This window comes from Vicugna pacos, chromosome 9 (assembly GCF_048564905.1).
Source record: "Vicugna pacos chromosome 9, VicPac4, whole genome shotgun sequence".
NCBI lineage: Eukaryota > Metazoa > Chordata > Mammalia > Artiodactyla > Camelidae > Vicugna > Vicugna pacos.
The window spans coordinates 61,960,627-62,031,690 of record NC_132995.1 but is presented as its reverse complement, the minus strand read 5'-3'; the positions used below and the strand labels follow the sequence as shown (position 1 = coordinate 62,031,690).

Below are 71,064 nucleotides of genomic sequence, written 5' to 3'. Positions count from 1 at the left end.
GGAACGTAAGGTCATATATCTAAATGGTGGCAGCACCAGGATCTCTGCAGAGGAGGGGCTTCGAGATGGCTACGTGATCCGGAGGACAGTGGGTGTGGGATGATGGGGATTTATTTCAAAGCTGCTCTGAATACTCCCTTACCACTGAGAAAACATCAGCTGTCCATGGGAGGGAACGGCGGTAGCAAGCACTGCTGGAGTCTAGGGGGACTTAGTTCCCAAGGCCCGCTACTGCTGCCCCAGAGCTCAGCTCTTCCCACTATAAGGTAGACATGGCTTGGGGCACCTCTCTGGTTTTTTCCCTCTGGGTCAGTGTCCTTTGCTTCCTCTGGCTTTTGCATTCTTGAGGAGCAGAGGAGTGGAGTAATTAAGAGCCCACTGTGGAGTCAGAATGCCTGGGTTCACAGCCTGGCTTTGTCACTAACTTACTGGCTGTGTGACTTTGACCAACTTATTTACCTTCTCTGTGCCCCAGTTTTCTCTGTAAAAATGGGCTTAGTAAGAGTGCCTACTGCCAGAGATATGAGGGGCAAGTCAATACTTGCAAAGCATTCAGGTTAGTGTGTGACACATCAAAACCATTATTTGTGTTTGTTGGTACTTTGATTATCACGGACAGCTGCGCAACACATTAACCTGGCCTTGCACAGAGCCCAGGAGTTCATCTGCGTTCTGTGTGTTGCGCTCCAAGCCCTGAACTCTATGGATTCCTCTCTCAAACCTGCTGTGAGGAGAGAACCATTGGCTTTGCCAACATCCAGGAAAAAATTAAGGAGCATAGGGCCTCCTGTTTAGCTGGGATTGGAGAAGAACGCTCGTCAGCCTTTCCTTCACCCCAACGCCAGGCAAACCCCTTAAGGAGATGCTTCAAGGTTCTGCCAAAGAAGGATCCTATGTGAGCTTTGATGGGGGTGGGGGTGGGGTGAGGGTCAGTAGAGCAGAAGAACCCAGGTCCCAGAGGCAGGCTGTCTCTGCTTGGATCTCAGCTCTGCTTCTGAGGTATTTTATCTAAGTCCCTTAAGTCTCAGTTTCCCCGGCCTGTAAAATACATGACAGTAACAGCATCTGTCTCAAAGGTTATTTTGAGGATTAAGTGATTTAATCACCCGGCACATGGCAAGGGCTGAATAGCTGGTAGCTACATTACTTTCAAGACAGGTCCAATTCCAGTTAGTCTACGCCTCAAGTTCTCAGCAGTCAATGACTAGGGTTCAGACAGAGGCCAACTGAGTCAAAGGCCTGGGAAGGGTCCAGGAGACTGCGGATAACAGCCCCAGGTGTGCCATCATCAGCCCTCCATACTTGAATTGAAGTCTGTAGGCCCCACTCCTGTGTTCTCAGTGAACCCAGATTGCCCTTAAATGCATCTGGACTCAGAGTCCGCAAGGATCTGATCAGCATCTTTCAGAAGACCTTGAACACTCACCCGGTCGATCTCTAGGCAGGAGGTGTCACCATGCTTCCCTGGGCCGTGTGCCGGCAGGGTGACCAGCAGTGCCACCCGTCCCAACTGGGATTTCAGTCAGACCGGGAGGCTGGTGTCAATGCCAAAGGTAAAACCAGGCCCGCCGTGGAGGAGAGTGGGCCACACCTTTGCTCCTCTCATTGCCTTCTGCAGCTGAGTGACCCTGAGACGTGGTCTGGACACCTGTGACGCGGCCTCATGGTGGACTTCCATTACATTCTGTCTGGGTGGTTAGGCTAGGAGTGGAGCAGAGTGCGGGGAGGCAGGTCCTAAAGAGTCGTGATGCTCAGAGCCTCTATCCATAGGCATTTTTGCAGCAGTCTTCTCTCTGATTTGTATGACTCCCCGGGCCTCGCTGCTTCTCCCTTCTGAATCAAAGCCTAATTAGAAATATCTACCCCTTCTCACCCTCTGTGAATTTCTTCCACCCTCTGTCAACCGGGCAACCTTCAGTTAAACAAAAGCAACCTTGCAGAGTGATGCTTTCTCACTCCAGACTTGGCGAAACCTCACAAATGTCTAGCCACTACGCAACATCGATTGCTACAAGGACCTGGAGGCTCAGAGAAGTTAATGACTTGTTCATGGTCACCTCGCTCATGGTAGAGCTGGGCTGTGAACTTGGGTAGCTCTGATTCAGGCCCAGAGCTTTTAACCAGTGGTTCAGATAAGATGACCCCTTGGCTGAGAGGAACCCCCAGTGATACTACAGACACAACACTTCTCCTGAGAAAGGAGTCCGCTCCAGAACCTAAGGGGACCTTTTCTTGTTCTCTTCAGGTTGCAGAGCGCCCACCTCTTCCCTGGGTACCAGCATGGCCCCCATCGTCACTGAAGCTCCCAGTGGATTCTGTGCCGGAAAGTCCGACGGTCTCTATGCCAGCTCCACCAGCAAGAGTACTTCCTGCAGCTGCGTAGATGGGCACACCCCCCAGGAGGCTTGCCAGATGGGCCTGGTCTTTGACCCCAGCTGCTCTTGCTGTAACTGGGCTTAAGCCATCCATCCTCTTGTTGGGTCCACTGGGGACTGTAGGACAGAAAGATGATTGAATGGAAGTTCTGCCTCAGAATGTCAAGTTGTCTATTTTGATTTATTGATTTATAAACCTGCGTGATACTCCCCTGCATGGAAAAGAGAAGCTCCACCTTTCTGTTCCCCAGAGGTCTCCAGCGGTTGGGGCTGGGAGAGAGGAGGGGCAGTGGCTGGGAACTCTCTGAGCATCTCTGGTACTCTGGGCCCCTCCTGAGGCAGGAGGGGAGAGGAAATAGGAGGCTTTAGGGGGCAAGAGACCTCACATTCTTATTCTTACAAATATGTCTCCAAAGTATCTTGCAGAAGGACCTAGAAAAGTGGCTGGATTCAGACATGTAATTCACTGCATCACCTCTTCAAGAATGCTTCCTTCACCAGGTTTACTCACCTCCCAGCTCCAGGGCTAAACAACCCAAGCAAGCAGTACTTGTGGTTTGAGGACAGAGCATGACGGCCACCTGCAGGATGATCTACACACTCCACTTCCACGCTTACAAGGCTGGGAACAAGACCATCTGCACTGATTTCACAAGTGGCTCACTTAAAAAAGTTAGGGCATTGTCATCTTTATTATCACACCACAGCCAAATGTACCTTTCAATTCCCTTAGGGAAGGCACCAAGAAAATGGAAAGAAAAGGCACACTGCATCGGGGGTGGGAGGTCTCGGTCCTGCCATCTCCAGGACAGCACTGTCCCTGCTCTTTCTCTAACCACTTACCAAGCTGACGTCGCGGAGGAAGAGTGCAGCTCACCAGGCAAGGAACTGCTTCCACGCCAACCAGCTCATGGGGGGGTTCAGGCAGGGATGGGCCTGTGGATTGTGCTCTCTTGATAAAACAGGCATAAATAAAAAGCAGAACCCCTGGAAGTTAATTTCCCTCCTCCCATCTCATCAGCTGGAATAGGAGCAAGGCTGTTTGTCTGGGATAGTCCTGGCGGTTAACTGTTGTTCCAGCCTCCCATTCATTTAGCAGTTTTACTGGTTTTAAAATTTTATTAAGGTTTTGTTTTATTTTTTACTAGTTGAATCAACGTTCTCTGGAATGCATTTGATACACCTCCACTTTATACTACTTCCACAAGCATGGTCTGTACACAGTATTCTTACTTTGATACATGGGTAAATCTAAACATTCGCTAGTGATAACCCATCTCTCTTTTCCTGGCTCTTCTCTGACAAAGCTTAAATTACAGCCTCTTGCAATGACACTTGCAGGTGCTCACTGATACACTGATGTGTGCTGGGATGGAAGTGGACAGCTATCTCCTCTGGTCTGCAGGGCTGGTGGGGGAAGTTCGGATACTGCTGCTCCTTGGTATACCGGCCACCCTTGCTGTGGCCTGAACCATGGCCTGTGAGATGCACAAAGTCATCAGGCCACCGGTGGTGGGATCAGTGGGGAATGTGGGAAAATACAGGTTAGGAGTATGTGGAATATGAACAGGGGCAGACAAACCAAGCAATCCGACCACTGAACCTGTAGAGAGTAGTCTGAATGCTCTTGCTACAGAGTTTGTCATTGACTGTGGGGCCTAAATCTACAACCATTCATTTATGTTATTGTTGGACGACACTTTTTTACTTTGCAAGTAAATGCTTTTGACAGCACTGAGCTAAAAAAAAAAAAAGGTGAAGGGACTGTGTAATGAAAAATTAAGTACTGAATTTTCCAAGATTGAGATGAATCTATAACTTGCATAAGATGTTAGTCAACATTTCCTGTTCACCATGGGGCTGTTTGGTATTGCATGAAAACCAGAAGATAAATCTGCTGAGCAAGCATCAGCGTCTATTTCTAAAGTACTAATTATATGAAGAGGATTTTACCTAAATATGATGATTTAACAAAGGTAGTTGCCAAAGGGGTTTTTTATATCACTTGGTGAAGCATACATTTTCATTTAGGTAGATATAATGACAGGTGGGCCAAATTCACTTCTTTTTTTCTATTCTGTGTGTATGTGTGTGTACACATGTACAAAAGTGAGGCTCTATTTGCAGAATACATTCACAGATTTTAAGTAATACCAAATTTATATTGATGTCATCACATGCTTCAAATAAAAAATCAGATAAGTTAATTCTAAAAATGGCTGAATTTTTTTCACCCCAGCTCATGAAATCAAAGTAAAGCTTTCTTGGCGGTTCGTTTTGTCAAAGATGAAACATCTAATGTTATTGTAAATGCTACTGTAAATTCAGTTAAAAAGTTCTGCATTGAAAATTAATTATTTTTTGTGGTCATAATATTTGTGGTGATAAATTGAAATATTGATGGAATACATTATGCAAAAACAATATTCTTTGTAAATTAAAAAACCTACAGAGCAGAGATGTCCTAAGAACTGGTTGTAGATCACAAGTCACTTATTAATGTGTCCAAAAAAACTGACATTCTGTCATTCAAAATAAAATTGTAAAATTTTCAAATATTTTATATAGAGGAACTGACCGATATCTTTTTTTAGGTTAACGCTGGTGCTGAGCACAAGAAATAAACATCACTGTGGTAGCAGAAGCTTTCTCTCTTAGCTGCCTATTGTCTATTGGATTTTAGAAATGTTTGGACCATTGAAAAATTACTCCCTAATTAATCCAAAGTGTTTCACAAAGGTATTGAACTTATAAAAAAATTATACACGTCTTCTAAGTTTTGGTTGCATTTTCTTCCAAGTCATTTATATATATTTCATCAAAGTATTGAAAAAGAAGCTCTAAAACACTGTAACTTTTGATATTTTAATAAGTTAATATTATTTACAAATTTATGCAAATAGGAAGACTCTGAAGGAGGCATTAAACAAATTAATTGAGAAGTGCTCAAATGCTATATAATGACACAATTTTGAATTTTAAAATTGCATTCTGAAATATTAATTTGTTGGAAAATATATTTATAGAGCTACTATTATTTTAGCTACAATTTTCAGTAGGATACATTTATTGATATAGTAGTGTAGAAAAACTCTGAAAAGGCCTATAATGTTGTAGCATCTAAATTTGGAGAAACATTCAAAGGAGTCATAAAGGTATTTGTTGAAGAAACCTTCTCTGGATGGAAGCAAAATGATAGTATCTGTAATATTTCAGTTAAAATATTTGAACATTTTAACAAAAAAAATAGAATTGAGAATATCCCCCATTTAGCAGAATTTCCTCTGAATATCTGTAGAGTTTTTCCCAAATAAAAACCAATAGAAGGTGTTTATGAGGTGAATTGTGTCCCCCCAAATTCATATGTTTAGGTGCTAACCAGCACCTCAGACTGTATTTGGAGTCAGGGCCTTTACAGAGGTAACTGAGGTAAAAGGAGGCCAGTGGGGTGAATTATAATCCTATATGGTTGGTGCTTCTTCAAGAAGAGGAGATTAAGATACAGACACACACACACACACACACAGAGGGAAGATCTTGTGAAGCCACAGGGGCATCTACAAGCCAAAGAGAGAGGCCTCAGAAGAAACCAACCCAGAAGACACCTTGATCTCAGATTCCTAGCCTCCAGAACTGTGAGGAAATGAACTTCTGCTGTTTAAGCCACCCAGTGTGTGGCGTTTTGCTATGACAGCCCTAGCGAACTAACACAGAAGGTATCGGCATCTCTGAAATGATTAACCACGAAAAGCAATTTTGGAAAAGAGTTCAGGCAATATTATGGAAAAAATTAAAATTAAAAATAATAAAACCATGCTGAAAAAACTGTGTTCTTTAGAAAAATGTCAGCGACATCTTACTAGAGATATGGCTAAGAAACTGGTTGAAGTCTGTGAATATGTAGCAAGAATAATCTTTCAGAATTTTGAATTTTGATTTACTGTGCAGATACACATATTTACTTTTCAGAAAAATATATTTTTGAAAACAGTTTTAATAGAACTATTTGATAAGTCCATTTGTACAACAAAACACCAAGCAAAAAATAAATATTTCAAAAATTGCATGTTCCTAATGCCCTTTTCACTCTCAGATGTGCCTGGATTTGGATGATAAATTATGTGAAAGGACTCAGAGCTGTTGATCAGACATTCCATTGTATACTGAATGTTCTCATAAGTCAGCAGAAAAGAAGATCTCAGGTTTTCCTGAAGTGCTGACCCAGCCATTTTGTAAGTTAACTACAAAAAGAAAACTTGAACTTAATTTCTTGTGGATTTCACATATTTCACAACCATTAAAGCATCTCTGGCCCAGGGTACCCCCATCCCCGTGATCCCTGTGGCTTGCACTTCAGTCATTTGCACACGTGTCTGGATCGCTGTGTCATCTGCACACACCCTCCTCGTGGCTCCTTACCTCATTGTCCTGGCTCTGCCAGGAAGGAAGTCCCTTTTGGTATTCCCCCAGTCCTCACTCCAAGTCCTTTCCTGCCGCTTTAATTACTAACCGACATTTACACAGCACTCTGTGAACAGGCCCTGTGCTTGGCACTCTGTGAACATCAACTCGCTGGATTTTCATAAGGACTGCGTGAGGTAGTCATGGTGATTATTCCCACTTTACAGGAAGCTGGCACAGACAGGCTGAGAGACCTGCGGAAGGTCATATGCCTGGGAAATGCATTTCAAAACTGGCAGTGTGGCTCCAGCGTCCCTGATCTTAACCCACACTCCCTGCTGCCCTTTGGCCCAACCACACCTGGAGACCACTATTCATTCCCGGCCCAGGCTCCAGTCTTCAGATCATACTCAGAACTGAGGGGAAAGCAGAGTGGAGCAGGTCAGGGCAGACTACCCAGTGTTTCAGGACCCCCTGCTCTGGCTTCAGCACACCCCATCCTGCACACATTTATGCTGCCCTGGGCTGTCTGCTCGTCCTCCTAGTGAGGCATGGACCTCGAAGGCGGGACAGGGTGGTTGGAGTGTGCTGACAGGTGGTGACCCACCTGCGCCTCGGGGGCGGGCCAGGCGGGTCGGTCCTTAAATCAGCCGGCCAGGTGCCGCCGCACCTGCACCCCTGGGTAGAATGATCCGCCATGTGGGCGGGGCTGCGACAGCGACTGTCCCCCTTCCCCCTCCCCCAAAGACACTAGATCCCAGCCAGAGCCACCCCAAGCCGCCTCCCCTGCGAGCGCACTGGCTGGCACCGCGGCGCTCCTCCCCGCTCCCCATCTCCTCCACCCCCGCTGTCGCGCAGGCGGCGCCGGTTCCGCTGCCCCCACTTCCTGGCGAGTTCTGTCGGGGTGCAGGAGCGCAGAGCTGAGATGAAGGATGAAGGAGCCGAAATCTCCTCAGAGGGTGGTGAAGGGAGCGGTATTGTTGGCATGGCTGCACTGGACAAGATGCGACCGGGTTGGGTGAGCCCAGCGAGGAAATCCCCACTCCTGCTCCGGAAGGAGGCAATTGAAGGTCAGATGACAGCACGGTGGCGGTATCACTGCTCCAGGCCTCCTACACTTCACAGCTTTGGCAGCTACCTGTGCCCTTCGTCCACATCCACTGGCTGGGTGATCCAATGCTAAAGATTGTTAATTTTTTTTTTTTTCAAAACCGCTGTAGGGACATCCAAAAATCCCTGAATTGGCTTGAGCTGTCAAGGCCAGAATCCAAGGTTGGAATCTTGGCTAGAGGGAGGGCCTGTTTGGCCCTGGAAAATCACTAGGGAGATGAGGACACTCTCAGGTGCAGGCCACCTGTGGCTCACTCTGAGGGCTCCTAAAGCAGCTTGGCACTGGCTGCTGGGGTTCCCCTCCCGTCAGCCAACTTGGGCCACCACAGTCTATCCAGGGACATTTACCACCGTTCCCAGCAACATGGAGCAGGTGGGCCACACCCTGGGTATTTAAAACCTCTTGGCCAGAAGTTCTGGGTGCCCAGATGGAAGGCGGGCAAATCTGTGGTACTAGGCAACCAGAACTTGCCCATCATTCCTGCCCATTGACACCTGATCCACTCTTGTTGGGCTGTGTCTAGTTCCTCACTCCATTACTCCATTTTTTTTTTTAACACCACTATCAGAATTATCTTTTGGATCTGACAGGTGGCTGTAGCATTTCACAAAATGTGTTCTGAACAACACCACCATTTTGCAAGCTACTAAGGAATGAAACACATTTTGGGAAATGTATCCTATATTCACACTACATGTGGACCACAAATTTGATTCTATATTTCTGGTCACCAGTGAGAAATAGGAAAAGAAATTAGTTACACAATATATAATGTCCAGAAGATCAGAACAAACCAACAAGGCAAGTAACTGTTTTAGATTCTAAGAGCAAAAATATACTTCTCCCTGGGATTTTCATAAAGAGAACACTGTATAATGTGAGGATGAGCATCTTCCCAGTAAACATAAGGCCTACTTTGTAGATGGATGCTCTCTACAGCATCCCTCTAAAGAAAGGGAGGGCCTAAGTTCAAAACGCAATCAATCAATGCAAACCTATGGGGAGCTTATAACATAAGAGCCAAATATGGGCTCTCTGCTGGTCTCTCCAGATCTGGGCTGTCAAATACAGTAGCTACTAGTCACAGGAGGCTACTGAGCACTTGAAATGTAATTAATCCAAACTGAGATGTATATTTATGTGTGAAATACACTCCAGCTTTTGAAGACTCACGAAAGATAAAAAAAAGAACTATCTCAATAACTTCTACATAAATTATACAAATGAGTAGTCAATGATGAAATGATATAGATAAGTTAAATCAAATAAAATATTATTGAATTAATTTCACTTTACTTTTCTAAATGTGGTTATTAAAAATTTTTGAGTTACACATTCTCTGACATAAATCTAACCAATGTTCTCCTAGGGTAGTCTACCCAGGCAATAGAAATAAAAGCAAGAATAAACAAATGGGACCTAATTAAACTTATAAGCTTTTGCCCAGCAAAGGAAACCATAAGCAAAACAAAAAGACAACGTTTGGGATGGGAGAAAATATTTGCAAATGATGTGATTGACAAATTTAATTTCCAGAATATATAAATAGTTCCTACAACTTAATAATGAAACAACAAGCAACCCAATCCAAAAATGGGCAAAAGACCTAAACAAGCAATTCTCCAATAAAAACATATAGATGGACGACAGGCATGTGAAAAAATGCTCAATATGACTAATTACCAGAGAAATGCAAATCAAAACTATAATGAAGTATTACTCCACACCAGTCAGAATGGCCATTATTTAAAAGCCCACAAGTGATAAATGCTGGAGAAGGTGTGTAGAAAAGGAAACCCTCCTACACTGTTGGTAAGAATGCAGTTTGGTGCAGCCATTATGGAAAACAGTTTGCAGATTCCTCAAAAAACAAAAAATAGACTTACCGTATGATTCAGCAACCCCACTTCTGGGTGTATACCTGAAGGGAATTCTAATTTGAAAAGATACAAGCACCCCAATGTCCATAGCAGCACTATATACAATAGCCAAGACATGGAAACAACCTAAATGTACAACGACAAATGACTGGATAAAGAAGCTGTGATATATTTATACCATGGAATACTATTCAGCCATAAAAAAGAATAAAATAATGCCATTTGAAGCAACATGGATGGTCCTGAAGATAGTCATTCTAAGTGAAGCCCAGAAAGAGAAAGAAAAATACCATATGATATCACTTATATGTGGAATCTGAAAAAAGAAAAAAGATGACACTAATGAACTCATCTATAAAACAGAAACAGACTTGCAGTCAGAGTAAACAATCTTATGGTTACCAGGGGGAAAAGGTGTGGGAAAGGATAAATTGGGAGTTAGAGATTTGCAAATATTAACTACTATATATAAAAATAGATTTAAAAAATTTCTTTTGTATACCACAGGGAACTATATTCAATATCTTGTACTAACCTATAATGAAAATGAATATGAAAATGAATATATATATATTTATGCATATGTATGACTGAAACATTATGTTGTACACCAGAAATTGACACATTATAACTGAGTATACTTCAATAAAAAAAATTTTCCAGTTACATGTGTGGGTCCCAAAATATTTCCACTGAACAGAGCTGCAATGTTTCTTAAACTATATACTATATAAAACTATGTAACAATATGTATACATGACAAAAGGATTCCATAGTTCAATAATTTGGGAAACATTGTCTATTATATCCTCTTCTTGGTGCATTCTGTAGGACAGTAATGTGGAAAACTTGGGGGAGAATTTGATGAATTAAATATATTTGGGAAATGCCAAGTTAAGCATAGAGGACTTCTCAGGGCTCTCAAAATTATGAGAATTGTGATTTTCCAAGAGATGCTTCTTGAATGCAGCATTTCTCCAACATATTCAACCAAAGAAACTTTTTCATCATGAATACAATACTCACTGACACAAAACTGAAGGACAGTTTAGGGAACTTGTTTTATTGCACACTGCTTTATTTCTCTTTGCAGATACTGCGTTTTTTACAAATTGAAGGCTTATGGCAACCCTGCATCAAGCAAGTCTATCAGTACAATTTTTCCAACAGCATTTTCTCTCTTTTGAGTCCCTGTCTCACATTTTTAAAATTCTCATAATATTTCAAACTTTTTCATTATTATTATATGTGTTAAGGTCATTTGTGATCATTGATCTTTGATGACTATTGTAATTATTTGGGGGTAGAGTGAACAGCGCCCATATTAGACAGCAAACTTTATAAATAAATGTTGCATATGTTCTGACTACTCCACTGACTGGCTGTTCCCCTATCTCTCTCCTTTTCCTCAGGTCTCCCCCATTGCCTGAGAAACAACGATATTGAAATTAGGCCAATTAATAATCTTACAACGGCGTCAGTGTTCAAGTGAAAGGGTCACGCATCTCTACTTTAAATCAAAAGCTAGAAATGGTCAAGCTCAGTGAGGAAGTCATGTCAAAAGATGAGATACGCTGAAATCTAGGCCTCTTGCACCAAACAGTTAGCCAAGTTGTGAATGCAAGGGAAACGTTCTCAAAGGAAATTAAAAGTGCTTCTCCAGGGAAGAGAGGAGTGATAAGAGAGCAAAATGGCCTTCTTACTGTTATGGAGAAAAATTTAACAGTCTAGATAGAAGATCAAAGCAGACACATTCTCTAAGTCAAAGCCTAACCCAGAGCAAAGCCCAAACTCTCTTCAATTCTGTGAAGGCTAAGAGAGGTGAGGAAGCTGGGGAAGAAAAAGCTGAAGCTAGCAGAGGTTGGTTCATGAGGTCTAAGGAAAGAAGACATCCCCATAATGTAAAAGTGTGAGATGAAATGGCAGTTCTGATGTAGAAGCTGCAGCAAGTTATCCAGAAGATCTGGCTAAGATAATTAATGATGTTCTAAACAACAGATTTCCAATGTAGATGAAACAGCCTTTCATTGAAAGAAGATGTCACCCAGGACTTTCAGAGCTAGAGAGGAGAAGCCTTCCTTCAAACCTTGAAAGGACAGGCTGACTCTCCGGTTAGGGGTTAATGCAGGTGGTGACTAAGTTGAAGCCAATGCTCATTTACCATTCTGAAAATCCAAAGGCCCTTAAGAATTTACTTAATTTACCCTGCCTGTGTTCTATAAACGGAACAACAAAGCCTGGCTGACGGCATATCTGTTTCCAACATGATTTACTGAATATTTAAAGCCCACTGTTGAGAACTACTGCTCAGAAAGAAAGCGTCCTTCCAAAATATTACTGCTCACTGACAATGCACTTGGTCCCCCAAGAGCTCTGATGGAGACATACAATGAGATTAATATTGTTTTTGTGCCTCTTAACATCCATTCTGCAGCCAATGGATCAAGGAATTAATTCTGCTCCCACACAGATACTAACTACTATATATAAAATGGATAAATAGCAAAGTCCTACTGTATAGCACAGGGAACTATATTTAATACCTTATAATAGCCTATAATGAAAAGGAATATTACAGAAATCTTAAAATCCCAACTCTTTATATCAGTTTAAAACACATTCTGATCCTACAAGGCATTATTCACTTCTATTTCGTTATGATACATATTATCTTATATTTTTACCTAATGCAAAATAAGTGAAAAAAGGAGTAATTTTGACTCTCAAGTCTTACAAGTTAAAAAATACATTTTGTGAGCTCCAGCTGCCATAGATAGTGAGTCCTCTGATGGATCTGAGCAAAGTAAAACCTTCTGGAAAGGATTTGACATTCTAGATGCCATCAAGAACATGCTGAGGGCAGCTGAGGCAGGCTAAACCCAGGGAAATATCACAGTGGGAAGGAGCCTGAACAGAGTGGAACCAAGCTAGGGTCACTTGAGATGCAGAAGCTTGGGAGAAAGAAGGAGGAATAAGAACAGGAAAAGGAATAGGAAGAAAATAGGTAAGAATTTGAGGGCAAAAAAACCAGAGTAGGCTATGCCTCTGTCTTTGCTTAAGGAGGGAGCTTTGTTCTTACAATGAATGAATGAATGCAAACAATAAATGAATGCAAAGTTAGTTCATGCTTCTGCCTGTTAAAGAGACTATGACATGGCCAATTAGTTGCTTCACTATTCTAACAGAGTATAGCCCCACTGTACATAAACCATCTTGAATTATGTAAGCTGCTCTATAATGGAGCTTATTAATATGGTTTCTGGGCTTGAGCGCAAGTTTTTCTTCTTGTAAACTGAAATCAAAACAGTATGGTTTCATTGTAAATAATGGGTTCTTAAATGGGTTTGAACTTTGGCAACGACCAATATCAACATTTACCTTAGAGGTAATCAGGATAAAGGAGAATCTGGTAAGTCACAGGAGAGGAGGAAGAGGAAAAGAAAGGCAGGCTGGATGAGGGAGTCTCTACACCGAGGCAAATGACCCAGCTCACTCCTCTCACTGGTAGGGAACTACCATCACTCTGTGCTTGTGAGCCACTATCACTTTGTTTTTTGGCCCCTGTAAAATTTTCTTTTACCTTCAAATTCCTGAATTTGAATTGACAGCTTTTGGCAGAAGTACAGGGACACAGTTCCTTCCCTGGTGACACGTGTCCCACTGCCCTGCCATCTCCCTCCCTTCTTCAAGCCTATGATTCATGGCATTTTCATGGTCTTGTGAGTGGAGATGGAGGGAAATGGGCTTCCAAGAGAAATACTGAGGCTTTATTAGCATCAATAGGTTGGGCATCTACAGAGGGCATTAAAAGAATTCAAGGAGTAAAAGATAAGACAGGTTTCCTTCTGCAAGTGAAGCACTAGTTTACAGAAGCTGCTCTGTTTGCAGACATGTTCCTCCAGCTGCTCTCTGTCTCTTTAAGGTCTGCTCCTATTTCTGAGAGCTGAGCTAAGTATGTATTCTTCTTAGGACAGACCACCATATTATTTCTTTTTTGTTTCTTCATAATTTAGAAACTCAGCTTGGCTCTCTGTCTTTCTACTTCAAACAAAGCATATAAATTTTTAAAGGAAGTTTAAAATTCCCTAGTCATGTTTAAAGGATTGGAATCATTGGCCAAAAAATCCTGAAGCTGAAACTGACTACCTAATGGTCTTAAAAATAAACGTTAACAATAAAAAATAACATGATAAGGCATCTGCATCGTATCTTCTGCTCTGTTAAAGCATTTTCAAATCTGTCATCTTACTGAGTCTTTAAAACAACCCTTCTCTGAAAGGTGGACAGAAAAGTTATTACCAGACCATTTCACAGACTAGTTAACTAAGGCAGAGATGAATCATGTAACTTGTCCCAGGAAATATAGGGAGTTCATGACAGAATTTAAATCTGAAGCCAGGACTCTTGAGTCCTACTACATGGTTCACTTCCCTGGGGTGGGGGGTGATGATTACTCAAGGAGATAGCTCAAAGTGTTAGACAGACACACACCATCATCCTTTATGTTTCAGTTTCCAAATGAGCAAAATGGGAGTAACAATAATAATACCTAGCTCATAGGGTTTTAGTGAGAATCAATGAGTAAATTTAAATAAATTGCTCATAGCAGTGCTTGGTACATAACAAATGCTAAGTAAGCATTAGTAATTGCTAATATTAGCAGGTAGAGGGGACTAGAGTACATCTAAATCAGAGATTCCCAGCTTTAAGTTTTCATCTCAGCAAAAGGCACTGATTTATAAGGTTTTTAATTTTCTCTCGGAGGGACGGAGCTACCTTAAAGAGATGCCTTCAGCCCTGAATTGCCTGCTAATTATAGGTTTGCTGCAATAAACAAGGTTCTCATACAGATCCTCCCCTTCTCTTTGAAATTTAAACAGGAAAGTTATTTGGAAATCTGTGGTTTCTTAAGCAATCTATGATTCCACAGGGAGCTTTCTCTGTAAGAGTTCCTCACCCTCTTCCTCTGGGTAATAGGTTCTGCCTACCAACTGACATACTACTTCATCAGCTGGGCCCAGCACTAGCCAGGTCCGGGGCATTTCGAGACTGACAACATTGACCCCTGACCTATGCCTTTGCTGGGATATGGGACAAGAAGGTCACATCATCGAAGGAAAGGATGGGACACTATCAGATTTTCACTGGCCTGGAAAACAAGTAAGTGACGAAAGGGCTGAGATTCAAATTCTTTTCACCTTCAAGAGCAGTCTGAACAAAGCCTTCCACAGCAGCCTCCAGGCTGAAATTCCAAACAGGCCAGCAAGTAGCACACAGGTAACTTCCTAGCTTTCTTATTATTTACAGTATGATGATGACTCTAACATAAGGGAAATTGCTGGCTCCCAGGAGGCAGTTGTCAATTGAAATACAGCTCCATTACCAAGGGGAATTTAGTGAAGTCCAAGTTCTTATGAACTCAGATGAAAACAATCTTCTACATGGAAGGGACCCAAAGTTGGCACTGACAAAGCACTGGTGTCCTTAATCGGGGGCTTCACCTGAAGGGACATAATTAGAACTCTAGAGACAGTGAAACAGAGGAATCTTAGGTCATCTACCCCAGCCACTCTCACAATTTAGGAAATAAGGATGAGAATGAAGAAAACCAGCATGAGAGCCTGCATGAGACTTCTGGCTTCTCAGTCACTCTAACAGCTAATGTTGAAATGACTTAATCTTTCTTTCCATTTGTTCTGACACAATTCTGCTTCTTTTCCCTCAGAAACAGTTGGATAAAAACTCTCCCAGATATTGATAACTGGGACTTTGGAACTGCTTCATAAATTTTTCAAGATGATTTTCTCTACTGATTTTACAACAAGGTATTGGGACCACTAAGGCCTCACCCTGCCTTCTTTGGGTCTCCCTTAGTTTGTATCACTGCCAGGGTTTCCACTCCTGAGGATTACCAGACTTCTGTTACCCTGGCCATCAAAGATTGATGGGTCACCAGGAGTTTGATGGGCTAGATTTTGGCTCCTGAAGGACCACTCCTTAGTACAAGCATCTCTTCACTATCCTGATGCAGGTGAACTGTGTTCCATACTATTTTGACTGGGAAGCACACAACCAGTCTCCTGTGAAAGGTCTCTGAGGCCATATAGAAAACCTATCTCCCTGCAATCTCAGTTAGAGATGAAGGATCTGGACACTCCATTCCAGTGAGGATGCTGAAGAATGAAGGACGGGAGGGATTGATTTAATTCAAAGAGTAGTCATGGAAGTCAACTTATAGTTGATATTCATAGACTTTCTCCTACATGGGTATAAGAAATGCAGGAAGCTTTTGAACAGGAGACCAAGTAGATCAAAAAACCCAAGCCGATGGTCACAGCCACAGTAGCTGCTGGCATCCCCAATGTCCAGTCTGGCTATGAGATTCCCCTACCTGTCCCAGTGACATGTCCCGTTACCCCTCTGTGCATCACTTTTGAAAGAGACATTCACCCTCAGTCTGCTTGTCCTTCAGGGACCTTATTTAGGTGGTTTTGGAAGTCTTATCTTTTGCCTGCATAGGAGCAGAAAATGACAAGCAGAAATGTTTTTAGATCCTTTACACCACCTTAGGTACCTGGACCATATCCATGTCATGACCCAGGACCTCCAGGTTCCTGGGAAAGCTACATTGGAGAGAACAGCCATCTCTACCAACACCCAACTGACACAGGAGGCAGCGCCAGCCTTAACATTGTGAGTTCCTGCACAGACCAAAATGCCGACCAGAGATGATGTCATAAATCACATGGAGATTTAGGGACCAAAGATATCATAGAGTTAGCAATTTTCTCAAATGAGAAATTAAGCTATTATAATTAATTAACTAGTTCCCATTTACTAAAAATTCACCAACATATTAATACTCTACTGACAATTTTATCAGATAGGAAACAAGATTAACAACCAGTCTTTTCTTTTAATAAAAGAAAATAGAGTACCATTACTTATTTTTTTCAATAAATTACAGGCTATTTCTCCCACTTTTCTTCTCTTTTTGTTCCCCTTCTGCCTTGTCTATTTTTTACCATTCTAATCTTTTGCACATGTATGCCATACAGAATTTCAGCCATTCACCAATGAATCATACCAGAAAAATCGTACAAAAAAAACCTCTCAGTCCTTCTCTCATACATTTTTGGTGGGAAGGGCATATATAATGCCTATGTATTGGTATGTTGTTAAGAGAAATTTGTTAAGCTAGAGACACACCACTTCAACAGAGATAGATCAATGATGCTGTAAAATATGTTGCAAATACTTTGTACAGTAGGTACAATCACACCAAAAAAGCTTAGTTAATACCTAATTACTAGGCCATCAGCTGGGTGGGGCCTCTTGCTAACCTGCTACCCTTGCAGGATTACACCAAGAACTACTGGAAGGACAATGAGGCCCCAGCTGAGAAGCTCATGGTTGGATTCCCAGCCTCTGGACATACCAGCATCCTGAGCAACCCTCCAAACATGAAATTCATGCTCCTTCCACTGGCCTTGGCCTTCCTGGGCCCTGTACTAGGCAGTCTGGGTACTGGGCCTACTATGTGGTAAGCTCCTAGAAATTTTAGAGCTAGAAGGAAAGATGTCTTTTTATTGGTCCATAGATCTAACAATATAAACAATATTCAACACTTCTTGGTTCATTTATCTAATAGGTGAGGCTCAAGGTGGATGCTCATGGCTATTTGGAAGGGAGGCTAGATGAGCACTCATGTTGACTACCTTGGTTGGATACCCACTAAGGGCCCATTTAGGCTGGATTCAGAGACAGTAGGAAAAAAGGAATGTCATCAACGAGAGTATATCAATTTATAGATACTTCTAACCTACTGCCAGGCTATTCTTTGATTTGAGAGCTTCTCCCCATACTTAAAAAAAAAAACCCAAATGTGACAAAGAATCAAAATCCTAAGTGAACTGAGAAATTTTCTAATAGAACTCTAGGCTTTCATTTTCAGGTAGCTTTCATGTATCCCTTCTCTACTTCCCCTTACCCAGGCCCTTTCACCCCTGCTAAATGGACACTTTGCCTACGTCTTGGTAGCACGGACAACCTAGGCATGCAGAGGAATTAATGTCATCCTTGGAGGAGAGGGGACCATGCTGTTTCCACCTTTCTTCCCTGGATGGTCTGAGAATACATTTTGGACTTCTAGACAGTTTCATGGGATTGAGCATTTAGCTGCCCTAGCAGTGGCCAACTTGAGAATATATTTTTGTATTGGCCCTGCCTTCTTCCCTGTTTCACTCCTCCATAGTTTACTCCTAATCTCTGGATTCCGCTTCCAAATAAGTTACTCTCACATGAGCTGCTTCCAGGTAAACTTAACCTTAGGTAGTAGGCCTTGCTCCATTGGGTTCTGGCATTGAATATTGCTACTGGGATGTTTGAGGTCAGTGGGTACTCACTACCCCTTTATCAACCCATCCTCTAAATCATTTGATACTTTTTTCCTTCTGGTGCCTGAAGAATTACTTATTCTTGAAGTTTAATAACCTAACTAGGATATGATGGTTATGATGGTTCTTTATCAATTTCTCCTTGGAAGACAGTTGAGAGATAAGGGTTAACTTAACTGATGCCCTGCAAGCTGGCTTCCTGGAGAGAAATTTGACCTGTTGCCTCTGGAAACCAACTAGAGCTGCCTAGGGTTTAATTCAATCTACCTTGGCAGAGAGCTGACATGGTGGATCAGGACCTCTGCCAAGTTTCCACCAAGAAGTTGTGCTGTAATCACAAGGGTCAGATCACCAGGAAGGCCAATTGTTCTCCCAGACTATGACTGCTGAGGTAGTGGGTAGAGCTGAAAGCCAATGTTGTGCTATTAGAAATTATACCCTAATCTCAGTAGGAAGAGGTTGGTCTTTATAAATTAAGAAGCTTAAAAACTCAGAGGCCCAGGATCTCTCTTTTAGACCTCGATTTGCATTCTGATAGGTTGTTGTGTGCTACCTGAGAATAGGATCATCTTTGGAAGGAGGATTAAAGCATCTTAACTGCTTTAATTCCTGGGTTTCCCACTGGTAAAAAACAATTCCAGAAAGCCTAGTTTGCCTGCTTCTTGATTAATCATGCTTAATTGCTTGAAAGTGGTGCAGGGAGCTGGATGTCAGACTTGGGGCATCTCCATGGCCTTCTACTAACTTGTTGCCAGAGGGATGGATACAACTGGACTGATCACTTTGTGAGCAAAACAGAGAGAATATTAGGGGACAGCATACCCAGAATGCAGTAGCATTCCCTTATCTCCAGTTTCTCTTTCCATGTTTTCAGTTACCTGTTGTCAAGCATGGTCTGAAAATATTAAATGGAAAATTCCAGAAATAAACAATTCATAAATTTTACATTGTGTGCCATTTTGAATAGTGTGATGAAATCTTGAGCCATCCCTCTTTGTCCTGTTAAGATCCCCAACCATTGACATTGTCTGCTCCTCACATCCAACCATGGACATTGTCATGGCTTGGGATCCAGGATCACCCAAAGCAGATGACCCACCTTGTGAGATATATTCAGAAGGTCAATAGTGGTCTAATGCTATGTCATTCACCTCACTTTCTCATCAAGTAGACATGTTGTCATCTCACATAATCACAAGAAGTGTGAACACAATACCATAAGTTATTTTGGGAGAGACCATATTTGCATAACTTTTATTATAGTATATTGTTATAATTGCTCTATTTATTATTAGTTAATGTTGTTAATTTCTTGCTGTGCCTAATTTATAAATTAAACTTTATCATAGGTATGAATGTATAGGGAAAAATTAGGATTTGGTACTATTGCGGTTTTAGGCATCCACTAGGGGTCTTGGAATGTGTCCGCTGTGGATAAGGGGGTTTACTGGACATGACTGTAAGGAATTCAAAATAATACCCCACTTCCATAAGATTGGAAGTAAATGATAAAATGGGGTAGCAATGGGGTATTGTCATAGTCAACAATTCCCTGGCACCTCCTGACCTGATGAGTTGGAAGTATTTGCTTTCTAACTGGAGATAACCTCCACATAATTTAAGCATTAAAAGGTAATTATATTTATTATTGCAATGTCTGCTATGGGCAGAATTTTGTCCCTCAAAATTCATATGTTGAAGCTCTAATGCTCTTGTGACTATATTATAGATAGGGCCTTTAAGAAGGTAATTAAGGTTAAATGAGGTCACAGGGTAAAACCCTAATCCAACAGAACTGGTACCCTTTTAAAAGAGGAAGAGACATCAGAGATCTCTCTGTCTCTCTACTTTGTGAGGAAATAACCAGAAGGTGGCTGTCTGCAAGCCAGGAAGAGAGCTCTTACCAGAAACTGAACCTTGTTGAAACCTTGATCTTGGACTTTCCAGCTTCCAGAACTGTGAGAAAATAAGTTTCTGCTGTTCAAGTCACCCTGTCTATGGCATTTTGTTATGGCAGCCCAATCAGACTAAGACGATGTCCAAACCTAATCTGATGGCTGTTTCATGTCTCTTATTACCCACAGAGGATAGGGGCAAGGGAATGTGGAGAAGTCAACTTGATGACAAATTGCTTAAGCCTACTGTTTACTTCCAAATGGTAGGCTAACTAGATTGCTGGCCTAATGCTATAAATATCCTGAATAGAGCCATTTCTAGCAACAGTCCATCTGTTCTCAGCCATCTGTTAGAAATAAGGAATCTGAGAACAGGAAGCTTCCTGGTGCTGAACAACTGTGACTTGAGGACCCAGTCCAGGCCTCCCTTCTCATACCTTTCTCTTTTTATTTCCCCAACACTGACTCTAGGCAACTGTAAAATCAGGACTGTACTCGGTGCTAAATGATGGGTGGAGACTAACTTAGGTCATTGCCATCTCTACCTAGATATTGATGGTCTACTCAAAGTACGGCTGTGCCCAAATTGTACCTTTAACCTGCTCTGGCCTAAAACTTTGCTGTGTGGCACTGAGCAGCCATTTCTACCCTGGTGCTGGTACAAATGAAGTGCTCCAACTATTGCACGACCCTTGGGAATGGGAAAGTGTTGATGTAGGATTCCCAACTAGATGGTGACCCTAGTTATGGGCAAAAATGCCATAAATATTTATGCAAGAAGAAATAATCCCTTGCTAGGTAGGAAGGAAACATCTGAAACCATGGCAGGTGGGTGCTGGTGCATTCTCATTGTCTTTCACTAGATCATCCCAGGAGAATTATCACTCAGGGTGCCCCAAGTTCTTAGATGCAACTCTCACAGGGAGTGGACCCCTCTGCTAATTTTCATGATACTGAATCTACCATCTAAAATAGGATGCAGTCAGAGAGAGCCAGCAGCCATTCTGGTGTCATTATCATTCTACAATATTCTACTAAGTCACATCACCCAGAATCTGCCAGTGTAACTGCCAGTGAGGGATGCTGGGTCCCTAGGCCTAGAAGGCCACACAGGAGAAATTCTCTTTCCACTGGGATAGTACTGGCTCCCTGATCATTGGAGCTGACTTGGGACCAATGTTGTAGTCATTAGTCATTTATTTCTTGACTTTTGCGTTGCATGTCCCAATGGTAGCCTTATTTGACTCTGTATGATGCTTATTCCCATCAGTAAGTAAAACAGCCACTGACTGGTTGACTCTGGCTATACATGGCAGTTTCTCTTCTGTATAACGTTCCCATCAGGGGTTCTTCCTTGTGGATGAATATCCTCCTCCGTTGGCCCCAGGCAAATGAGACCTGCACCCTACAGGAGACATACCTAATCATTCTTAGCCTTCCTGGGCTCTGTAGCCGTTATTTTTCCTCAACTCAAGGAAGCCATCTTTCTTTGGGTAGAAGTCATAGCACTCCTCCACTCTACTTGTAGTCTCATCTTTGGGTGATAAAACTCAGAAGAGTTTATTTAATATGATGTATGGCAATAATAATTCTAGAAGATAATAAGATAAAACAATGATCCAAGAGATGAGACAACATGAAATAGTCATCAGCTCCTGTATTTCATTTAAATTAAATTGAAATTGTACACAATGCACATTTGTTGATTAATTCATTGAAAGGTCAAAAGCGGTGCTAGTCATTAGAGATATAGAAATGAATAAGAAGAATAGTACCTGACTCCAAGGAGCTACCTATTAGTAGGAGACATATACTGTAAACAAATGACACAAAACACAATGTCATGTATAATAAAAGTATATGTAAAAAGTCAATTTCCAAGTACACATGAGTAAGAGCTGACTTGAGTCCATTTCATGTGAGAGGCTCCACATGAAGCAACAATGTGATAAAGTCACTGCAAGAGATAATACAGTCTTGGGCTGCATTAGTGGAAATACAGAATTCAGCAAAAAGATAAACAAACAAACAAATAACAAACACTGGACTAGGAGTCAGAAGCTCTGAGCTCAAGTTTTGGCTACACATTTCACTGTGTAACTTCAGCAAATTCTCATTCTCAGTTTCCTCATCTTTTCATAGGAACAATAAAGAACAATAAAGCTTAACTTGCCTCCCTAATTGTTGCTGGTAGTGCAAATTGATACAATTACTTTGGAAAAGAAATATCTAGATTAATAGTAAATTTTAAGAAGGATATTCTATTTTACCCAGCAATCCCATTTCTAGGTGTAAACACTGGAGAAATTTGCAAACACATACCAAAAGACTTGTATAGGAGATGCTTATAGCAGCATGTAGGGGGAAAACTGGAAACAAACCACATGTTGTCCTATACAGAAAAGAAAAATAAATTATAGCATATTCATATAGTGAAATACCATACAGTTGTAAAAATAAGCTGCTACTTGTAACAACTTGGATGATTCTCAAAAACTTAATGCTGAGCTAAAAAAGCAAGAAATAGGATATCAAAAAGATACATGCATCCCAATGTTCATAGCAGCACTATTTACAATAGCCAAGACATGGAAGCAACCTAAATGTCCATCAAAAGATGATTAGATAAAGAAGCTGTGTTGTATCTATACAATGGAATACTGTTTGGCCATAAAAAAACTGAAATAATACCATTTGTAGTAACATGGATGGACCTAGAGATTATCATATTAAGTGAAGGAAGTCAGACAAAGACAAATATTATAATATCACCTATATGTGGAATCTAAAATAATGACACAAATGAACTTATTTACAAAACAGAATTAGACACAGAAAACAAACTTATGGTTACCAGGGGGAAAGGAGGTAGAAGGAGATAAACTGGACAAACTGGGAGTCTGGGATTAGCAGCTACAAACTACTATACACAGAATAGATAAACAACAAGGTCCTTCTGTAGAGCACAGGGAACAATATTCAATAGTTTGTAATAATCTATAATGAAAAAGAAATGATAATGAATAGATATATATGAATCAATATGCTGTACACCAGAAACTAGCACAACACTGTATATCAACTATACTTAAAGAAAAAAGAAATAAAATAATACACATGGTATTATTTCACTTATACAAAGTCAAGGCTAATGAATTTATTAAATCCAAATGATAAACTAATTGTAATATATTATCATAAAGCTAGTTAATGTATTATTTAAGAGTTACATAGGCACATGTGATAAAATTATAAAGAAAGCAAGGAAATGATTGGCACAAAATTCAGGATAGTTGCTTACTCCAGGGGAGTGAGAAGCATCTAACTGGGGAAGAAAATACAGGATAATATTCAAAGATAATATTATCTTATTGAAACTGGATGGTGACACAGGGGTTTTCATTTTCCTTTAAAATTATCATATAATCATGACTGAGGTCATTCCAAAGAACCAAGTGTGGGTAGAATGTTCATAAAGTAATACTTGAAGATGAAAGCTCCTTAGGCACTGATTGCACAAGTTATATAAAAATAATTTTATCAGGAAAAAAGGTTTAAGAACAGTTAATGACTTCCAAGGCTCTTTATTGTTTACTTTCCAATAAAGATATGCTTTGATGCCAGGCACAAAGTGTCCACAGCATAAAAACCTAACCACAGTGTTTAAATAGTTGCTTAACAACTCTGAGAACTGAAAAAAAAAAAGAGCTATTAAGCTGATGCTTTTTGTGGTGATGGTCTCTATCACCCCGTTAGAAGACACAACATTATTTTGTCCTTATTGAGCAAAGAAAGTAGGAGCGGAAAGTGCAGGTTGAAGGTCCACAAAGTGGTGTTTGTAGGGGAGGAGATCTGTTGATTTACTGATTAGCTATATACACATCTAGGTTCAATGCTCTCCACTTGGAAGATATCCTTTGTGATTACCTGGTACTCAGATGGTATAAAAAGCAAATCCAGACTCTGCTAGACCAGTCCCAACAGAAACCATGACAAAGATTATTCTCCTCACAGGTGAGTCTGTGATTGGAGATAGAGCCTTATTCTTACACAATTTCTTTCCTCCTTTGGATCTGACAGCCATAAAGTAGTCTTCACAGATACCTCTATGCTTTTCTATTCTTCTCTCATCATTTCAAGTTTCCAAGAGAATCCTGACATGCTCAAATGAGTCTATCTTTTATTCTCTTAATCTCAATGGACTCTGGTAACATTTCTACCTTCTTTGATGCCACAAGCATGATCCTAAGACAAAAGTTAGTTTTCTTCCAATGCTTGTCTTAAACTTTTTCATCTCTTGTTGGGTTGTTCCCTTTTTTCCATTCATCTTCCATTTTAAGTTATTATTTTTATTCTCATGCCTGTGTCCTTGGTCTATCTTCTTCAGGGTTGAAAATCAGTAGGAAATGAGATAGAGTTATACCAAGTTATCTTTGTTCTACCATTTGAAGAATTATTTCTCTTTTTCTCCTCTACTGTCCTACTGGGCTGCTGATATATCATAAGACAGGTAGAAATTCAGTCACTTAAAGGAGTTGATTCAGTACATTGTTTAGAGCCAAGTTGTAGCCATAACTTATTAGTTGCTCTAAAGCTGTGATTTACAAATTTTTCATAGCTTCAGAACCTTTTCCAGATGAAACCTCTAGCTCAGTTTATAAAACAATCAGATCAAAAGTGCTCTGTTAGAAGCCAGGGAGCAGTATATGGAGTCTTATCTGACAGTTCCTAGTATTTCTCTTCTACTGCGAGGTTTCTTAAAGGTGGTTTTAAAAAATTCTAAGGCTCCCAGAGATAGCAAATTCATGGGTTTAGAGGATGCCATGTGTGTGAAGGCTGTACTCACTCCAGTTCAGGAAGGTGAAGCATGTGTGTATAGTCACTGAGTAGAGTAAATTTTGGGTAATTTCAGTAAGTAGGTCTTCCATAGATAGTAGACTTCAAACTCTGTATTCAATGACATTTATTACTGACATGGAATGGGAAAGAAGAGCGAACCATGCACATTTTCAACTAGGAGGAGGGAAGTGTAGACCTATCTCTTCACTGAAAAGCCTGCTCTTTGGCATAGCAACTAAGTGCCACTTGGGCTGTAAAACCCTATGACTTACAGGATGATGGCCAAGGCGTCAGAATTATATTCCACAGGATACAGTCAGTTGGTCCAGAATACATGTTTTTTCTTTTTCTCTAGGTCTAGCCCTTCTGCTGCATGCTCAGCTACGTAAGTCATGGACTCTGCATTTTATCGTTGACATAATCTTTTCCTACCATAAGCCTTGAATCTCTATAAATTAGTCATAATGTAATCATCTGTTTAATGTATTAAATGTGACTTTTTTCATATTCCAAATATTACTTTAAAAAATTCATATCAAGAGATAAGCCATACTAGGGAAAGAAAAATACTGTCTTCTTCACAGACAGATGGGGAAAATCTATTATTTTGTATTGGCTTCTACTGCCATCCTCTTAAGCATGACAACCTGGGAGTTATAAGTGGGTATTCACTGGGCATCTTTTCTTAAGTGGTTTCTAGGCTTAGCCAGGATCCCAAAGTGAATCTGTCAAAGTTAAAAATAACCAACCTCAAATCAATGACTAGTTCTCAAATGAGAATCTGAACTCACTTGCAAGAGTGTTTCATACTAACCGCTACACAGAGATCAGGCATCTGAGGTAAAGGGAGGGAAACAGAGTCAGGGCTAAAACTCACAGCACATTTCAGTAGCACCTCAGTCAGGCCATTGTTCTTAACTTCTTTCTACCCTCAGGCTCTGCCTACCAGCTGACATGCTATTTCACCAACTGGGCCCAGTACCGGCCGGGCCTGGGAAGCTTCAAGCCTGACAACATTGACACCTGCCTGTGTACTCATCTGATCTATGCCTTTGCTGGGATGCGTGACAACAAGATCACCGCCATGGAATGGAATGATGTGACTCTCTACCAATCTTTCAACGGCCTGAAAAACAAGTAAGAGAAGGGGGAGATACTTAATTTGGTATCTCCTAAGTCAGTACATCTCAAACATTACTGTGCAAACAGATCATCTGAGATCCTCTTAAAATGCAGCTCAGATTCAGTGAGTCAAGGTGGGAACCAAGACTCCATATTTTTAACAAGCTTCCAGATGGTGCTGCTGCTTCTGGTCCAGGAGCTATACTTGAAGTATCAAGGATGTACATAACGTAGCACATTGCCTGCTCTAGCTAGTATTCCAAAATAGTTATGCTTCTTCCTTTCTCTGGCAATCTCTCTCTTTTTTTTCTATGATCCAGGAAACTGCAAACCTTCTTAGCTACTCACATCAGAGAACAGGAGGCAGAGGATACTGAAGATAAGACATAACATAGCCCAAGAAAGCAGAAGAGTTTGCTGTATTACTTTAATAGAGCTCCATTTTGTGCAAAAATGAAACAAAGCAAACAGACAAAGACTCTGGTATCTTTTAATTTCTAATGTGTTTAGTTCGCTGTTTCTAGGAGAAGTAAGGCTAGAGGCCATTGCTGCCATCGGCGGTGGCACTATCCTGAATGCAGCCACTAGGCTCTGAGTGATGACGCTTAAGAGGAGATAAACCCCTTCAGAGTGGTATTCTTAAAGTGAGATCCATTGACGATGCATCAAACTCTCATAGGGCCCTTGATAAAAATCTCAGTCCCTAACTCAACTGAATCACAATCTCTGAGAAAGGGGTTATAAATCTGGAATTCTGATGTTGTCCTTCAATTCTGATTCTTGTACTTCACCCTTATATAAACTGATGTTTGAGAACCACTATTCCAGAAAATGTACATGATTCTAAGCCAATTGATTTATTCATTAGCACAGAATCTGAGAAAGTAACTGTGCTCAAGCAATATTTACCATTTCATCTGGTGGAATAGAATGTGAGAATTGCCAATACAATCCTATTTTTTTTTAAAACCCAGTCCCATAATTTAGATTTTCCTAAAAACTGTAAGTGGATTCATAATATTAACACCAATATTTTTTACAAAGAAAGTTTTCAGTAGTGAATGAAAATTGTTCTACAGAGTATCCTATCAAAGCAACCTCCAAGTTTATGACCAGGCCTAATACCAAAGCAATGTTATTTTAAATACAGGGACTCATGGATTTTGAAGTTCTCTTTTTCATCTTTCGCTTTACAGGAACAACCAGCTGAAAACTCTTCTGGCCATTGGAGGCTGGGACTTTGGAACTGCCCTGTAAGTCTCCTGTGAGAGAGCCTGGTGTTTGATACTGAAAACAAATTAGCCCAATGTGACCTATGTCCCTTCAGATTTCACAATCTAAGTCAGGATATTAGGAATGTACACTAAACAGATCTGCTACTTAAATAAATTGCTACACTAGAATCTGAATATTAAATAGAACACAGTTTATTGTGTGTTTACATTTAGATGGATATTCTGGAACCCCACTCACAGAGGTTTAGTTACTGAGGTTTTAAAACAACCTCTTCTTTTTTTTAAATAACATTTTTATTGATTTATAATCATTTTACAATGTTGTGTCAAATTTCAGTGTTCAGCACAATTTTTCAGTCATACATAGACATTTACACACTCATTGTCACTTTTTTTCTCTGTGAGCTACCATAAGATTTTGTGTATATTTCCCTGTGCTATACAGTATAATCTCGTCTATCTATAACAATCTCTTCTTAAAGTATTTCAAAAGCAAAACTCCTGAGGAGAGTGTTAAAGGACATCTCTCTATTTACTTTCTGGGAAAAAAGAAAAGGAAGTCATGCAAATAAAGAAGAAGACATCCTCGAGGGTGTACAAACTTGGGCAACTATTTGGAGAGAGAACACAGTGAGCCAGCGGAGCCAGGTGTTTAAAGCAACAAGTGCAATTTAGGAAAAACATTAGAGTCAGGTGGATAACAAAATAAAGAGAACATTGAGGTACCATGGTTGGGCACAGCAGTGATTACAAAGTAAGGACAGGAGAAAACCAAGAACATACTTTTTTCTGGGCTGTGGTCCTGGCGAAGAGCTCTGAGGAAGTAATATAGGGGTTTGATTTCACTACAAGGTGTTGGGACAACCAAGGCCTCACCCTACTTTCTTTGGATCCCCTTCAGTTTCACTGCCATGGTTTCCACTCAGGAGAACCGCCAGACTTTCATTGCCTCAGTCATCAAATTCCTGCGTCAGTATGGATTTGACGGGCTGGACTTTGATTGGGAGTACCCTGGCTCTCGTGGAAGCCCTCTTCAGGACAGGCATCTCTTCACTGTCCTAGTGCAGGTGAGGAGGGAGGTGGCAGTCTTTAGCCCAAGGAAATTCAAAGACTCTTCTTTCCAAGGAGAATCTGGTAGCTCCAGATTGAAACTAAGCTGGAGTTTAGAATTATGGCATCTTTACATCACAAAAGTCCTTAGATATCATGCCTACATTCAACAGCATCTAATAAGAATAATAACAATATTATGTGTACCATGTGCCAGGCACAATTCTACAAGCTGTTTTAAAAATCATATCTCATTTCATCTTCACATCTACTCTGTGACATAGGTACCATAAGTGTCATAATCTTTATTTTACAGATGAGAAAACTAAGATATAGCGGGTTTAAGTAACCTACCTAATGTCACACCATATAGTCTGGCTACAGAGCCCATTGCTTCTAACTTTAATACTAGACTGCCTGTTACTACCTAGCACTGACTCTGTCCCAGACACTGGCTTATTATCAGGCTAGAGATGAGAACAAGACACAATCTTTGGCTTTAATGAACACACAATCTAAGGTGGAAGCCTGAAAAATAATCAACAATTACAGTACACTTCAATAAATGCCATGATAGAGGTATTCAAGTGCAAAAGCAGCACAAAGAGAGGATACTTAATTCTGCTCTGGGGCAGGATCAAGAAGAGCTCAGTCTTGAAAGGAACTGATGTTAACCAATTAAGTGAAGATGGGAACCGCACAAATGAAGACATAGGTATGTGAATGATGGATTATGAGGCTGCATAGGTGACAAGAATCAGATCATGTAGGACTCATATATTATGTTAAGGGGTTTGGACTTTACTCTCAAGGCAACTTTGAAGGATTTTCAGGTAATGGAGAGATATGACAAACTTGTGTTTTAGAAGGCTCACTCTGGCTTTAACCATGGAGGATGAACTAGAAGGAAGCAGGGAGGCAGCGATAGAGTAAGGAGGCTATTGCCATACATCAAGCAAGAGATGCTGAGAGCCCAAATGAAGACTCTAACAGTGAGGACAGAAAGAGGAAATTTACAAGAGATATTAGGAGGGTAGGATCAATAGGATTTGGAGACCACATGGAAGTGGAAAAGAGAGACAGCTGCCAGTTTTCTGACCTTGAGAACTGGCTTGATTGTGGTCCTATGAATCAAGATGGTAAATACAGGAAGAAGGATATATTTGGAACAAAAAGAAGGACTCAATAAATTGCTTGTGAACATGATGAGTGAGAGGAATCTGTAGGACATCATACAGGAATGCCCAATAGACACTGGATGAATTCCAATCTGGAGTTCAGGACAAAGGACATAACTTGATATACTGTATTGAGGTCATCAGCAAAGGTAAACGATTAAGAGATCACTATGGAAAAGTGAATGGAGTGAGAAAATCCAAGGATAGCTTCTAGATTTACTCTCCCCCAAGAAAGAGTTTATTTTCTGTAACATCCCATATACCAGATTGCCAGCCAGTCTCCAAATAGTTTTCAGTATTAAGTAAGACACTACTTGAAAAGTCAATCTACTTACTTGTTGAAAGCCCTCGCATTCAGAAAGAACATCTATATTCTTAATCAATACATACCTCTAGTCATAATTTGTAACTTCCAGTCATTGGTTCTAGTTCTGTCCACCCAAGTAACAAAGAATAAAACTGCATCTTTTGCAATCTATTGGTTCAATATTTGAAGATAGCCATATCCTGCCTATAATTTTTCTTCTTCCAGTTAAATAGTTCCTTTAACAAGTATCCATATGACAATTTTCAGACCCACTCTTCACTGGAACATCCCCTGGCACACCTTAATAATGCAGTTATAAAAACGGGGTCCAATACTTCTGGTAAGATTGGAGTCACACAAAATAAATGTGGATTAACCTCTAGCATTGAATGGGAATCTGTCACCTGACTATTACCAACTTCCTCACTGGCCAATTCAGCATTTCATTTGATGGGATGTCAGGCCTATAAAGTAGCTCATCTACTGGACAAAGGGAAGTGAATTTTTATATTGCTAAAAACTGATATAGGTTACTGCAGCAACTATAACTTCAGAATATAGTGATATAAGTGGAGCTCTGACTGGTCATCTGGGGCCTGGGTTTTTGTCATGACCTGGCTGCTAACTTACTATGATGAGACTTCCGTGAAATCATTAACTTCTATGCACATTAGCTACACATTTGATTAATACCATCAATCTTACCCATGGGGATATTGAGAGACTAAAGTAAGATAAAATATGTGAAAGCATATTTTAAAAGAAGCAGTATACAAACATATATTTATTATTATTTAAGAAACTGAAATCAGTTTCGTAGGCGCCCTGCTATACTTGATTATTCTACAGGAAATGCGTGAAGCTTTCGAGCAGGAAGCTGAGCAAGCCAACAAGCCCAGGCTGCTGGTCACTGCTGCAGTAGCTGCTGGTATCTCCAACATCCAGTCTGGTTATGAGATCCCTCAGCTGTCCCAGTGAGTGACTCATCTTGTCCTCAAACGATAGATATCATTTTTGTAAGGTAGACTTGTCCTTAGTCTGTCTTGCTCTTCAGGGACTTTGTTTAGGAAGCTTTGGAAGTGGTATCTTTTGCCTGCACAAGTGTGGGAAATAACTGTCGGAAATGTTTTTAAACCCTTTACCCCACCTCAGGTACCTGGACTACATCCATGTCATGACCTATGACCTCCATGGCTCCTGGGAGGGTTACACTGGGGAGAACAGCCCCCTCCACAAGTACCCAACTGACACTGGCAGCAATGCCTACCTCAATGTGGTGAGTCCCCCCCCAGATGCAGATGCAGACCAGAGATGTTGTAAGTCACATGGAGATTCAGAGACAAAACAAACATAAATTCTGCAAATATATCACTTGGATAACTCTCCTTTTAAGTGATTGATCACATCTCCTTAACTATAATTTCACCAAAATGCTTTGAAAAAATACTAACTGATCTGTCATTAGTATCATTCAATTTTACCTGTTAGGCCACAGGACTAGCATAACTAAGCATTGGGTCACCAACTGGTGGGGCTTCTAGGTAACCAACTGCCATTGCAGGATTATGCCATGAACTACTGGAAGGACAATGGGGCCCCAGCTGAGAAGCTCATCGTTGGATTCCCTGCTTATGGGCGTACCTTCATCCTAAGCAATCCTTCCAGCACTGGCATTGGTGCCCCTACTTCTGGTGCTGGTTCTGCTGGACCCTATACCAGGCAGGCTGGGTTCTGGGCCTACTATGAGGTAGGTAGGCTGTGCTGTACAATTGAAATTCTGCGGATTTTATGCCCTGTGCCAAGCAGTAGCCTTAGGGCTAGAATCTACAGAAAGCCTGAATATTGATTCTGTTCACTACTTACCTACTTCAACACAGATATGACTTCAAATGTGTCAGGTGTTTAAGTAACCTATTCATTTACCTACTCCACAATGAAGAACATTTATACTGTGCAGCACCCCCTCAAACAACAGACTACATACTTAAGGTCATTTATGTTAGCACATAAGGGAATAAAATAACTATGTACCATATTAGCATGGGTTCCCAAAATCAAGCACTAAGAATAAAGATAACATCTGAGTACTTCAAAAGTAACTTGATCTTATTTACTGTGAAATAAAAACCCATAATTAGAAATTTGAGGAAAACCCAATTAGAGACATGACAGGAAAAAAAAATCAGAGAAGAAAGTATATATTTTCTCTTTCATGGGAGTTATATTTAAAGGATTTGAACCTCTTGACTTTTTAAAGATCTGTACCTTCCTGCAAAACGGAGCTACTCAGGCATGGGATGCCCCGCAGGATGTGCCCTATGCCTATAAGGGCAATGAATGGGTTGGCTATGACAATGAAGAGAGCTTCAAAATCAAGGTAAGGTCAAACCCTCCAATGTGCTGTAGGTTCAGCCCTGAGTAAAGCAATTAAATGACTCCTGGTGTCTTCTATCCTTAAACAGGCTCAGTGGCTTAAGCTGAACAATTTCGGAGGTGCCATGGTCTGGGCCATTGACCTGGATGATTTCACAGGCACTTTCTGCAACCAGGGCAAGTTCCCTTTGATCAACGCCTTGAAGGATGCTCTTGGCCTGAACACTACAAGTAAGTGACAGCAGGAGGATGAATAGGGTATAAAAATGCTCCTTCTTCAACTCAAAAGACAATCTAACATCTTCCCATCACTATCACCTGCCCCCATCCTGGCCCTCGTCCCCTAGTCTCTTCCTGTTTCACCTCACTGCTTCTGCCTGGCTGAGAGAGAGGTGCTACATTCTATCCCTACCCTTGAATGTCTACATTAGGAAGTTTACACTCTTACTAGAAACCAGGCCTACTCAGTGGGTTTTCCAGGTCTGCTAAGTCTCTAAGGTGTGAAGAGGACTCAGGAAATTTGGTTGGCTTTCTATATAAGCATTTACTTTTCTACAAACCCCTTATTCCTTCCAGTATTTTTTAAACTTTTTTTTTTTGGTGGGGGGGAAGTAATTAGGTTTATTTATTTATTTATTTATTTATTTATTTATTTATTTAATGGAGGCACTGGGGATTGAACCTAGGACCACGTGCATGCTAAGCATGTGCTCTATCATTGAGGTATACCCTCCCCCACCCCACAAACCCCATATTAAAAGTCTCTTTCAGCCCACCTGGGGAGATTAAACAAGAAACCCTCTGGAGTGTGCACATATTTCTAATCTGTAATTCAGGGAAAGCACCGACTCCCTAAATTTTGTCCAGATTTTCTCTTAGAGCTTATTTGCTCACCACTTATACCCAGATCCTAGAAAAGCATTTTGTGTATATTGAGTGCTTAGTAAATTTTTTAAAATGACTTTTTAACATCATAAAAGAAGAGAGAACTTTTTTAAATTTAAAACTAGGCTGGCTTTATCATTCAAAAATCCACAAATGACAAATGCTGGAGAGGCTGTGGAGAAAGGGGAACCCTCCTACACTGCTAGTGGGAATGCAGTTTGGTGCAGCCACTGTGAAAAACAGTATGGAGATTCCTCAAAAGACTAGGAATAGACTTACCATATGACCCAGGAATCCCGCTCCAGGGCATATATTCAGAAGGACTCCTACTTCAGGATGACACTTGCACCCCAATATTCATAGCAGCACTATTTACAATAGCCAAGACATGGAGACAGCCTAAATGTCCATCAACAGATGACTGGTATATTTATACAATGGAATACTATTCAGCCATAAAAACTGACAACATAACACCATTTGCAGCAACATGGATGCTCCTGGAGAATGTCATTCTAAGTGAAGTAAGCCATAAAGAGAAAGAAAAATACCATATGAGATTGCTCATATGTGGAATTAAAAAAAAAAAAAAAAGCATAAATACAAAACAAAAACAGACTCATAGACATAGAATACAAATTTGTGGTTGCCAAGGGGGCAGAGGGTGGGAAGGGATAGATGGGATTTCAAAATAGTAGAATAGATAAACAAGATTATACTGTATAGCACAGGGAAATATATACAAGATCTTATGGTAGCTCACAGAAAAAAAAATGTGACAATGAATATATATATGTTCATGTATAACTGAAAAATTGTGCTCTACACGGGAATTTCACACAACATTGTAAAATGATTATAAATCAATTAAAAATGTTAAAAAAAATTTTTAAAAAGTAGGCTGGCTTGAAATTACAGCTTTTCCTAATTCCTTAAGTATGGAGTTTCTTGTAAGCTCCTCAGCTGTAGGGACCTAGAGCTAACTGAACTCCACCTCCAGACATCACCCCAGGTCTGCTAGTTCTTCATCTCTAAGTGAATGTGGGAGCCTCTGCCAGGTCCACTAGCCTACTCTTTGCACTGTTTCAGGTTGCACAGCCTCGGCTCAGCCCAGTAAGCCCAACGGCAGGAGCGGAAGCGGAAGTGGAAGTGAGAGCGGAAGTGGGAGTGAAAGCGGGACTGGGAGCAGCAGTTCTGGAGATAGCTCTGGCAGCAGCGGATTCTGTGCTGGCAAAGCCGATGGCCTCTACCCTGTGGCGAATAACAGAAATGCCTTCTGGCACTGTGCAAATGGAATCACATATAGGAAGAATTGCCAGGCGGGGCTTGTCTTTGATACCAGCTGTGAGTGCTGCAACTGGGCATAAACCTGACCCGTGTCTCCATTCCCTAGGGTTCTGAATAGTCTCCTTTGCTTAGCACACCTTGCCCCTACCCAGAGTTCTGCAATAAACTCCATCAGTCAAAACATGAGTATCCTTGGTTTTAAGTGATTCGGGTGGAAACCTTTCTAGATGTGAAAATACAGGCTATGTATGGGAGTGGAATGGCAGAGGGGAAAGTTGCCCTGGATGCAGAACAAAAAGACTAAAGGGGAGATGCAGAGAAAAGCCATGAGGAGAGATGGAGAGAAAACACATATCAATGGCTTTTCAACTGTTGACTCTAGCTCTTTCCTGAGGCCCTGATGCATTTTTGCCTTTGGGTTCTGTGAGACACCCTTATGACTATATAATAAATTCCTGTTTGCTACATAAGCTGGTATAAGTTTGCTTCTTTTATTTGCAACTAAAAGAAATCCTACCTAATATAATAAGAATATAATGGCTCCTAATTTTTTTCTGTAATGCTTACTGTAGGTCAAACCCTGTTCTAAGTGTTTTATGTATATTTTATTATTTCATTCTCCCAGCAACTTTATGAGGACAATAACATTAATTCCAAGAAACTAAATAACCTGTCAAACATCACACAGCTAACAAGTTGCAAAGCCAGATCCAAAAGAGCTCACAGTCCTAACTACTATGATTTACTGCCTCCTTGAGCACAGACCTCAGTGTTCTCATGGTAGATGGCAGCACTGGTGGTAATGGTGAGGCACATGCAGCTTTCTGGGTAATATCTGCTCATTCAGGACCCCCAAACACTTCCTGGTTATTTATTATGCACCAGATAGTGTTCTAAGTACCAAAGACATAGTAGTAAATAGAATAAAGACCTCATCCTTCTGGGGATTTTATTTTGCTGATGGGAGTGTTTGACAATAAATAGAAAACATAGGAAGGAAGAAAGAAAGGAAGGAAGGAAGGGAGAAAAGAAGGAAGGAAGGAAGGAAAAGAAAAGAGAAAGAAATCAGGAAAGTGAAACAGTGATAGAAAGTGACCAAGGGAGGAGCCTACTTTAGTTTGGTCAGTTCAGGAAGGCCTCTCTGGAGAGATTCCATATGAGATGGGCCTTGATATTAAAGAAAAACCAGTCATTTTGAGATCTGGTAAAAGTGCATTTCAGACAGAGTCCTTGAAGTAGAAATGAAAAAGACATGTTAAAGAAAAGAAGATTGTGGTGAGGTCAATATCATGCTAGCATGAGTTATTATCTTTGTCTCTCCTCTTCAATCTACAACTAGAAAACATTCATAACTCAATGAAGTTTCCTCTGTGCAAGGATGATGGAGAGATCACACATCTATAATCTGAAGATAAGTTAATTGGAACAAATAGAGAAAGTGGAATCAGGGGAACAGCAAAGGCAGTACCTGCAATCCTGGCTCCCTGGCCACAGCGGCTGAGCCAGCAGTCCCAGAGGACCCAGCGGTAACAGAGGAGGCAGCACACGCGAATCTGGGCTCCCGACTGCAGCAGCATCCGCAGACACAGGGAACCAGGCTTCAGCAGTAGCAAGGCCCATGACCTTTGTCCCTCCAGCTATGGTGGCACCTGGACTCTGGCACTCCTACACCTGACAACCTCAGATGTGGTGAAGGCACCCACGACCCCTGTTCCCACCCTACCCTCCCTCTGCCTCTGCTGTGGTGGTGGTACCTGCCATCCAGGTGACCCCAGACACAGTGGAGATGCCCACCATCCTGATGCCCCAGCAGTAACACCAGTGACAGCACCAAAACTGGCTGCAGCAAGACACTAGAGATCCTGGAGGCACAAGCATCAATGATAAGTGCACCAGTGAGACCTCTGGCAGAGGCAGTAGAGGCTGGAAAGTCAGTTTTCAAATATAGTCAGAGGCAACTCAGGTAAGAGAAGCCAAAACTTGTGCCTCACTTCCTAGTGAAAAAAAAAAAGACCTCTAATAACCAACTTGTTGAATTGTTAGAATCAAAGTGAAAAAGCTTTGCCTAAATAAAAAAGGTGTTTGCTACGTCAAAAGTGCTAGCAGAGGAACAACTCATTAAACATCATGACAAAACTATGGCAATATGGTATCACAAAAAGATGGCAATTCTCAAGAAACCAAACTTAAGGTCATGAAAGATTGTGGTCTGATAGAGAATTTAAAATTTAAAATAATGTCATGAAGAAACTCAATGAGCTTCAAGAATACTCAGAAAGGCAGTTCAATGAGCTCAGGAATAAAATTAATGAACAGAAGGAATACTTTACCAAAGAAATTGAAACTCTAAAGAAAAACCAAACAGAAATTATGGAGCTGAAGAACTTAATAAATGAGATGAAGAAGGCATTAGGAAGCACTGGAAATGAAGCAAACTATATGGAAGAGAGGACTGGCAAGCTCAAACACAGGAACCTAGACGTGATTCAGGTAGAAGAGAGAAGAAAAGTCATATTTTTTTAAATAAAGAAATTCTATGAGGATTATCCAGCTCCATTCAGAAAGGCAACATAAGGCTAACGGGTATCTCAAAAGGAGAAGAGAGGGAGAAGGGAGCAGAGAGTTTATTTTTAAAAATAATAGCTGGTAACTTCCCAAACCTGGGAAGGAACTGGATACACAAGTTCACAAAGCTAAGAGAACACCTAATTATCTCAATGCAGAAAGACTTACTCCAGAACACATTACATTAAAGCTGTCAAAAGTCAATGACAAATAAAGAATTTAATGGCATCCAAGGGGAATAAAGATAGTTACCTACGAAGGAATCCCATTAGCCTAGTAGATTTCTCAGCAGAAACTCTACAGCCAAGTAGAAAGTGAGATGATATACTCATAATATTGAAAGATTAAAAAATGTCAGTCAAGAATACTCTATCCAGCAAATTTGGACTTCAGATATGAAGGAGAAATAAAGGCTTTCCTAGATGAACATAACCTCAGAGGTTCAGCACCACCCAACCTGCCTTACAAGAAATGTCAAAAGCAACTCTCCTACCTCAAACAAAAAGGTAAAATTACACAAAACTTTAAGTAAGGTGATAAACAGAGAGAATCAGAAAAATTCAACTCCATAGCAGAATAGGTTATTAAACATTTACTTATAGCATAAAGATTAAAGTGGAGAAAAGCAGTAAAATAACTGTAGCTTCTTGGAATTCGGTAACAAACTCACAACTTAAAAAGGTTAATTTGAGAGTGAGGCCATTCCTAGCCATGAAATTCCCTTTTCCCTTCCTTGTCTATGATTCCTTTGTCTTTCCTTGGCACTTATTAATACTTGACATACTATACATTTTATGTATTTATCATTTTTTATTGTCTGCCTCCTCCAGTAGAATTAACTTCTGTGAGGCAAGAATTTCTGTTCACTGCTACATTCCTATTGCCTAGAGCAGTATGTGGCAAATTGCAAGAGTTTAAAAAGTACCCATTGAATGAATAAATCAATGAGGGCAAGAAAGGAGGTGGCAAACAAGTTGAGTAAGCCAAACATTAGATGAGGCACTTTATATAGGTTATCTCTTGCATGGTGAATATTGCCCCTGTGTTACCGGTGAAGAAGCTGAGATCTTGTGAGGAAAACTTGCCCAGGATCATGTAGTTAATAATTAGCAGAGCTCATTTTCAAACTTGGGCCTTTATGTCTCCCTCTGCACCATAATGGTGCCTTGTAGAAAGCAAAGTCACAATGACTTAAAGAGGGACTTCAAGGGTGGGGCTGTTGCTCAGCAGCCAGTCTGAGTTACACCCTTCAGTTTCTTAAAAAGTCTGCTTATAAGAGTGGTGACTCATGGAGACAACACTTGAGAGAGTCAGGGTTTTTAAAAGTCCCTCTGATGAGGAGCTCTGGTCCAGAGTTTCTCCGAGATCTTCAAAGTCCATGCCATCTGGTCCACCCAGGAACATGAACGGAAACAAAACTATGCCATCATCACTCAGCCATTCCTTTGGGACTTTCATGCTGGTAATCGTATACTTAGACCCTAGGTCATGTATGAAAACTCATTCCTTCAGTATTGGAGTCTAATTGGAAAGAGGTGGGGTAAGCACATCTCTCCCAGCAGAGATGGGAGCAGTGTTCCACTCACCAAGTCATGAGCCTTGAGTGGTACCCATTCAGATGAAAGGGCACCATTTTAAAAATTGCACAAAGGTACCCTTGGAGTTAGCTATAGCCCTGGGCATGGAGGCCGTAGATTGAGAGTGTATTAACGTTTATTAAATGGAATTACAGGTTAGTCACTAGCTGTGCAAGATCTGTCCTATGTTATCTCCTAGATCCTCATGGCAACCCTAAGAGGCAAGAAATGATTAGTGCTATATTATAGATGAATCAAGGTTTAGGGAGTTTAAGTAAATTTCACAAGGTCATATAGCTAGTAAACAACAGACCAGTACCTATTAGAAACCAGTTCTGGGGAGCTTCAGAGCCTGTTTCATTCCTCTACCATCAGATGAAAGAGGTGGTAGAGTATTTAAGAAAGTCCCAGGAAAGTGGGATTTAAAAAGTATATTATTCGCTCCTATCTTCCTTCTCAAGACATCCATCCTCCAGCTGAATCTCTATTATCTTGATTAGGGGTTCTCAATTCTGTTTCGACCCAAGTCCTGCTTTCAGTAACAAATTACTTCATAACACTCTTTTCATTATCCTAAGATTAACTTCATGGATAACATAACCTACCACACATAATTTCACGAACAATTTAATGCTATAATTGTAAAGGAGAAAAATACTTCCTAATAAATATGTATTATAGTATATAAATGCTCAGATACAACTACTTTAGAAGAATAAGGTAGTCAGTTTTTTGCACCATATAATGGCTAATGAGTAAGCCTAGAATTAAGAGAGAAGGTTAAATGTTGTTTCATATAAGCAGTTTAGGAAAATAAAAGAGCAGCGTTATACATGGACACCAGAACAAAAACTAATGTTAAGAGAATTAATAACACTCTGGACTTACTGCTTTCTGATAAGGGAGAAAAGGTAAATATCTTTAGTTAAAATAATGATAATACTCGATAAATTACAAACCACTGAAATCTTAAAAAAAGGGAAGTGGGTGTGGTTATGCTACTCTTGAAAAGAAGTGAGTAAATAATGTTAATGTGCTTCCTATAGGGTTGCCAGGTTTTTAAAAATAATCTATTTTATTTGTTTATTTACCCATACTGAAAAAGGTCTAAATCATAACTGAACAGATTAATGAAATATGCAAGGTGAACTCCGGTTTCAGCAGTACCCAGTTCAAGAAATGGAGAGAGTTCGGTCAAGACAGAGGAGTAGAAAGACCCTGAGCTCACCTTTTTTCATAGGCACACCAAAATTACAACTATTTACAGACTACTTATCAATGAAAAAGACTCCAGCCCCACTTAAAGGGAGAAGAGTGTGGCTTGAGGAAAAGGAAAAATGGGTCTCAGAGGGGCTTCATACGGAACTATCTATAGTCCATTAGGTCCCCAACTCCCCAGCTCTGGGCATCGCCCAGGAAGCCCACCCTCTTTGGCCATCACTGCAGAGGCTGTGTTTTCCTACATCCCTGATTCTAGCAGCCTGGGCTTTAGGGCATTCTAAACTCAGGAGTCCCTCCTTCCTCAGCAGTGCATTTCCCGTGGCCCAGCTTCCAAAACCCTCTGCCCACCCCCTCATACTCTCAGCCCTTAGCGTCTCATACACAGATAACCCCCTACCTCCCGCCCAGGAAGGGGAGGTAAGAGTTCCTGTCCCAAGGTGTCCCCCTAGGCAACCCCACTTGCTGAGTAGGCGGCGCTCAGAGCCACAGGCCTCTGGGAGCTCAGCCTGGGGCTGCCTGGCGGGACTCTGCTTCCTAGGCAACACGGTACACAAACGCTGGCCCTAGAGGCACTCCTGCGATGTGCTTCAACAAAGCAGGTAAGGAGAGCGGACTCGAGGGTAAAGGGCCCGTGGAATAGCGGGGAGGCCAGGAAAGACCAGCTGGGAGAGGAGAAAAGAGTAGTTCACCCCCCGCTTTGGAGTTGGTCAGGTTTTGTTGAACTCCGTTTGCCCACTTCTCTGCTCTGCCTCCCTATTCACAACCTGCCCCCAAGCACTCACTTAGACAAAGACCTTCCCTCATGTGAAATTTCTCCTTCTTCTTGATTCTCAGAGCCGCTGGTTAACTACTCCTTTGGAACACGTCAGCAGAGGAAGCTCTTTCCTCACTTCCATCCCCCAAGCTTGCTGGGGAACAAGTTTCTCCCTCTCAGCGGAGTGCCCCACCGTGGGCCTGGATATTACATACCAGAAGATGTGAGTATTCATTGTCCCTTAGGTGGGTCTCAGTTCCCCAGCTACCAAAGGATGCCCAAGTTTTCTGCAAGAAAAATCCTATGGGATTTGTGACCTCAGGGTCCCAATATGAGAAAGTGCCTTGGTCTTCTGCAACAAGCTGTCAGGGCCAATGTCAGAAGTTAAAGGGCCATAGCTGCCCTTTTGCACCCCCCCCCCACATGCAAGCCTAGGCTTTATGCAATTCCCAGTATAGTCCCCACTCATTTCTACCTCTGAAGACCTATGATTCAAACCTTCACTGTGGCTGTGTTGGGAAGTCAGTTTATGAAACAGTAAAATCAGACTGACAGTTGCATTAGAGTAGACTTAGCACTGTGGGGCTCAGAGGACTAGATTCATTGGAATACATGGAAATGTCATTTATTCTACCTATCCAGCCACATTCCTTTGTAGAGTTACCTGTGTTACTTATGTAATTGTTTGTATGGTCTTGATTCAGAGGAGGCAAGATCTTTGCAGAGAAAATTCAGAAATACTCTTAAGTTCACTCTGTTCTAGTAACTATAATGTTCTCTATGTTTGGTTTTGCTTTCTTTGTTTTCTATATACTACCTGAAGAAGTACGGTTTGGCATACAACCTGTCTAAAATCCCGACCAGTCGAAAAGGATATGCTTTTGGAGCCAGAACAGCCATGAGGTTTAAGCCAATCAGTAAGGTTAGAAATGACTGAATGTGCTTAGATTTTAGTGTGATCTGTGTTGTTGCGTGTTTTTGCGTTGGAGAGCAAAGCTGGAGGTTACCTAAAAAATATGCCCTGAAATTCAAGGAAAAAAAAGTCATTTGGACAAAAGCTACTAAGAACCCTATCTGAAAAGCTTGGGTGTTAGCACTGCAAATGTGTGTGTGAGAGAGTGTTCTAAGAGAGTAAAAACATAGTTCTCAGAAGAAATGATACCAAGGCAGAGTTTCAGTCCTGAGACAGCTGATGTTAAAATACTGGAGGGTTTATTTATATGCATCATATCCTCTTGTCAGTTAAAAAACAAATTCCAACTTCTTCACCCTTTTGTGAGATTGGATTTCAAGTCTTCAGTATAGAATCTTAATCTCTAGTTGGACGTTTTCCTGACACTTAAGATGAAGGAGAGGGATACTGGCTTTAAAAGAATCTCTGAGTGGGATGGTGGGATGGTGGGGGTAGTAGGTGCAGCAAGTCACCTTGGCTCTCTACCCACCATTGGTTTATTTCTACAACCTAAGCATCAGGTATCTTTAGGTAGCTGGACCATATCCTTATATTGGTTTGCTACCTACTCTAGGCCTATTTCTATAGCTTGAGCTGGTTAAACCACAGCTAATACATGCACAGGGAAAAGATGATTCTGTTTTTTTCTTCTCTAACATATTGATCTTTTTCTTGGAAACAGGATACAACACCTTACCCAGGCATGTACCAGACAGTCAATCCTTGGGGACAAAAAGACAAACGAAATTTTGCTCCATTTAATGCCTTGTCACCTCGATTTAGGACATACTCAAAGGACCCTTGTTATCCTGGGTACGTGTCCCTTTTCTGGTGCACTTCAGAGAAGAACAATAGGAAGGGAGATACAAGAAGGGGTTACATCCCAACCATACCCGCTAGATAAGAAATCACTCATCTTTAAAATTTCAAACTCTTGTCATCCAGGTCTCTAGAATCATAAAATTGTAAATTGTAGTGAGTCATTCAATAAATATTTATAAATGAGCAGGCAGTTTTGTAGATTTCAGGAATTTTGCATTAAATCCATCACACAAGGCTCCTGATTTCTTGGAGCTTACATCTGAGAGTCCAGAGAGATGAGAAGCCAATAAACAAGAAAATATCAATAGTAATAAGGAGAGTACTTATTAGTTAGACTGTGACACTTCGGAGAGTGAAAAGGGGACTTGTTAATAATTATACCAAGATAGTTTAACCATTAGCTGGGGCTGTCATGGGTACACCGGGAAGTATGGTGACCTGGTGATGGGCTGAAGAAAATCAAACAGGATGATGATATGATACGGAGTGATGGACTGAAATCTACTTTAGCAAGGATTGTCAAGATAGGTCTTTCTGGGGAAATGACACTTGATCTGAAATCACAATGACGAGACTGAGCTTGTGAAGATCTGGGCCCAGAGCTGCCCAGACAGGAGGAACAGCATATAAAAATGCTGTACCTTGGGGAGGAATTTTGTGTGAGGAAGAAAGAAGTTCAATATGGCTAGAGTGTGGTAAGCAAAGAGGAAATGATAACAGAGGAGGAGGGGCGGGGCTAGAGTATGTAGGTCTTGCAGACCATGGAAGACATTCTAAGTGTTTTAGAAAGCCATTCAGAATGTATGGCATTGTAGAACATGGGGCCTTTCTTTTACTGGTAAGAAATCCAAGGATCAGAGAGTGAGTGTAACTTTCTCACTGTTGCAGTGAGGAAGTAGAAGTGTTGAATCTTGATTCCTGCATCCAGTATAAATGTTATTTCCACCACAGCAAAGTCTGCACCAAAAGACAAAGTGTTGTGGAAAAAAGGCAATTATAAAATAATCTTGTCAAGAAATTTACCTGGTTCTGCTTTGCTATCCCTAGGTTGCTGACACATTAAATTATCATTGCTCTTTTAGCCTTAATTGTACATCATGATCAGTACTTATGAATTACTGTGGTACATCTCTTTTATCAATCACCATTTCTGGGATTTTTTTTTTTGATCTCTCAGTAAGGATAACAAAGTTGCAGAACTATTTTAAACTAAAGTCAGTTTTTACCCTCACTGCATGTTGAGACTAAATAGCTTGAACATTAAAACCTAATTAGAAATACATTAACAAGCAAAGGAACCCTATGCTACACCAGTTGGTTGCCTTTTTCCAAAGACTTAGGACTAGATTGAGGGTAGTATAATAAGGGTCACTAACTCATTACACATGATGTTTTGTATTTTTATTTCTAGACCTACCACATACAACCCAGAGATAAAGCCACCTCGGAAAGTCACCTGGCCAATGAGATTTGGATCTCCAGACTGGGCTCAGATTCCATGTCTACAGAAACGAACCCTGAAAGCTGAGGTAGTACCAGATTGGACTTGTGTAGGGCATTCTACCTAATTCTTTCATGTTTATCAGTGATTCTTAACCAGCAATCTGTGAATAAGTTTCAACAAGTCCTTGTTCCCCTGGAATTACATGTACAATTTTTATGTATATGCATATGGGGATCTTTTTGGAGAGTTACACAATTTCACTTGATTTTTTAAAGGTGTATGTCTGAACAAGTCAGATTTTCTTAGTTAATCCTCAAATAATCTTCTGTGGTAATCCGAGATAATCATCCCCCTATGATTGAGGAGGAAACTGAGGCTCAGGTGGATTGAGTGACTTATGGATGTTGGTCAGCTAGAATCCAGATCCTGTGACTCCTAAGCCAGTGCTCTTTCCATCACACCACTTGAGTTTTAGATCGTCAAGGGGCTGTAGCTCATTCTGGCAAGAACCTGGATTGCGGGACAGACTGCCTGGGTTCAAACACTAGCTCCATATTTGCTTGCTGTGTGATCTTGTGCAAGTCCTCTAACTTTTCTAAGCCCATCTTAGAAAAGTTGCTTGTCTTGCAATGGGTTAATATTAGACTCAATTTCATAAGGTTGTAAAGATTGAGATAATGTAGAAAAGCATTTAGCACAATACCTGTAACATCACAAATGTTCAACCCATGTCAGCTGTCATAATTCCAGAAGTGCCTTGTTTTTCCCTGGTAGAACTCTGCATTAATTCTACAAGTATTTATTAAATGCCTGATGTATTAATATTATTATGCTAGGGCCTATGGGTAATGGTTAAGAATTAAACATATAATCTTTGTTTTCATGAAATTTAACAGCCATACTTGGAGATTTACTAAGGAGAAAATAATTTCTAGCATGATACTCACCAGAGTAAGATGACAGGAAGCAGATACACATGCCAGTATTGAGAGAGTCACTAAGGCCGGATTACTGTGGGGGTGGGGCTCAGCTGGGCCCCAGCAGCTATAGGGTGCAGTTGTATTTTGCACAGCCAGGAGGACCAGAGGCAAAGGGCTCTCATTAGAACACTGACCTAGACCTTATTCCTTCATTGCAGCTGTCCACAGACAAAGACTTTAGGAAGCATCGGAGCCGTGTGGCCTACCTAAGCCTGTATTACAACTGAAAAGTTGTGACCACCTTCATTTGTTCCTCTTGACCATGGAGTCTCCAAGATTGAGGGCAGAATTTGAATTTCATCAAATGCTTTTTCTGCATCTATTGAAATGATCATGTGATTTTTGTCCTTTCTTTTGTTGATGCGGTGTATCACATTGATTGATTTGCATATGTTGCAACTTGTGTCCCTGGGATAAATCCAACTTGATCACAGTAGATGATCTTTTTTATGTATTGTTGGAATTGTTTGCTAATATTTTGTTGAGGATTTTTTCATATATGTTCAGAAATGATATTGGCCTGTAATTTTCTTTTTTGTTAGTGTCTTTGTCTGGTTTGGGTATCGGTGATGGTGGCTTCATAAAATGAATTTAGGAGTGTTCCCTCCTCCTCAGTCTTTTGGAAAAGTTTGAGAAGGACCAGTATGTGTTCCCTGTATGTTTGGTAGAATTCCCCAGTGAAGCCATCTGGTCCTGGACTTTTGTTTGCAGGAAGGTTTTCTATTGCTGATTCTATTTCACTTCTAGTGATTGGTCTGTTAAAGTTATCTCTCTCTTCTTGATTCAGTTTTAATGGACTATATATTTCTAGAAACTTGTCCATCTCTTCTAGGTTGTCCAATTTGTTTCCATATAGTTATTTATAGTATTCTTTTATATATATATATATTATATATATATATATATATTATAATTCTGTGGTGTTGGTTGTGATTTCTCCATTTTCATTTTTATTTTGATTATTTGTGTCCTCTCTTTTTCTTCTTGGTGAGCCTGGACAGAGGTTTGTTGATTTTGGTTACTCTTTCAAAAAAAAAAAACAGCTCTATTTTGATTGATTTTTGATTTTTAAAAAATCTCTATTTTATTTATTTCATCCCTGATCTTTATTATTCTCTCCTTCTACTGACTTAAAGTTTTGTTTGCTCTTCTTTTTCTAATTCTTTTAAATGGTAGGTTAGGTTATTTATTTGAGATTGTTCTTGTTTTTTTGAGGAAGGCCTATATCACTATGAATTTCCCTCTTAGGACTGCTTTTGCTGCATCTCAGATTTTGTGTGGTTGTATTTTCATTGTCATTTGTCTCAAAGCATTTTCTGATTTCTTCTTTGATTTTATCATCGACTCATTGGTTTTCTAGTAGCATGTTGTTTAGTCTCCACGCAGTCATTTTTTTCTCGTTTTTCTTTCTGTGGTTGATTTCTAGTTTCATGCCATTGTGGTCAGAAAAGGTGTTTCAAATAATTTCTAATAATCAAGAATCATCTTCTATCTTAGAGAATGTTCCATGTGCACTTAAAAAGAATGTATTTTCTGGGTTTTTTGGATGTGATGTCCTGAAAATATCAACTAACTGTCCTGTTGTGTCTTTTAGTGTCTCTGTTGCCTTACTGATTTTCTGTCTGGAAGATCTGTTCAATGATGTTAGTGAGGTGTTAAAGTTTCCTATTGTTGTTGTATTCCTATCAATTTCTTCCTTTATGTCTGTTAGTATTTGTTGTGTATATTTAGGTGCTTCTATACTGGGTGTCTATATGTTAACAAATGTAATATTCTCTCCTTGTATTGCTCCTTTTATCATTATATAGTGTTCTTCTTTACCTTTCTTTATGGCCTTTGCTTTAAAGTCTATTTTGTCTGATATGAGTATTGCTACCCCTGCTTTCTCGTCATTTCCATTTGCATGAAATATCCTTTTCCATCTTCTCATTTTCAATCTATTTGTGTTCTTCTCCCTAGAGTGGATCTCTTATAGGCCACATGTTGTAGGCTCTTTTTTCATTATCCAATCTGACACTCTGTGTCTTTTGATTGGAGAATTTAGTCCATCGACATTATTGTAATTATTGATAAATGTGTTTATTGCCATTTTAAACTTTGTTTTCCAGTTGATTTTGTTTGTATTTTTTGTTCTTTTTTGTCTGTTTGTTTTATCTTTTGTAGTTTATTTTCTTTTGTTTTAGCTTAATTTATTGTCTTTTTGGTTTTCATGACTCTATTGTATACTTTTGATTTGTGGTTACCTTGTTTTTCAAGTATTTTAATTCATTACTATATCTATTTGCTTTACATTGGTAATCATATAGGCTCAAACACATCCTAAAACGAATGAAAAAAACTCTTATTTGCTTGCTTCCCTCTCCCACATTTTATGATTTTTATGTCCTCTTTTAATCTCTTTATGTTTTTTCTCTTGATCTTCATTATAGTTATCACATTTCTAATTGTGTTTTTTTTCCCTTTCTATAGATGCTTGCTTGTATTCTATTTAGAGAAGACCTTTCAATATTTGTTTTAGGATAGATTTAATATTGCTATATTTTTAGGTTTTGCTTGTCTGAGAAATTCTTTACTTCTCCTATTCTAAAGAATAGTCTTGCTGGGTAGAATATGCTAGGTTGCAGGGTTTTCTCTTTGAGGGCTTTGAATATATCTTGCCACTCCCTTCTGGCCTGCAATGTCTGTAGAGAAATCAGCTGATAGCCTTATGGGGGTTCCCTTGTAACTAACTCTTTTTTCTCCTGCTGCTTTTAGAATATTTTCTCTAACTGTGGCCATCTTAATTACAATATATCTTGGTTAGATATGCTGAGGTTCATCTTGCTTGGGACCCTCTGTCCTTCCTGTAGTTGGATATCTGCTTCCTTCTTTAGGTTTAGGAAGTTTTCAGTTATAATTTCTTCAAATATATTTTTTATCTTCTTTTCTCTTTCATCTCCTCTGGGATCCCTGTGTAGATTGGAATGTTTTATATTATCCCATAGGTCCCTTATGTTGCTTTCATTTGTTTTCATTTGCTTTCTGTTTGCTGTTCTGATTGGGTGATTTCTATTATCATGTCTTCTAAATCACTTATTTGTTCTTCTGTATTATTTAGTCTGCTATTGACTGCCTTTAGCTTGGCTTTTCTCTCAGCAAATGAGTCTTCTGCTTTTAATTCGCTCCTTTTTGTAGTTTCTATTTCCTTTTTACAGTATACTATATTTCTGTTGATGACCTGTCATTTCATTCAGGGATTTTATCACCTCCTTTTTGAACTCAGGATCTAGTAGACTCTTGAGGTCTATTACATTGTTCATCCCTTCAGCAGACTTTGCTTGTTCTTTTAGTTGGGACTGGTTCCTCTGCTTCTTCATTTTATGTATATTTTTCTGGCTCTATGAATTTCAGAGTAACAGTTATCTCCTGTCATCTTGAAATGTGTTTTTTTAAAGTGGGAGTGTCCCTGTGTAGGCTGTGCACATCTAATAATTTTGTCATAAGGGCTGTTTTTAGTATGGATGGTTGCCATGTCTTTCCTCTATGTGTGCTCATTGTTATTCCCTTGACTGTGGTTGGTGTTTTGGTGACCAGAGCCTGCACTGGTTATTGACCAGGACCTCATCTTTGCTCTGTGGTTGTCACAGCCCTGACAGGAGCCAAGTCTCTCCCCTGTTGTTGGAATAGAGGCTTTCAGCCCCGTTCTGAGCTGTGGTGTGTGGTAGGAGGAACTGGTGTGCTTCCACTGGAAGAGGAACTGCTTAGTATGCCTCCATGGAAGATGTCCACTGGAAAGTGTCCTCTGTGGTTTCATCTTTCACAGCTTCTGCTAGCCTACAAAGTACACTTTGTTGTTACTGCCCTTGTTCCCCCACCTCAGCTGCATGAATGTCAGCAACCGACCCTGGTGTTCCCCAAGTTCTGTGCCACAGAGCCACCAGTGAAGATCCACCAATGTTATGTACTAGGACCCACCACAGGGTGTGTACAGTCATGCATCTGGATCCACCATGATCCACAAAGTCAGCCCAAACCCTAGCCCCATATCTGCATATAGTATTCAGGTCTGCTGTTAATACCAGACCCACCCCTGCTGTAAGCCAGAACTCCACTCAGTTGTCTCAGAGGTACAGGCCTACACAGGCACCTGTGGGGCAAATCCACCACCAACAACTGGGACTCAAATCAAATCTCAGTCCCATCTTTGAAGTCATGGGACCTCTGGGAATGGATTCAGGTTTCAAACCCACCCCTGCCCTGGAGCCACACGCCAGCAATTGTGTCCCTCCAGAGGAAGCCGAGAAGACTACTATTTCTGAACTATGCCTTTCTGCTCTGCAAAAATGTGTGCAAGCCATGCCCTCTGGCTAGTGGAGAAGGCTGCTATGGCCAGGCTGTGTTGCACCCCTCCCCAACACATGCACCAGAAGTAGTACTCACTATAGGGGACCAGGCTGTTCTGCACACCCTCTCAGCCTCAGCCCACACCACACTCCAGCCCCCTGAGACTGCCTCTGCACAGTCGGCCCCAGTCCTCTCCCCAGGTTCATCCGTGGAAGCCCAAGATCAGCCCCAGGTCCTGGCCTGTCCGCAGTGGCTCACACCTTGGGCTAGGGATCGCACGGACCCTCTGTGCCAGTTTCTCTCAGTTCTGTCTGCCAAGAGGCTGATGCTTTCTCCTCCAAACCTCTAAAGCTCCCTTTCTGTCCCAGTTGACCTCCCCACTGGAGAGGGGAGTTCCCAGGGTGGGGATGCTTTTCCTCCTTTGCTGCTACCTCCATGGGAGACAGATCCCACACCAATTTCCTTTTTTTTTTTTTCCCTTCCTACCTGGTTTTGTGAGGATTTGCCTTACATCACATTTCCAATGTAAGAGATATTCTGCCAAATTTCAGTAGGTATTCTGTGTGAATTGTTCCATATGTAGATACAGTTTTTGGTGTACTCATGGGAGAGGGTGAGCTACACATCCTTCTACTCCACCATCTTGGTCAGACTTCCCCATTTCCTTATTTTTAACTTATTTCTCTGTTGGTAAGAAGTCTGACTTTCATTATCCACAGAATATTTACTTGTTTAATTCTGGAATACACATAAAGTAGTTTCAGAATTGCTAACATATGTTCCTATAAAAACAAATTTGCTAACTAGACTAAGAATTTGTGTACAATTCCTTTTGTCTTCAGCCTTTTGGTATATATGCAAAATGCTCTACTTTCCAAAGTTAATATGGTTAGTTCTTTTCTTCCCTAATCCTTTCAATGTGGTTATGTTGTTGTATTTTTTAATACAGTTAAGTTTATTTGTCACTGTATTGCAGATTTGCATTGCCCCATCACAACCACCACCACTATATCTTTGATTTTATTTATTTATTGTTGGGCCATGTGAAAGATAATCATGGTTCTAAAAGAACTACACGAACGTGTACTTCTGCTTGTTACTATGGTTCACCTCTAGAGATCAGCAGGAAGGCAGAGTGTTCAGGGGGTGTGGTGTGGGAGTCTGTAGAAGTTGTTCAATGACTGCCTCAGAGTTTTTCAATGAAAAAGGATCCAAAATCAGCAGCTAAGAGTGAAGACTGGGGCACATGTATAGGAAATTTGAGGAGAGGAGGTGTCAGGTAGTCATCAAGAATGATAGAATGATTGGATGATGGTACATTGGCATATGGTAAGATTTCTTGGCAACAATAGGGTTCTTCTTGAGGTCCAGGGTCATAATTAAAAGTGAGACCCATCAGTGAGATTCTGTCCTTTTCTTCAGCACACTCAGCAGCGTAAATACGGGAGTGGAGTTGGCAGAGTTGAATTTCGTCAGGGTTATGATTTTGCCAAAAGAGCAGGTGAAGCAAGAAAGTACAAAGGAGTCAAGGAAGCAAGGGAGTGATTGCAATGACTGACCATAGAATTTCAGCTGGTTAAGAAAGGAATGAAGGCATCTAGTGGGTAAGGGGCAGTGAAAAGGTAATTAAATCAGTGGATCTTGGTGAAGTCAAAGAATCATTGGGATTAAAGTATTAGAGAGAATGACCTAGAAAGATAGAGAGTGGAAGTTAGAGAGTGGATTGCATGACTCTGAAATTGTGGATCAGTTACTATTAGTAGAATGACATCATTCAGGGCATGATCTTGGAAGTAAGAGGCTGAGGAAGGGTAGAGGACAAACCAATTGGAGGAAAGAAATTCAAGACCCTGGTGGAACAGGATTTAACAATAATTAGTCATTTAATGATTTTTTGAAAGAATATCAATATGAGAGGAGCAAGAATTAATACTGGAGCAGTATTGGAGAGAGTGACAGTGAACCAGGAGCTAAAACTGCCAAAGCAGTATGACACCAGACAACCAGAGTAGTAATTGATATAACCTGATGATATGAGATGCGAATCTGGAAGGTTTTAGAAAATACACAGCAAAAATGGCCCAAAAGTGCAGTAAGGAAAGAGAAAAATACCCCTCCAGGCCCAGAGATGCTGAAGAAAAACTGGCTATCACCCAAGAGGAAATGGCATTGCCAGGAAGGAACTAGGTTTCCATAAAACAAGAAGATGAAGGGATCGGTGAAAGAATAGGTTGAGGCAGTAAGTCACTTTGCTGATAACAGACTGTAAATTCCAGAGGGCACTGTGGAGGAATTTCAGCAGTTGGATAGCACGAGACGGAGATAAAATAGGAAATTGTTCACATACCATCTAAGCTGAGAACCCTTTAATTTGGGACCTCACAGGGTTTTAAAAACCAATGCTTCTAAACTCACAACTGAAACATTATAAGTGGTGGCTCTAAAGTGTAGTTTTAGCAGGAGATAAGATTGCAGTCTCAAACTTTTGCCAAGAATATTCCCAAACAGTTCTTGGTCAGACAATGGGACCCAAGTCTGGGCCACAGATCAGATCCAGTATGTCAACTTCTTCACTTAAAGCTATGATTCAGTAACCTGTAGGTAGTCACCTTTAAGTTAAGGGGTGGGGACATATAGGTAGAGTACAACAACCAAAAAGTGAAAGGCCAGAATTTCCAGGATTAAAACTACACCCAGAGGAGATTTTGACTGTGGTTACTCCAGTCAGAAATAACTACATTTGACCTTGAACAATGCCAATTTGAATTGCATAGTTCTGCTTAGGATTTTTTTCAATAAATATATTGGAAAAATTTTGGAGATTTGTGACAATTTGAAAAATATCACAGACAAATCACCTAGCCTAGAACTATTGAAAAAATTAAGAAAAAGCTAGGTCTGTCTTGAATGCTTAAGATATATGTATCATTCATTACACCTATAAAATATATACAAATCTATCACAAAAAGTTAAAATTTATCAAAACTTATGCATACAAACACTTACAGACCATACATGGCGCCATTCACAGTCAAGAGAAATGTAAAGATACAGTATTAAATCATAACTTCATAAAATTAACTTTAGTAACATACTATACTACTGTAATAATCTCATAGCCACCTCCTGTTGCTATTGCGGGGAGCTCAAGCGTTGCGAGTATCTGCTGACAATGCCATATAATGCTAATCTCCACATGAGCAGTTGTCTCTGCAGTAAATTTTGTATTGAGTAAAAAGTAATTCTCTTGTATTTTTCATTGTGTTTGGTGCAATACCATAAACCTTGAATAACACCATGGGATTGATACAAACTGCCACTAGTGATGCTGGAGGTTCTTCCAAGAAGCAGAGAAAAGTCATGACATTACAAGAAGAAAAGTTGAATTGCTTGCTATATTCTGAAGGTTGGCATCTGCAGCTGCATTTGCCCTCTATTTCAAGATAAATGAATCCAGTGAAAGAACCATTGGAAAGAAAAAAGAAGGAAGGAAGGAAAGAGAGGGAGGAAGAGAGGAAGGAAGGAAGGAAGGAAGGAAGGAAGGAAGGAAGGAAGGTAGGAAGGAAGGAAGGAAGGAAGGAAGGAAGGAAGGAAGGAAGGAAGGAAGGAAAGAAAACTCATGAAGTCACCAGCAGGCATGAAAACCATGCACTTTTTGTGAAGTAACCTTTTTATCTCGTATTGAAAATGCAACTTTTATACGGGTGCAGGATTGCTATAAGAAAGGCACACTTATAGACCCTAAGATGATTCAAGAAAAAGTGAAGTCATTATATGACAACTTGAAGCAAAAGGAAAGTGAAGGGTCTAAATTTGGAGAAATTAATGCCAATAAAGGATGATAATTTTAGGAAAAGGCTTGGCTTATTTAAATATTGTCAATGTAACAGGAGAAGCAGCTTTTGCCAACCAAGAGGCAACAGACATTCCCAGATGCCATTAACAAATAACAGAGAAAAAGAATATCAGCCTAAACAAGTTTTTATTGCAGATGAAAGTGTCTTATTCTGGGGAAAAAAAAATGCCACAAAGGACATTTATGAGTAAGGAAGAGAGCAAGGACTGGCATTTGAGGCAGGAAGGGATAGGCTAAGTCTACTGTTTTGCACAAATGCAGTCAGGTTTATGATCAGGACTGCCCTTATATATAAAGCTGCTAACCTCCAAGCCTTAAAGGAAGAAGATAAACACCAGCTCAGTCCAAGGAGAACACTTTTTCTGGATTGGTTCCCTCGATGCTTTGTTCCTGAAGTCAGGAAGTACTTTGCAAGTAGGGACTGCCTTTTAAAATTCCTTTGATATTGAACAATTACCCTGGACACCCAGAATCCTATAAGTTCAACACTGAAAGCATCAAAGTGAGCTAGTTCCCCCCAAACACTATGTCTCTAATTCAACCTCAGATCAGGGGTCATAAGGACCTTTAAGGCTCATTACACATAGTACTCTATAGAAAGGATTGTAGATGCTGTGGAAGAGAACCCTGATAGAACATCTTAAAATTCTTGATGGATTACACCACTGAAGATGTCATCAGTGTTACAGAAAAAGCCATGAAAGCCACCAAGCCCAAAACAATAAATAGTTGCAGAAAATTGTGTCCAGATGTTATGCATGACTTCACAGGATTCATCAAGAGTCAATCAAGGAAATCATGAAAGAGATTGTGGATATGGCCAAAAAAAAAAAAAAGATAGAAAGGTGAAGGATTTCAGCATATGGACTTGGAAAAATTCAAGAGAAAACAGACAATTAACAGAAGATGACTAGATGGAGATGAGCGCTTCCAAACCAATACCAAACGAGAAGGAAGGAGACGTGGATGAAGCAGTGACAGAAAACAAATTGGCATTAGACCATCTGGCAGAAGGGCTCCATTTATTCAAGACTGCTTTGGTTTCTTTGATGACATGGACCTATGTCATCTATGATGTGGGCACTGAAACTAAAGCAAACAGTGGTAAAAGGATTGGTACTACGTAGAAACATTTTTAGAGAAATGAAAAAGCAAAAAATCAGACATAAATAGTGGATAATATCCATTCTGATAGGTGAGAGGTGATAACTCATTGTGGTTTTGGTTTGCATTTCCCTGATGATTAGTGATGTTGAGCTTTTTTTCACATGTCTGATGGCCATCTTTATTTAGTTAGATATTTGTTTTTATCTGGAAAAATGCATATCCAGTTCTTCCACCCATTTTTAATCAAATTGCTTGGTTTTTTGACATTAAGTTATATGAGTTCTTTATTCTTCTAGATGTTAGCACCTTATTGGATACATGATTTGCAAATGTCTTCTCCCATTCAGTAGGTTGCCTTTTTGTTTTGTTGCTGGTTTCCTTCCCTGTGCAAAAGCTCTTTAATTTGCTATAGTTCCATTTATTTTTCTTTATTTTCCCCTTTTGCTGTCCTTGCCTGAGGAGTCAGATCCAAAGAATATTGCTAAGATCTAAGTCAAAGATCTGACTGCTTATGCTTTCTTCTAGGAGTTATGTGATTTCAGGTCTTACATTCTTACATTTAACTGTTTAATTCATTTTGAATTTATTTTTGTATATGCTGTAAAATAGTGGTCCAATTCATTCTTTCATATACAGCTGTCAGACAGTGGTCCAGTTTTCACAGCACCATTTGTTGAGGATGTTCTCTTTTTCCCATTATATATTCTTGCTTCCTTTGTCATAGGTTAATTGACTCTATGAGCATGGATTTATTTTTCAGCTTTCCATTCTGGTCCATTGATCTGTGTCTGTTTTTGTGTCAGTATCATTTTGATGTCATATTTTACATCTTTTTCTTTTGTGTATCCTTAACTAATTATTTCACATGTAGATGATTTTACTACGTTTGTCTTTTAACCTTCACACTTGCTGCAGGTGGTTGATTCACTGCCTTTACTTTATGTTTGCATTAACCAGTGAGATTTTTTTCTTTCATAACTTTTTGCTTGTAGTTGTAACCTTTTCTTTTCCATTGAAAGAAGTCCCTTTAACATTCCTTGTGGGGCCAATTTCGTGGTGATAAATCTCTTTTACATTTGTCTGGGAAACTCTTTTCTATCCTCCACTTATGAATACTAGATTTGCTAGGTAGAGTATTTTGGGTTATATGCTTTTTTTTTTTCCTTTCACCATGCCACTCCCTTCTGGCCTATAAGCTTTCTGCTGAAAAATCAGCGCATTGTCTTATGGGGGTTCCCTTGTATGTAATTGGTTTTCTCTTGCTTCTTTTAAGAATTTCTTTTAACGTTTGACACTTTAATTATGTCTTGGTGTGGGTCTCTTTGGAAAACCACTTTGGGATCATCCAACCTACCCCCCGCACCCCCGTGACTGTAATTCATCCAGTGCCCACGTGTGCCGATGAGCCCGAGCAGCAGAGCCTCGTGCACTGTGGGGTTCGCCCTCCCTCTCATCCTCCCTGTTCCCGAGTCAACACACAGTTGGACATGCTGCCTTACCAAAGACAAAGACTTCACTCTGCTGCGGATGCCAAGCCAGTGAGGTAGGAAGGTAGCCAGAGGCACTGCAGCCTGCGAGGGAGAGAAGAGGGGTCTGGAATGAGACTCAAGCCCAGCTCTGAGAAGAAGCTTCTCAGATGGAATCACTCTAAATCCCAGGAGCGTCTTTATTTGGTTTCCCAAACCCTGCAGTCACGTTCTCATCCTTGACCCTCATAACTTACATCTATCCATCAGCCTCCTGCCCTTTCCAGACACGTGTCGTGGGCAAGTTACAATAACAAATCCTGAACACAACACCTCTGACTCCTTTGTTCATTCATCCAGGAAACGTAGAGTAAATCACCCACCCAGAAACCAGCCCGTCCTCTTGGGACCAGCTGCACAAAATGGGATCAGCAGAACTTCTGTGCAAAGAAAACAGTTTTGCCATTTATGTCATAGTGACTGGACATCTGGCAACCTTACCTTTGACTCTAGCCAAGGAAAGCCTCTTTCAGGTGGATTCTTAGTACCATTTAAAAACAAAACAGGCATGGCCTGACTGAAAAGGACTGAAAAGGAAAGAACATGCACTCACTTTGGTATGAATTCAGAACCATCTGCTGAGCAAAGTCCCAAACCCTGATGCTAAGAAGCAAAAGGACACAGATACTGAATTTTGAACTACACTATGTACATAAAAAACATGTGTTCAAACAAGAACTTCCTTTGGACTGGTATGTCCTATGTCTTTGCCTACTAGACTTCTGGTATAGTCTACTTTTATAATAGATTGCAAAATCTCCAAAAAAACTTATAGGCTCATCATAATTAGTCACTTGGTTCTTATAATGAGCCCCAAGTGTTATTTAGTGAGGCTAATGTGACACTAAAGACACTCAGAGGAGGCCTAGGGACAGGAGCAATGAGAGCAGGGACCCACCAGAAGTCTTTGCTCCCGCTGACAGCTTGTGTGCCAGAGCTCAGGACACTGACTGTAGACACAATGCCATCGTGCTCATACTTGCCAGACCTTAACTCGAAGTGGGGATTCAAGTAATCCATTGTCAGTAAATTAAGAAGTTATTCCTATAAAAGCAGTATTCTGCTCAGAAGTCCCACAGGTACTGAATTTACAAAGGAACTGGTAGTGTAAATCTGCCAAAGCCACCTGGAACATGGCTCAAATTTCAGCCCTAAGAGTGGCTTCTGAAGTCCCACAGCCCCTGGATATGGGCTCAGATTTCAGCCTCCACTTGGGGGCAACCCACCAGCAATTGTGCCTGCCCAGAGCAAGCCAAGAAGGAGAATGCTATGGTAGGGTCTCACCCCTCCCTTCATGAGGGCATGTTAACAACGGGTCTTTAATGGCAGGACCACACCCTGTGAGCCTGCAGAGAAGGAAGCTGCTATGGTGGGGTTCTGCTCTTTCCTTTGTGAGAGCACATTAACAGTGGGGCTTCAGTGGTGTGCCCAGGCTCCTTTACACACACTCCCAGTTTCAGCCTGTATCACAATCCATCCCCTTCATGCTGTCTCTGCGCAGCCAACCCCAGTCCTCTCCCTGAGTCCGTCCTCTGAAAAGGCTTCAGCTTTAGCACCTAGTCTAGGCATGCACCCGCAGGCTTGTGTCTCAGGCTGGGGACAGCACAGACCCTCCGTGCTGGCTTCTCGCTGTTCTGTCTGCCACAAAGTGGTTGCTACTCTCTTCCAAGCTTCTGAAGCTTCCCTCCTGTGCCAGCTGATTTTCCCGCTGGTGAGGGGGTTTCCCAGGGCGAGGGGATTTTTCCTCTTTCACCACTCCCTCCCTGGGGCACAGGTGCCATCCAATTCTGTTTGTTTGTTTGTTTGTTTGTTTGTTTTTCTATCCTACCTGGTTACTTGAAGATTTTTCTTGTAGTTGCAGTTATATAAGATCTTCTACCAGAGTTCAGTAGGTATTCTGTGAGGATTGTTCCACATGTAGATGAATTTTTGATGTTATTTGTGGAAGACAGTGAGCTTCACATCCTTCTACTCTGCCGTCTTGAAGCCCCTGCCTGTGAACATTCTTCTGATTCATATTCCATTTCATTCATTTATTTTTAGATTTTATTATTTTCTGTTCCTCATGCATTGAGTTATTACTTTCAGTGATGGGTCTTTTAATTTATACAATTTGTATTCAATTCTTTTTTAATGCTTCTAAAATTCTCCATCTTTTCATTTAGTTTCTTGAATATAACTATCGGCTTTTACCATTTGCTGAATTGCTATATTATTATTAAATCCAATTATTTTTAAATGAGACAAAAACATATTTAAAACATTATACCAAATGTTGAATTTGTTTATCCCCTTTCAATTAGGCCACTGCAATAGAGCAAGTGGTTTCCTGAATCATAATTCTTACAATGACCCCATATATAGTTAAATAAGAAAAGCAGACAATTGTCTCATAAATCGATAACAGTCTCCATATCCATGATTCTATAACCATGGTGAGAAATGTACACCCTGAATTCTTTACTTAAGGTCTTCATTAAAAGTGGCCCCATATAAAGCTTTGTCTAACTATTCCTCTATACTAAGCAATCACCTCCAAAATTTTCTGATATGCAATAAGGTAGAAACAGATCACTTTAATGCAATCGAAGACTGAATTGATACAAAGCTGAATTTCAGGATTTTCTGAGAACTAGTGTATTTCTTATTTACCCTTACTCCTAGGGTTTATCTCTTTAGGGTCCCAACTAAAAGCACAGGGTGTTTTCCAGTATTTGCCAGTATCCCCCTCTTCCATGGCCAGCCTAATTTTTATTCCCCAGCTCTCAGAGACTGTCTGCTCAAACCTCTGCTTCTGAGCCAGCTTCTTAATTAGCATATTTTAAGGGGAAGAGCAGCATCAGCTGTTGGACTCACCACTAAGGGCATCTCCCCTCTCAGGGAACTTAACGCTGCATATTCTTACTTCCTTGGTGTATCTCTGAGATCTTCAAACATATATTTTATTTAGTCCAGATTTCCTACCTCTTCTCGGCTGGAGGATTAACCTGAAGCAAAGCAGTCTTCTAATGAGGAAATGTGTTGCCATATTTTTAAAGTACTTTGTAAGATATATTTCATGTCACTAATAATTTAAACAGTAATTTCAAAAAACACTGTGGGTACCTACAAATAGTAATGTTACCTAAAATATTAATGAAAGTGAAAATTATCAAATTCATACCATATTTCTTTACATTTCATTTACCATTGTATTACTGCAATTACATTGTGAGGAAACAGAAGGTTTAGAGTACATTATACAATTATCTTGAGACCATATCTTTATTCCAGTTAAGTTTTTTTTCTCATAAAACCTTCTCCTATATTACTAGGCTTTATGCATTATTTCTTGTGGAAAAAAAAAATGTTTCCAATGTTGCTATATATAAGTCAGGTACAATCAATTATGTTTGTAGATTCCAGCAGGACGTTTGAATATTATGCAGGACATGAGATGATTCACTGTGTAACTGGGCAATGAGCTACATGTATCCAGCCTCCCTGGCCCATTGACCAGGAGCGTCTCCTCCCAAATTTTTAACAAGCAAAATGCTTCCACAAGTTTCCAAAATATCCTCTAGGACTCAGTATCACCTCTTTTGGAACCTCACATTAACTATATAATATCATCCCTGTAGACAGTGCTAGGTCCGGTATGTATGAATCCCAGGTACATTCTTAGAGGCCAAAGAGTAGAACTGAACCAGTCACACTGTGCATTCTGTTACCTCCCACACCTGACAACTCCTAAAGCTATCCTAAAATCAAGTGAAAACAAGTTACTGTCTAGGCAAAGGTAAAGAAGTCATCATACACCCTGGCATGTCTTCTTGGGTTAGGATGGGAGTGCTCCTGAGCTGGTGAGATATTATCTTCAGTAATAATAATCTCTTGTATTGTCACCTACCAAGTACTAGGCAATGAATTGTTTTAATCCTGTTATCTTAAACCTCTCAACAACCCTATAAGCAGGAACTACTTTTTTCCCAGTTTGGAGATGAGGAAATGAGACTTAAACATTTAAGTGACTTTCAAAGATTTTCAAACTATTAAGATCTTCTGTCATTCTGCTGCACTCTAACTGCTCCACTCAAGGCTTCCAGCCCTTTTAAAGCCTGGAGTCCCAGTTAAGGGTAGAAGGTAACCTCATGAGAATGGCTTGAGGAAAAAGAAAAAAAAAAAAATAGGCCTAAGAGGGGATTAATACAGAACTGGCTCCATTCAGTCCCCAACTCCCCTACTCTGGGTATTGCCCAGGGAGCCCAACCCCAAAGGCCATCACTTAAGTGGCTGTATTTTCCTAAGCCCCTGAACCTAGTAACCCAGATTTCAGCCCTGTGTCCTTCATTCCTAGACAGTACGTTACTACTCGCCCAGCTTCCAAAGCCCTTTTGCTCACCCCTTACTCCCGCAGCCCTTACAGTCGCGGGTCCAGGAAATCCTCTACACCCCGTCTCTCTTTCAGAGCTCACACTCTCCTGGCCCAGGAAGTGCAGGTTCCCGCCCAGTGTTGCTCCCAGAAAGCCTCACGAGCTGCGAGCTGCGCAGGCGCACCGGGAGCCACGCCCCTCCATGAGTACCTGCGCGGAGGCTGCCGGCCAGACTCTGTTTCCTAGGCAACACGGTACACAAACGCTGGCCCAAGCGGCACTGGCGTGATGTGCTTCAACAAAGCAGGTAAGGAGACCTGACTCAAGAGCAGAGGCAGGAAGAAAAGAGGGAGGCAGGGAAAGACCCAGGAGGAAAGGCGGGAAGAGGGGTTCAACCGCTGTTTGAAGTTGGTCAGGTTTTTGTTAAGAACTCCTTTGCCCAGTTCTCTACTCTGACTCCCTACTCACCACTTGCCCCCAAGTGCTCACGTAGACCAAGGAGCCTTCCCTCATGTGGAATTTCTCCTTCTTCTTGATTCTCAGAGCCGCTGGTTAACTACTCCTTTGGAACACGTCAGCAGAGGAAGCTCTTTCCTCACTTCCATCCCCCAAGCTTGCTGGGGAACAAGTTTCTCCCTCTTAGGGGAGTGCCCCACCGAGGGCCTGGATGTTACATAACAGAAGATGTGAGTATTCACTTTCCCTTAGGCGGGTCTCAGTTCCCCCAACTATCTAAGGATACCCAAGTTTCCTGGAAGAAAAATCCTAACGAATTTGTGACCTCCAGGGCCTCAACATGAGAAAGTGCTCTGGTCCTCTGCAATCAGCTGTCAGGGCCAATATCAGAAAATATGGGGCCATTCCTCCCCTTTTACATCCCCCCCAAATGCAAGCCTTGGCCTCATAAATTCTCCAGTGTAGTCCCCACTCATTTCCACCTCCAAAGTCCTGTAAATCAATGTATCCCCTTAGTCCAAACTTGGACTGTGGCTGTGTTGGGAGGTTAGTTTATGAAATCATATAATCAGACTGACAGTTGCATTAGAGCAGACTTAAGCACCATGGGGCTCAGAGGACTGGATTCACTGGAATGCACAGAAATGGCTTTTATTCTGCCTATCCAGCCACATTCCTTTGTAGAGTTACCTGTGTTACTTATGTAATTGTATGGTCTTGGTTCAGAGGAGTTGAGAAAGAAAGAGCAATTTTTGCAGAAGAGGTTCAGGAATACTCTTAAGTTCACTCTGTTTTAATAACTATAATGTTCTCTATGTGTGTTTTTGCTTTCTTTGTTTTCTATGTACTCCCTGCAGCTACATGGTTTGGCATACAACCTCTCTAAGATCCCAACCAGTAGAAAAGGATATGCTTTTGGAGCCAGAACAGCCATGAGGTTTAAGCCAATCAATAAGGTTAGAAATGACTGAATGTGCTTAGATTTTAGTGTGATCTGTGTTGTTGCGTGTTTTTGCATTGGAGAGCAAAGCTGGAGGTTACCTAAAAAATATGTCCTGAAATTCAAGAAAAATAGACATTTGAGAAAAAGCTGCAAAGAACCCTATCTGAAAAGCTGAGGTGTCAGCATTGCAAATACGTGTGTGTGTGAGAGAGTGTTCTGGGAGAGTAAAAAACAGTTCTCAGAAGAAATGATACCAAGGCAAGGGCTTCAGTCCTGAGATAGTTGATGTTAAAGTACTGGAGGCTTTATTAATATGCGTCATATCATCTTGTCAGTTAAAAAACAAATTCCAACTTCTTCACCCTTTTGTGAGATTGGATTTCAGGTCCTCAGTATAAGATCCTAATCTCTAGTTGGACATTTTCCTGACACTTAAGCTGAAGGAGAGGGATACTGGCTTTAAAAGAATCTCTGAGTGGGTTGGTGGGATGGTGGGGGTAGTAGGTGCAGCAAGTCACCTTGGCTCTGTACCCACCATTGGTTTATTTCTACAACCTAAGCATTAGGTATCTTTAGGTAGCTGAACCTAAAGCTGAACCTGAATCCTTCTTTGGGTTTGCCTGTTTCTATAGCTTGAGGTGATTAAAACATAGCTAATACATGAACAGGAAAAGGATGATTCTTTTTTTCTACTTATAATGCTTTATATGTATATAAGTCATTCTCTAACATATTCACCTTTTTCTTGGAAACAGGCTATGGCATCTTACCCAGGCATGTACCAGACAGTCAATCCTTGGGGACAAAAAGACAAACGAAATTTTGCTCCATTTAATGCCTTGTCACCTCGATTTAGGACATACTCAAAGGACCCTTGTTATCCTGGGTACGTGTCCCTTTTCTGGTGCACTTCAGAGAAGAACAATAGGAAGGGAGATACAAGAAGGGCTTACATCCCAACCATACCTGCTAGATAAGAAATCACTCATCTTTAAAGTTTCAAACTCTTGCCATCCAGGTCTCTAGAATCATAAAATTGTAAATTGTAGTGAGTCATTCAATAAATATTTATAAATGAGCAGGCAGTTTTGTAGGTTTCAGGAATTTTGCATTAAATCCATCACACAAGGCTCCTGATTTCTTGGAGCTTACATCTGAGAGTCCAGAGAGATGAGAAGCCAATAAACAAGAAAATATCAATAGTAATAAGGAGAGTACTTATTAGTTAGACTGTGACACTTCGGAGAGTGAAAAGGGGACTTGTTAATAATTATACCAAGATAGTTTAACCATAAGCTGGGGCTGTCATGGGTACACCGGGAAGTATGGTGACCTGGTGATGGGCTGAAGAAAATCAAACAGGATGATGATATGATACGGAGTGATGGACTGAAATCTACTTTAGCAAGGATTGTCAAAATAGATCTTTCTGGGGAAATGACAGTTGATCTGAAATCACAATGACAAGACTGAGCTTGTGAAGATCTGGGCCCAGAGCTGCCCAGGCAGGAGGAACAGCATGTGCAAAGTCTGCATGTTGGGAAGGAATTTGGTGTCAGGAAGAAGGTCAGTATGGCTAGAGAATGTAGTGAGCAAAGAGGAAGTGATAACAGAGGAGGAGGGGCAGGGCTAGAGTATGTAGGTCTTGTAGACCATGGGAGACATTCTAAGTGCCTTAGGAAGCCATCAGAATGTATGGAATTGCAGGGCACGGGGTCAAGGTCTTTCTTTTACTGGTAAGAAATCCAAGGATCAGAGAGTGAGTGTAACATTCTCATGGTTGCAGTAAGGAAGTAGAAGTGTTGAACCTTGATCCCCATGTTCACGCTACATGTTATTTCCACCACAGCAAAGAGTCTACAACAAAAGGTGTTATGAACAAAGGCAGTTATGTGGTAGCTCTCTTTTTAATAACCACCATTTCTGGGCTCTTTTGGTCTCTCAGCTAAGAATACTGAGGTTGCAGGAATAGTTTAAACTAGAGTCAGTTTTTACCGTCACTGCATGTCAAGGCTAGGTATCTTGAACACTAACACCTGCTTAGAAGTACATTAACAGGCACAGGAACCCTATGCTTGCCTGACATTAAAAATCTAATCAGTTTGTTACCTTTTCCAAAGGCGTGAGGACTAGTTCAGGTGTACATGTGGTACTGATGAAGTTCGTATATGGTCACTAACTCTTTCGACATAATATTTTGTATTTTTATTTCTAGCCCTGGCACATACAACCCAGAAACAAAGGAACCCCAGAAAATCACCTGGCCAATGAGATTTGGATCTCCAGACTGGGCTCAGATTCCATGTCTACAGAAAAGAACCCTGAAAGCTGAGGTAGTAAGATTGGACTTGTGTAGGGCATTCTACCTAATACTTTCATGTGCATCAGTGATTTTTAACCAGCAGTCTGTGAATAACCTTCAAGAAGTCCTTGTTCTCCTGAAATTACATGCACAATTTTGTGTATATTTGCATATGGGGATCTTTTTGGAGAGTTACACAGTTTCACTCAATGTTTAAAGGTGTGTGTGACTGAACAAGTCAGATTTTCTTAGTTAATCCTCAAATAATCTTCCATGGTAATTCGAAATAATCATCCCCTTATGATTGAGGAGGAAACTGAGGCTCAGGTGGATTGAGTGACTTGTGGACATTGCTCAGCTAGAATCCAGATCCTGTGACTCCTCAGCCATCACACCACTTGAGTATTAGATCGTCAAGGAGCTATAGCTCCTTCTGGCAAGAACCTGGATTGCGGGATAGGCTGCCTGGGTTCAAACACTAGCTCCATATTTGCTTGCTGTGTGATCTTGTGCAAGTCCTCTAACTTTTCTAAGCCCAGTTTGTTTATCTTAAAATGGGTTAATACTAGACTCAATTTGATAAGGTTGTAAAGATTGAGATAATGTAGAAAAGCATTTAGCACAATACCTGTAACATCACAAATGTTCAACCCACGTCAGCTGTCATAATTCCAGAAGTGCCCTGTTTTTCCCTGGTAGAATTCTGCATTAATTCTACAAGTATTTATTAAATGCCTGATGTATTAATATTATTATGCTAGGGCCTATGGGTAACGGTCAAGAATTAAACATATAATCTTTGTTTTCATGAAATTTAACAGCCATACTTGGAGATTTACTAAGGAGAAAATAATTTCTAGCATGATACTCACCAGAGTAAGATGACAGGAAGTAGATATACACGCCAGAGCTGAGAGAATCACTAAGGCTGGGCTACTGTGGGAGTGGGGCTCAGCTGGGCCCCAGCAGCTATAGGGTGCAGCTGTATTTTGCACAGCCAGGAAGACCAGAAGCAAAGGGCTCTCATTAGAACACTGACCTAGACCTTATTCCTTCATTGCAGCTGTCCACAGACAAAGACTTTAGGAAGCATCGGAGCCGTGTGGCCTACCTAAGCCTGTATTACAACTGAAAAGCTGTGACCACCCTCACTTGCTCCTCCTGACCATGGAGTCTCCAGGACTGAGGACAGAGCTGCTCTTCTCCTTCTTCATTGCTCTGACCCCCTTGCCTGCCAGCATGAGGTCCAGGGAGGAGCAAGGGGCTCATAACCACTATATGACAGCATAAAGACTGGTTCAGAGTGCTCTCTCTCCATGTGCTGCTTTGTCATACACACATGCAGATGGGTCTGGGGGTCCCTACTGAGTGTTCAATGGGGTAGCTCCACTTTGCTGGCATACTGGTGGGTCCTTGCCGTCCTGCGCTAATTCCCAGACACCAGTTTCATGTATTCTACCAATAGCCCTGGTAATAGGAGTCTGTTGGTCTATATGTATCAAGGATTTGGATGGCTTGCTTGGGCTTGTATTTGAACTTGCTAGGCAAGTTCAGAGGATACTTAAAGGCAGAGTTAACATTTATATTTTAGGAGTTCTTCCAAGTGTCTGAGTTCCCTGGTGCAGAGTGGGAAGGCCCTGATTTGATTGCCTTTTGCAGATTCATGTAAATCTTACAGAATCACACCCCCTCTTTCCCATTACATCATCTATTAAGTCTGTCAATCATCATACATATTGAGTTTCTATTATGTGTCAGGCAGAGTGGGAAGCACTGGGGATACAGCAGGAGTCAAAATAAACTCATCTACTGGCTCCTTTGGCCTGGACTGAAGGAGAGAAGGACTCCCCAGGGAGGCTTTGGATTGAATCTTCTCCCCCAACACAGTTTGCATGATGTTCTGAAGACTGGCAAGTTACTCTAGGTGTGTACATGCCAGAATTCATAGCAGCCACACTCAAAGTACCTATCTAGACACTGGCCTGGTCCTTTGTGCATATGTAAAACCCCTCTTTTCTGTATATGTAAAACCGTGAAACAACAAATCTAGTAAAATGGGCTCCTGATGAACTTAGGCTTCAAAGCTAGAATTGTATTTTTTTTACACTGTTTATACCTCATATTCATACCTCTTAATGTTGTCATAGCCAACCCACTCAGTTTTTTTTTTATACGCATGTGAGATGTTTTGGTCTTCATTTAAGAATGTGCAGACCTATTGGGGGACTGAAGTAGGCAACATTAAGCATGTCACAGATTATCAGGAAGTGGAGGAGAAAGGAATTAATAGGAGAAATATAAGAAATGGGAGAAGGAGGAAAAAGGGGACATTGTGGAATATCTACATAAATTTCACGTATTTCTCTCGAAAGTGATTTTGTTTCATAAAATGAAGACACAAATTTCTATGAACCCAGGTACAAACAAGCGAAATTCTAATTCTTTACTGAGAGCTTAGTTGAGAAATGGTAAGCCTGCTGAGGTCATTCTTCCCCAAACACATCTTTGGCAAATACTGCTAATCATTCTTCGTATTTTCAGCGTAGAATTTGAGTAAATTCAATCAATTCAGGTTGGAAAGGAGATCAAATTATTTATCATCCTCAGGCTAGTCTGTTGAAATCTTTCTCCATCTATTTACATGAAAGTAATAGAATTCAGTATTGCTTTGGGCTGTAGGAAAGTTGATGCCATACACTTCAAAATCCAAAAAGGAAATTCAGATTGATCTTTTTTTAAGTGAAAAATGTTTCGTAGCCATCAACTTGCCTTTCCCCAGGCTGCTGTGCTCAGAGCTGTCAGAGCTGTGAGAGCCAGGATATAGGATCTCAGGAGTATAAGGGTAGCAAGATGACTTGGAGACTGGAAGAGTTTCCACAGTGTATTTTAGCCTGAACTGGCCACACTGCTTACCTCATAGTAAGCCCAGAAGCCAGCCTCACACGTGTAAAGACCAGATGACCCTGCCCCAGAGACTGGGGCACGGACTCTAGTGTCAGAAGTGCTGAGCCGGAAAGTCCTCCCATAGGAGGGGAACCCCATGAGAGCTTCCCCGAAGGGACCCCATTGTCTCTCCAGTACTTCATGGCGTATTCCTAAAGAAGGCAACACAGTCATTATTCCTCACCAGCGTCTGTTCCGTATGATTAACAAAGTCTAGCTAGTTGTCCCCTAAAGAGAAAGCCCCTTTCCCAACAACCAAGGCTCTCCCCAATCCCTTCCCATCTCCCCTCTGCATATGACTTGAGTCTTTTCTTTCTTATACAATTGAGATAGTTCATGTCACCTTGATCCTTGGATCTTGCGTGTAGGGGACTACTGTGTCCTGTACATGTGTCCCAGCCACTATGGAAGTCATAGGTCATCACGCTGATGAAATCAAGGAGCCTGGAACAAGAGATTTTGAGCCATCAAGATCCTGGAGGCATTTTCTTTTCCTTTTTCTTTTTTTTTTTTTTAAGTTTACATATACATACTAATTATTGTTTCTAAGAACAGATTAGAGCTTTAGCTTTTTAAACTTACATAGTTATCAAAGGAATAAAGCCATTTTCTTACAATTTAAGAGCAAGAAATGGTATCAGTGGAGACCCATGATGTCAAGTAAATATCCATATGTCCCCACTAATGTGGCCTCCTGGGTATCTCCAGGGAGTGTGTTATCTTCTGTGACTCCCACTGGGCTGGAAAGAAAGTCTTCTGTCCTTCCTTGAGAGAATCAGGGCAAACTCTGAGCAGAAGGTAAGGAAATGTGGTTGCTATAGCATGTGTTTCAAAAACTCACATCTCCAGTGCCACAAGTATCACAAATGAGTAGCTTTGTCCATAACAGCAATGACTCTCTCAGGCAGATTTCACTGTAACGGCATTTATCTCCCTTGTATTAACATTAATTTGGTAGTGCAACAGATATTTGCTAAGCACTTGTTATCTGCAAGACATCTAAGATCTGGGGATTTAAAGAGAAAAATAGTAGTCTCTTCCCTCTAGGAGGTCATAATCCAGTTAGGGAGGCACACACGTACAAAATGGGTAAAATAAAATGCACTGTGTAAGCACGATCAGAGCTACAAAGTGCTGTAATTATCTCTTCACGGGCAGTGGGAGGGCAGACAGAGGAAAGGAAAAAAGACATCAGGAATAAGGAAAGCTTTTATTTACACATGAGATTTTAATTAATTTTTATGAATAAATTAATGATATGTGACCAGTGATGACATCACGAGAAATAGTTAAATGGGAAGAGAGGTCTAGAAACTGTTTTATAAATATAACCCACATAAGGGCTGCAGTCCCATGTGACCACTGTCTGCCAGTCCCCAGACATGCCAAGCTCTTACCTCTCTCTCTGCTCCTGCACATTGGGCTGTTTTTCCAGTGCTTATGCAATGATCAGGACATAAAAATTGGGATAGGTGCACAGGTAAATACTAGGGGATTAAAAGAGAAATCACTGTAGATTAGGCACCCAGGAAAACTTTTTGGAGGAGATAGCAATTAATCCAGGTCTGTCAAAAATTCAAATAAGCACAAAGGAGAGGAGGGGTACTTCAGGTGGTATCATCAAAAGAAAAGAGGAAGGAAGTTATGAGAAGTTGTGAGCACTTGATGGAGTCTATGCTTCAGATCAGAAAGTAGTGGAACGGCTGCCTTGATAGGTAAGGCTTCGCTTTTGTATGGTCTTGAGTACAGGCCAAAGGCATTTCGTCTTTAATTTGCATGTGATGGAAAATTTTTGAGTGCTTTGAGTGTAGAAGTAACAGATTCAGGTTCATGCGCTTTGGGATCTGATGTACTGAACCTGAGATAAGAAGACAGAAGAGCTTAACAATTGAGGTGGACAAATCTTTCCCAGACTTAGGTGCCCGGAGCCTGGAATCTAGTACCTCTCCCAGGAGAGGAAGTTGGCTTCTTTCATGCTGAGCTTAATCATGGAGCGAAGGTAGAAGAAGAAAGGGCAACAGCATCACCCAGCCATGGGTACCTTAGAAAAAAGAGATCAGTGCTGGGGAAGCAGAAGCAGTTCTTTTCTGCAGTTGCAGTTTCCACTTCTATGGAGGGAGAGAACAGTGACTGGTGTTACATTAAACAATCCACGTGTAAGATCAACAGAGAACTGTGGGAGTTGGAGGTAAAGAAATAAGAAATTAGTAGGGCAGTCTACCCAAGCAATAGAAATAAAAGCAAGAATAAACAAATGGGACCTAATTAAACTTACAAGCTTCTGCACAGCAAAGGAAACCATAAGTAAAACAAAACGACAACCTACGGTATGGGAGAAAATTTTTGCAAATGAAACCAACAAAGGCTTGATCTCCAGAATATATAAGCAGCTCATACGACTTAATAAGAAAAAAACAAACAACTCAATCCAAAAATGGGCAGAAGACCTAAACAAGCAATTCTCCAATGAAGACATACAAATGATCAATAGGCATATGAAAAAATGCTCAATATCACTAATTATCAGAGAAATGCAAATCAAAACTACAATGAGGTATCACCTCCCACCAGTCAGAATGGTGATCATTCAAAAGTCCACAAATGACAAATGCTGGAGAGGCTGTGGAGAAAAGGGAACCCTCCTACACTGCTGGTGGGCATGCAGTTTGGTGCAGCCACTGTGGAAAACAGTATGGAGATTTCTCAAAAGACTATGAATAGACTTATCATATGACCAGTCATCCCGCTCCTGGGCGTATATCCAGAAGGAACCCTACTTCAAAAAGACACCTGCACCCCAATGTTCATAGCAGCACTATTTACAATAGCCAAGACATGGAAACAGCCTAAATGTCCATCAACAGGTGACTGGATAAAGAAGAAGTGGTATATTCAATGGAATACTATTCAGCCATAAAAACTGACAACATAATGCCATTTGCAGCAGCATGGATGCTCCTGGAGAATGTCATTCTAAGTGAAGTAAGTCAGACAGAGAAAGAAAAGTGCCATATGAGATTGCTCATAAGCAGAATTAAAAAAAAACACATAAATACAAAATAGAAACAGACTCATGGATATAGAATACAAACTTGTGGTTGCTAAGTTGGGGGTGGGAAGGGACAGACTAGGAATTCAAAATGTAGAATAGATTAAACAAGATTATACTCTATAGCACAGGGAAATATACACAAGGTCTTATGGTAGCTCACAGTGAAAAAAATGTGACAATGAATATGTATGTTCGTGTATAACTGAAAAATCGTGCTCTACACTGGAATTTGACACAACATTGTAAAATGACTATAACTCAATAAAAAAATGTTGAAAAAAGATTAGTGAAAGGTCAGGTCATCAAAGATCCAAAGTGAAATTGTATGGAGGAGGGAGCAGATTTACCCTACATGGTTCCAAGAGGCAGAGTTAAGATCAGGGAGCAAAATCAGAAGACACAGAATCCGTAGCATTACCTAAAGAGCTTTCTGAAGTCAGTACTGCTGTGGAAGCAACTTCTATCTCAGGAGAAAGTTTGAATTAAACAGCCATTGATGTCCTTTCCAATTCTTAGCCTCTGCAAAGGTTGAACCAAGTTAGTAATCATGGATTTTTCTGACAGCTTAAGGCTTTAGAAAACAGAAGGCAAACTAAAACCCTCAGATGCTATGAGAGCGTCACTCACAGTCAGTGTCATATCCCAGGACCACACTCAGGCTGCCGCTCCCATGGGACAGTGTATAGTCTTGCCGGTTGTTTCTGAAGGTTGAAGACTGGCTGAGGTTGAACATATTGTGACTGGCTGTAGAAAGACAAAATGAAATACCAATTTCATTCATTACTTTCTAAAATACTTGGAGACTACTTACCCTCAGTGGCCTGAGATCATCAGACCAAGGCTGGGACAGGACTTTAATTTAAATTCCTTGTAATGTAGACAGACTATGTTAGCCTCAGAAAATCTGTCCACGTGGATACCAAAATTCTATCCAACCCTCCATCCCTGAGGGATGACTCTTCTCAAAAGTGCCAGGAATTCCAGCTCACAGGAGAAAGCTGAGTGAAAGGAACAGTACAGAAAGGAATGGAAGCCTCGATCTGTTTCTGCTGCGTCTCCCCAGAACTATCAGCACTTCTGAAACGTAGACCAAGAGCAATATTTACAGATGCTCCTAACTTAGGGAGAATGAGCTCATGTTTCTGCACCGAGAACTCTGGACTTGGCACTGTAAGCCTGTGCTCATCCTGACTCTGCCCTCCCTCTGCTCCCATCCAGGGGGTGATGATGGTGATGGTACACCTACAGCAGTCTGGCAGTAGGTGGAGGGTACCCACAGGTTGGAGGAGCCCATGTCAAAGAGGACCAGGAAATTTTGGGGTGGTTCCCCAATGCTGATCTCCCCAAAGTAGAAAGACTGCAAGAAAGACTGCAAAGAAAGTTTTGTGACCCTCATTAAGCAGCCAAGCCTTGTCCTAAGGATGGGGAAGAAGTTGACCCACTGGAAGCCATATTTTGCCCAAATTATTTCCTTGGGAGAATAAGAGGTTTCTCCCACAAGTTCTCCTTTCCATCTGGAGCCAGATGCTCTCACTACTCCACTTTTGAGACTTA

General features: G+C 40.8%; 3 protein-coding genes and 2 long non-coding RNA genes across 13 annotated transcripts; 3 read left to right on the top strand and 2 right to left on the bottom strand.

Moving 5' to 3' along the window:
* The first annotated feature begins 14,725 nt into the window (after positions 1-14,725).
* On the top strand, positions 14,726-34,515 carry LOC102533870 (chitinase acidic). Of its 5 annotated transcripts, none has more exons than XM_072968024.1 (11): positions 14,726-14,927; positions 25,253-25,282; positions 25,833-26,034; positions 27,216-27,272; positions 28,156-28,321; positions 30,639-30,763; positions 30,942-31,065; positions 31,351-31,536; positions 32,047-32,166; positions 32,252-32,393; positions 34,137-34,515. In XM_072968024.1, exons 1-11 carry the CDS (start codon positions 14,840-14,842, stop codon positions 34,412-34,414), a joined length of 1,518 nt encoding a protein of 505 aa, XP_072824125.1. In that variant the 5' UTR covers positions 14,726-14,839; the 3' UTR covers positions 34,415-34,515. The 5 variants fall into 5 exon arrangements, with proteins under 5 accessions (XP_072824125.1, XP_072824126.1, XP_072824129.1 ...); XM_072968027.1 differs by lacking the exons at positions 14,726-14,927; positions 25,253-25,282 and adding exons at positions 16,367-16,460; positions 17,126-17,310; XM_072968026.1 differs by lacking the exon at positions 14,726-14,927 and adding an exon at positions 23,946-24,072.
* LOC116281772 (uncharacterized) lies at positions 21,206-64,726 on the bottom strand. 2 transcript variants are annotated; one of them, XR_012075916.1, is made up of 4 exons: positions 64,388-64,726; positions 55,436-55,507; positions 22,381-22,450; positions 21,206-21,463 (listed from the first exon to the last, which is right to left on the bottom strand). It is a non-coding gene; the product is annotated as an uncharacterized lncRNA (long non-coding RNA). The 2 variants fall into 2 exon arrangements; XR_012075917.1 differs by lacking the exon at positions 64,388-64,726 and adding an exon at positions 59,844-60,003.
* On the top strand, positions 40,272-60,020 carry CIMAP3 (ciliary microtubule associated protein 3). Of its 4 annotated transcripts, none has more exons than XM_072968030.1 (6): positions 40,272-40,296; positions 40,532-40,674; positions 41,278-41,373; positions 42,086-42,216; positions 43,637-43,754; positions 59,910-60,020. In XM_072968030.1, the coding sequence occupies exons 1-6, from the start codon at positions 40,278-40,280 to the stop codon at positions 60,018-60,020; spliced, it is 618 nt and encodes a 205-aa protein (XP_072824131.1). In that variant the 5' UTR covers positions 40,272-40,277. The 4 variants fall into 4 exon arrangements, with proteins under 4 accessions (XP_072824131.1, XP_072824130.1, XP_072824132.1 ...); XM_072968029.1 differs by having other exon boundaries at positions 41,275-41,373; XM_072968031.1 differs by lacking the exon at positions 59,910-60,020 and adding an exon at positions 44,808-44,899.
* LOC102545937 (ciliary microtubule-associated protein 3-like) lies at positions 60,012-64,821 on the top strand. The gene is made up of 6 exons (XM_006217824.4): positions 60,012-60,121; positions 60,358-60,500; positions 61,128-61,226; positions 61,969-62,099; positions 63,429-63,546; positions 64,579-64,821. The coding sequence occupies exons 1-6, from the start codon at positions 60,103-60,105 to the stop codon at positions 64,645-64,647; spliced, it is 579 nt and encodes a 192-aa protein (XP_006217886.1). The 5' UTR covers positions 60,012-60,102; the 3' UTR covers positions 64,648-64,821.
* Positions 64,822-65,944: 1,123 nt separating this feature from the next.
* LOC140698519 (uncharacterized) lies at positions 65,945-66,365 on the bottom strand. Its single transcript, XR_012076330.1, has 2 exons — positions 66,285-66,365; positions 65,945-66,148 (listed from the first exon to the last, which is right to left on the bottom strand). It is a non-coding gene; the product is annotated as an uncharacterized lncRNA (long non-coding RNA).
* Between the last annotated feature and the right edge of the window lie 4,699 nt (positions 66,366-71,064).

Coding starts and splice junctions, on each gene's coding strand:
- LOC102533870 (XM_072968024.1), top strand. CDS start 14,840: ATGCCTTTGCTGGGATATGGGACAAGAAGGTCACATCATCGAAGGAAA. Junction 25,283..25,832: donor TCTGCTGCATGCTCAGCTAC/GTAAGTCATGGA, acceptor TTCTACCCTCAG/GCTCTGCCTACCAGCTGACA. Junction 26,035..27,215: donor TTCAACGGCCTGAAAAACAA/GTAAGAGAAGGG, acceptor TTCGCTTTACAG/GAACAACCAGCTGAAAACTC.
- CIMAP3 (XM_072968029.1), top strand. Junction 41,374..42,085: donor GGTTTAAGCCAATCAGTAAG/GTTAGAAATGAC, acceptor TCTTGGAAACAG/GATACAACACCTTACCCAGG. Junction 43,755..59,909: donor AACGAACCCTGAAAGCTGAG/GTAGTACCAGAT, acceptor TCTCTCTTTCAG/AGCTCACACTCTCCTGGCCC.
- LOC102545937 (XM_006217824.4), top strand. Junction 60,501..61,127: donor GATGTTACATAACAGAAGAT/GTGAGTATTCAC, acceptor TACTCCCTGCAG/CTACATGGTTTGGCATACAA. Junction 63,547..64,578: donor AAAGAACCCTGAAAGCTGAG/GTAGTAAGATTG, acceptor CCTTCATTGCAG/CTGTCCACAGACAAAGACTT.